Source organism: Diceros bicornis, chromosome 38, assembly GCF_020826845.1.
Source record: "Diceros bicornis minor isolate mBicDic1 chromosome 38, mDicBic1.mat.cur, whole genome shotgun sequence".
Taxonomy (NCBI): domain Eukaryota; kingdom Metazoa; phylum Chordata; class Mammalia; order Perissodactyla; family Rhinocerotidae; genus Diceros; species Diceros bicornis.
Window position 1 is genome coordinate 13,118,626 of NC_080777.1, and position 72,089 is coordinate 13,190,714.

Sequence of the window (72,089 nt, forward strand, 5' to 3'; positions counted from 1 at the left end):
ACCGACGCACCGCTTCTCTGGCCATGCTGAGGCCGCATGCCACATACAGCAACTAGAAGGACGTGCAGCTATGACATACAACTATCTACTGGGGCTTTGGGGGAAAATAAATAAATAAATAAATAAAATTACAAAGCACCCTCACGGAAACATTCTGAATGACTTTTGACCAAATATCTGTGCACTTGAAGGCCCAGTCAAACAGACATAAAATTAATCATCACAGTCACACTTTAAATTCAGAAAAGAAAGATTGGGTACAGTAATTCCAGTCTATATTTCTTTAGAGGATTGACTGTAGGCAGTCTACTCAGAACAATAGAGGCCGCTACTGTTTTAGATATTCTGGAACTGGTAAACCTTTAAGGGTTATAAGTGACAGATGATAAGATTAAAAACCAAAAAAAATTCCCTCGCGTCAGTTAAATCCAGTTGTTATAATTTGTCTTTCTTCCTGAAACTAACTAGGGTTGTGTCTTTAGCTTTTCCACTTTAAAGGTGGTTTATCTTTTCTAAACATGAGGAATGTTTTTCTTGTCTTATTTATGGAGAACATTTGGAATAGGGTGCTGTTTATTCCAGATCAGTGGACAAGGTAGTGGAAAAATCACCCTAGCTTATCTTTGCTTTCACTTTCTGTAGCTCTGATTTCTGGATTAGTTCTCTGTTCAATGCAGTAAACAGAATTCACAACTATTTACTCACCAGGTAGACAAGATATGATCATTTATGTCAAATGACTTGTCATACCAGAGCAATTATTGCATGCATGGAGGATGGACGCTAGGAAGGCCAAAACCACAGATGACCTTTGGCATGATTCAAAGACACAGAGGTCTCGACTTCTGTAATTAAACACACAAACAAATAACAAAAGTCATCTTTCAAGTCCATATCTGAAGCCAGTATCTTTGATTTTCATACGTCCCAGCTCACGTGACATCTCTTGTTTAATTGCCCTTTAAACCACTTTATGGCTTTATAGCAGCCTATAAAAGGTGTTTTCCAAATATGACAAGCACTGAAAGGCTGAAGGGGAGAGTTATCCAGGAGTTGTAATCACTAAATCTGTAGCTACTCCCCTAAGAGCTCAGCCTTCTCAAGAAAGGAAGAGGAACTGCTCGAGAGCTGAGGCGCCATGGGGCGATACTCGGGAAGAAGCTTCCGTTTAATCCTCATGTGCGTCGTGAGCATCCTCCTCTTTGTGATGGAGCTGGTGATTGCCTACGTAGGCAACTCCCTCTCCTTGGCCTCCGATGCTTTTGCCGTCGTTTCCCACTTTGTTTCCATGATCATAGGTTTGATTGGCGTAAGGGCCACCAATATAAAACAGCACAGGAAAAGCACTTTTGGCTTTATTCGGGCCGATGTTTTGGGAGCATTTGGCAACTCTATTTTTGCTGTGGCACTGATGTTCAGCATCCTGATCGAAGCTATCAAAAGATATGTTAATCCCCAGAAGACAGAGGCGCCGCTGCTGGTTCTCAGTGCTGGAATTATCGGGCTGTTCTTCAATGCTCTTAACTATGTCATCTTCTTGGACTGCTGTTACTGCACAGCACCCAGGCCCCAGACAGACGCTGAAACAGGTAAACAGCTCCTCAGATGTTGTAGTAATTTGGTCAGGCTCCCGGCAGGGGCTCTCTTAGGGAGCCTCTGATGGTGCTATGGAGAGAGGCCCAATGTATTTGGTTGGCCTCTAGTCCCTGTGACTTTACAAAATGTCTTTCTTGAAAGAGTTGCCTTCAGTCCGAAGTTCCTTGTGAGCTGGGTGGCAGCAGGCTGCTTTTATCTCGGGGGTCTTCTTTGATTTTTAGTCACCGGGAATGAAAAAGTGTTCAGACAGGTAAAGAGAGAGGAAAGGCATTAACCAGAGCCTTAGAGGGAGCATTTTGAAAGAAAGTGGTTGTGGCTTTGAAAGCAGTTTCTTCTAATTAATGACTCACTTTTGTTTACCCAGATGTGATGTGACTCTGTTTGAATTTAAAAATAATATTTTTGTGTCCCCATAAAATATGTGCAAAAAATACTGGACTTCATAACCAGCACATGCAGAGCAAAGTATCAAACAGTTGGCTAGGCTGATAAACTCTTCGGAATATATTCAAGGAATGTTACATAAAACGGAGAGAGAAAAAATAAAGGAGATGATCTAGTAAACTTAGTTCTTCTTTGGATGGAAATATTTGTGTTTATTTATTGTATACATTTGTTCTATGTGAGAAAAAGGAAAACTATTTACTAAAAATCTTTAGGAGGGACTTAGGAGTGGGGACCAAACTTAGTGGGTCATCTGTCAAGAGATGGAATTAAATCTTGTATGACAACAATAAATCTAAAACAATAACTCCAAAAGACAAATTATTAGATGGAACCATGTTTCTTTATTGCCACAAGAGGAATTTAAAATATGTGTATATTAGAAGCTTCTTGCAGAAGAGAAATTTCCAGTGCTTTTTTGAGGAGTCCTACGGCAGGAACAGACCAGGTTCAAATCATGGCTCTACCACAAGGCAGTGGTCGAATCACTTCACCTGGCCTGTTTGCCCACCTGTAATGTGGAGGTAGGAAGGACTCAATGAGATCCTAAGTGGTTAGCACTTAATAGGCACTTGGTAAAGAGTAATTTTTGGTTTTGTTTTTTTTTTTGAATGACAATGCAAGCCTTTGAATTATGTGATAATCCAGTATCATTGAATTCTAATTGCCCATCTGGATTTTAAGAAATTTCAAGGCTTATTTTATGTTGATCAGTTTTCTCTCACTAGTAGGGGCATTATATAACTAAGCCTGGGAGGGGGGTGCTCAGAGTCTAATTTTGCATTTTTTTATTGTATTCCTCATGTCTTTGCAACCATCGTAAATTATGTCAGCTGGGTCCAGTCCTTTATCCTCTCTCTGTCTAAATGTTCCTATTGGTAGAATGCATGTTATGGGAGCACCTATAGCATGTGTTAAGTATAAAAAGGAACAAACAAGCAACTAGAGTCTATATCTTTATTCAATTTAATAAATCAATTAGGACCTCACCTTTTTGAAAAGACAATAATTAGTTAACTTGAAATTCTATGCTTTGTTTACATCAGTCATCATGTAAAAATTACTACTTGAGGTTCTGGATCATAAATTCACATAATTGATATGACAAATATATATTTTTTATTGCTGAGTATAAATTTAAGGCAAGGAAGCTGATTTCAAATGGTTAGTATTAGCAATGGAAGCGTCACCATTACTAAACTAACCATTGCATTTTTAGTTCTAATTTTGCCTTTACTCTTGGCATGTGATAATTACCTGCATGTAGCAAAAGCAATTTAGGCAAAGAGTTTGACTCTTTGACCAACATGACAATTAGTAGGCAATCGTAGTTCTATTTTTATAAATTGAATTATTATTGGATAGATCTTAGTTCAGCTCTTGCTTGGGAAGGGGTGCCTTGTAATGTTTATGTCCATGCTAAGATAACAACAAGAGGCTTAAGACAAATATTTCACCCTGAACATATGGGTTTCTATTGTCTTAATTCCAGAGTATCTATCTTCTTTTGAAGTATTTGATGCTATCTAGTATTCTACTTTAAATAACTAAGTATAGTGATAGGTACTATACACATATAGCTGAGGCTTTAAGTTCCATGTTGTGTGTTAACTTATTATTTTGGTAGCTTTTGGTATTGCTGAATTCTCTTATTAGAAGTTTTAGGGTGTTGAAACCCTCCAAGTAATTTTAGGATAGTTACTTAGCTTCTTAGTATTTATATCTCCAGTTATACATTTATCTCTTTTACTAAAACATACATTTTGATATTCTTCTCATCACCCAATTAGTTGAAAGTAAACTTTTGAGTTAGAGTAACACACCACTGAGTGCTTGCTCTCCAAGCTTCTAGTTAAGACTCACAGACCATAAGACTATAGCCTGCTGGGAGCCTTTCACCAGACAGTCCTGTAGACACTGAAAGCAAATTGGGTTTCCTTTCCTTGTAGGGCAAATTTTATCCAGAGACAAGCAAAGTAGGCCAGGCTCTGAGAGTTTTAGGAGAGGCAATGGGGAATTTGCTACCTCTGTCCCAGTAGCAAATACCATGGAGTCAATGAGAGATCAGAAACTGCACAAAGGCAGCTTTTCAAACTGGAAAGGGGAAGGTGTTCTAGGCGTAGGTTCCCCGAGTTCTCTTTCTAGTTCAGAGACAGGATTGGAATGATTGGGATTTTACGATAACTATTAAATAATTTTAAGAAGCATGATGCTTAATTCCCAGAAGCTGTTACGTAGTTTGCTGTCTGTCCATATCTGACACTCATCATTGTTTTCCCAGCACTATCATAGGTTTTGAACAATTCACTTCCACCTGAGGGCTCAGTGATAAGTATACACACACATATCATGCCATAGTAGATGCTTAATAGATTCTCTTCCATCTCTTCTGTATGTTCGTGACAGCTTGCTTAGCTCCTGACCTCTCTTGTCAGTTATCGAGAGTGAGTGAGAAAGATTAAAGGAAGGTTTAAAAATGGGTGTATTTCACATTTGTGAAATCCAGTTCACCTGAATTAAAAAAATGGCATAAAGAGACCAGCTCCTTGTTCTCAGCCATTTTCTTCTAATATGCAGAGGCTGCTCTGACTGATGAGCTAAATTTTAATGAAAACCAAGTGTTTACTGACACCCAGTTGTCAGGCACTGTGAAAGTGTACAGAGAATAATTACAGCACCCTATCGCATACATTTGGAGATTTGTATGTTTTGTGAAATAATTAAAATGGATCTCATACTTTTGGAGAATTGTATGTATTGTGAGAGAGTGTTTGCTATTTCCAGACAAGAAAACAGAGGTTGAGAGGTCCACAATCATAAACTAGTTAATGGTAGAGTACAAAGAAATTAGAAGGTTGAGACCAAGTCCTTAATTAAAGACCCTACTCTGCTTGGCCAAAAAAAAGAAAAAAATCATGGACAGTGAAAAATTATTTGGCAATAATCACAAAATAACATGTCAAAAAGTGTAAATTAATACACCATAAATTGAGTTCTAAGTCCGGTAGCTGAGTGACTTCCAGAAAATTTCTTAAACTTTCTAAACTTCAGTTCCTTCATCTGTAAAGTGAGTTATCCATCTCATAAGGATGTTGTGAGGTTGAAATCTTGTGTGAGTAAACTGGTCAACATGGTGCTTGGTGGTGGTGGTTGGTAGTGATTGTCCAAGGGCTGAGGAACAAGGAATAAATGAAATATTAGTAAGATCCCTCTGCAGACAAGTCCCTTGCTCTATGCCACAACCATGGACTGGCAGCCACCTTATCCCTGGCCAACATGCATAATACATATGATCAGTACAGATCCATCACCACTCCTGGAAACCCACACAAACCATGTGTCTCACTGAGGATAGGTTAGTAGCATCCTTAGTAGGGTGAATCAGAAGGAGCACAGAGCAGTACCTGGAAAATAGGGGTTCTGGAACTTCTTTCCTCGTTCACTAGGTCTGATACTGGACAAGATTCTTAACCACTTTGAGCCTCATCTCAGATATCATTATAGCTATTTTAAAGAATCTCTATGCTTTTCTTTTGATAAATAATAATACCTTCGCAATGTATTATTTTTCAAAGGTCTCTCGTAAATTTTACCTTCCTCATCTTTCAGTGCTCAAGGCAGCACTTTGTAGAGGGCATTACTTACGTTTTTCAACTATTAAAAATTATATATTTTAAACTGTCATAATGATATTAACATGTCAATATGTCACTCATTAAAGTAATGGAAATATAGCTCATACTTCCAAGTTACATATTTCCAAGATAAAATGAAGAAACAGAGGCACCAAATATTTTAAAGTTAACCCAAAGTTGATGTTAGAACCAAGACTTTGCATTTCCATATCTTCTTTGCCTCTGAGATGATTTGCCTTTCAAACGTTTCCCTGCAGTTCTGTCGAGTGAGTAATGACGTTCCCGTTTTCCTTACTGGGAGGCTTAATTTTCCAGGAAGTTGGGGTGAAAGTAAGCTTATTATTTTGGTTTTCTTACTGGCCATATGTTTACAAGATATAAAGAATATAGTTGTTGTTTTTCACCACTTTCTTGCTCTTTGATGGAGACAGAATTCATTGTGGTTTTTATAGACCATTGTGTATAACTGTCTCTGATGAAAATGACATACACTAGTTTCGTCTGCATTTTTTATGAGGCAGTAATATCTAGAGACTCCTTTTTCTCAGAAGAATGTCTTTCAAAGTCCACATCCTGATATTTATTGTCTACATCTGATAAGGTGTTGAGAGAATTTTGAGGGAAGTAATTTTTGATGAAGTATATCTGTGCTCTTGTTTTTTTAATCATCTGTCGTGACACCTGTAAAAATGTATTAGCCCAATAGGCAATAGAAAAAAGATGGTCCTTAACTCAGGTCAATGAGAACTAGAGGTTGGTTCCTTATGGGAGAGCAGCAGAGAAGTCAGGCTGGAGGAGGAACTGTCTGGAAACTCAATCTATTTTCTGTAGAATTCTTTACCCGAAGAAACTGCCTTGAGATTTTGCAGGAGAGAAAAGAGGAGAACCAGCAACTAGCTCTATAGCTGGTGACCAGACTCAATTGATGACATTGTTGGGACTTTATGGGGCTAATAAATAATTTCCACTCGTGTTTAGAACTAATTGGGAACTAAGGGACCGAAGACAGTCAGATGGTGATAAAAATAGCTCAGTTTTTTAATAAAAGCTGGATTGTAGAATGTACCTTGGATGTCACAATAGGCTCGTAATACTTATCTTAGCAGTAAACATACCCACCCTCTTACAGTCAGATCTCCATAACTGGAGGCACAGAGGCAGGCCCAGGAACAGACGGAATGTACATTCTCTGAAGGAAGGCAGTTTGGAGGGTAAAGCCCAGGAGGGGCTGAGCCAAGCTTCTTCCATTCTTTCAACCAAACCCACCAATGAAAGAAGACCTTCCTACTCCATGAGTGACTTCTTATGTGGAGGTTAGAGAGGGAGTGAAGGGGGTCAGAAAGAGGCTACACTGGTGGTCCCCTCATGGAAACATGAGAGAAGACGAAGGGAGATCTGCCCCCAACACTCTCCAGCTTCATGTTCTCTTCAATCGTGGCTCTCCTTGAAGGACCAGATGAATAGTTATCAGGAAAATATTGCTGCACTTTCACAAGGCTTGTGCCTTCTATACCAACCACTGTTTCCTTTGGGTATTTTCCTTAGAACCAGTGTTTGGCAATTTAGATACTCCCTAATGACTAAAATGGGTTAGAACAGTGAACATATTAGTTAAATTAACTCTGAGGCTCCACAAATGTTCACTATTGCTCACTAGAGATTACCCAGTGACGTGAAATGATAGCATCAAGATTCTAATAATTTAATGTCAGCAATATAAAAATATCCCCAATTTAAATAATATGAATCCCCTCCTAATATCAAATTATGAGGGAAAAATTAAAATTCAAAATTAAATATATTTGACCTTAAAAGTTCCTATCCAAAGAAATCAAAGCCCCTGATTATTAGCTTAAAGACAAGATCAAAGGCAAGTCAAAACAAAACCATAAAACCCCAAATCGTCCTCACTTTGAGCTCAGTCTCAGTTTGAGTACAGTCTCACGCCTGGTAGAGTCATGGTCCCTTCAGTAGTTTTAGTCTGGATTGTTTTCCCCTGGAATTGATGTCATTCCTTTAGTACATGCGAAGTTGGATAAGTTCGGCACCAAGACTTCTGTGTGCTCCACCTTTCAAAGATCTTCTCTTTGTCTTTAGTGTTCTTCAGTTTTGCTACAATATTTCTGTATTTGAATTTATTTTTATTTATCCCACCTTAGAATTGTTTAGAAATTCCTAAATCTAAGGCTTCATATCTTTTATAAATTCCAGAAGACTTTCAGATATCATCTCTTCTAGTTTTGCTTCTCCCTCATTCCTTCTATTTTCTCCTTCTGCAACACTAATTAGATAATATTAGATCTTCTCACTCTGGCTTTCAGACTTTTTTTTTTTTAATTTTTATAATTTTATTTATTTATTTTTTCCCCCAAAGCCCCAGTAGATAGTTGTGTGTCATAGTTGCACATCCTTCTAGTTGCTGTATGTGGGACGCAGCCTCAGCATGGCCGGAGAAGCGGTGTCTCGGTGAGTACCCGGGATCTGAACCCGGGCCGCCAGCAGTGGAGCGTGCACACTTAACCGCTAAGCCACGGGGCCGGCCCTGGTTTTCAGACTTTTTAAACTTTTTTTCATATTTTCCACTTTTTGTCGTTCTGTGTTGCATTCTAGATAGTCTACATAGTTCTTTAGATTTACCTTCATTTATTCAGAAACTGACATTGGTACTATGTGTGTGTATAGTTCTATGCCATTTTACCACATATGTAGATTGTGTAACGTCCACCAAAATCAGGATACAGAACTATTACATCACCACAAAGATATCCCTCGTGCTGCTCTTTTATAGTCATACCCACCATTCCATATCCTCACTCCCTGTCTCTATGCCCTTGAAACCACTAATCTGTTTCCCATCTTTATAATCTTCTAATTTCAAGAATGTTATATAAATGGAATCATACATATGTGACCATTGACGATGGCTTTTTTCTTTCAATATAATGCCCTCAAGATCCATCCAAGTTGTTTCATGTATCAGTAGTTGGTTTCTTTTTATTCTGCCTATTCCTTGGTATGGATGCATTTGGGTGTGTTTTTTTAGCCACTATGCCAATTTTATGGCTTTTAATTGTTATATTTAGACCACTTACATTTAATGCAATTATTGGAGGTTAGGGCTTAAGTCTGCCATTTTATTTTTTATTTTCTGTTTGTTCGTTCTGTTTTTGATTTCTTTCTTTTTCTGCCTTCCTTAAACATTTTTTAGAATTCAATTTTCATTTTCCTTTTGTTTGAGTTTTTGAATACATCTTGGCATAGTTTTGCTCTAGGCATTACATTACATAAACCTAACTTATTTTAATCTACTGGTGACAGTATTTTACCAGTCTGAGTGAAGCGTAGAAACATTACCTCCCTTTATGTCCTGTTATCTTTCCCCATTAATAATTGTTGTAGTCACACAGATCCCTGAGACTCTCTTGATTTTGTTTAGGAGTACAATTTAATTCAATATTAATTAATTAATTAATTAATTAAATATTTATTTAATTCAATATTAATTTTAAAGACATTCATTTTCTTTGATTTTTAGTTTTTTGAGTCATTTTCAGTCTCTTGTTTTTGAAATCTTTCTTTTTCATGATGATACTTTCCGCATCTCTTGTTGTGTAGCCAGTCTTTGCATTCAACCTCTCATCTAAGTTGTTTGAGACTTCCACTCTCTTTGTTAGCCATAGCATTCATGCCAATGTTATCAAACTTTGATCCCATATTTTCATCAAATAGGTAGCCAAACTCTTTAATAGATATACATAGACTGGAGTCATTGAGATTTCTTCTTTTCTGTTTTCTGGGTCTATTACCCATTAATTATAAAGAACACAACTCAGGGACAGCCTGTGGAAGAAATACACAGGGCATGGTATGGGGGAAGGGGTGCAGAGCTTCCATGCCCTCTCCAGGTGCACCATCCTCCCAGCACCTTGTGTTCACCAACTCAGAAGCTCCTGTTCATTTCCCCCCCCATTTTCTGTTCAGATAGATACTTCCTATTATTCTATCTTCAAGTTCACTGATTCTTTCCTCTGTCTTCTACCTTCTGCTCTTGAGCCCATCTATCAAGTTTTTTATTTCATTTACTGTATTTTTAAGTTTTGAAATTTCCATTTAGTCTTTTTTTATATCTTCTATTTCTTTGTTGAGACTTTCTATTTTTTTCATTTGTTTCAAGTGTGTTTGTAATTGCTTGTTGAAGCATTTTTATGATGACTACTTTAAAATTCCTGTCAGATAATTCTAATATTTGTGTCATCTCAGCATTGGCGTCCTGTCTCACTCAAGTTGAGATTTCCCTGGTTTTGATAGGAGGACAGATTTTCAATTGAATCCTGGATATTTGGGGTATTATGAGACTGTGGATCTTATTTAAATTTTCTGTTTGAGTAGGCCTTCTCTGACACTGGGCTGGTGTGTGTGGGGTGGTGCTTATTATTGTAAGATGGGAGTTGAAGTCCAGGATTCCCACTGGCCTCTGTTGACACCCTGGGGGAGAGGGGTGCTTCATTACTGCTGGACAGCGGTGGGAGTTCAGGCTCCCCATCAGGCCTTCACTGATAACACCCTGGCTAGGAGGAGTAGGGGTACCTTATATTGAGTTTTTAATTTCAACTAATTTATTTTTCATTTATAGTGCCTTGATCTTTACTCTTCTTCGCATACCTTCCTTTATTCCTGTATGTTAAATATACTTACTTTATATTCTGTATCTAATATTCTCAACATCTGCAACTTTTGCGTGTCTGAGCCTGCTGTTTACTATTTTTGCTGCTTCTCTCAAGGTGGCTTGCTTTCTCATGTTTTACGTGTTTCATGATTTTGATCGGGAACTCATGTTCAATGGAACTTTCTCTGAGGGAATTCTTTGAGGAACAGATTGTAAGTACATTTTTCCACAGAACATTTGCATTTGCTTCTGTCAGGTGCTGGAGGGCATTACCAACTTGTGGGCACTAAAAAAATCCTTCACTTGAGGGTTTTTATTTATTATTAGTACCTAGGTACATAGGTAGTATGAATTTATACTGCTTTCCCACATGAAGGCCACAGTATAGTTTTAACTTCCCATGGGAGATATTTATTTCTCCACTCACAACCAAGGTTGAAACATGTAAGTTTCCTTGCTGTCTCCTTTGAGGCAGTGAGATTTTGTTTGTTTGATTGTTTTGTTTTGGTTCAATCTTTCACCAAGGGATTTAGCTTTATGAGGAGATCTCTGATCCAACCCTCTATCTTGCACGGATCTAAGTTTTGTCTCTTATGCCATACATGACCATGTGGCTGCTAAAATCCAAGACTAGAGCACTTGTATTTATCGGAAAGATATCCTTAAGTCAGATTCTGTCTGTTTCTCACCTTTCCGGATTCTGGTTTTCACTTCATTTTTGGTCTCTGAGTATTTTCTTAATTTCCTTCCACACTTTTTGAAGAGTTCAAAAAGTTTGAGAGAACCACATAATATATCCCAGAACTACAGTACATAATATAGATAAATTTAGGTTCCCAGAACTCAACACTTAGTGTAAGCCAGGCCCTCATTACCACTTACAAGGACCATCGCAGAGACTTAGTAATGTCAGAGGAAAGGACAATAGACAGAAAGAGTATTCTTGGTTTCCGCCTCTCTAAAATGCCAGTCAGTATGTGCCAGACTCGGCTGGGGCCAAGACCCACATACTTAGCTCCACTGGCAGAGATCTCACAAGAGGTTAGTTATGGCACCAAGTTTTCCAATGCAATCTGGTAAACACATCTCATCCTTTCCCAGGGAGTGACATTGAAAATATTCCAGCTTACTTGCAGAGTTCAGAAATTTCAGTGACATCCAGGCTCCAGACTGTTTTGTATACTTTTCCTTCCCAATCAGCGTGAGAGAGACAGAGAGAGAGAGAGAGAGAAACGAAAGAAGGTAGGAAGGAAGGAATCAACCTCTCGAATCCCATTTCCATCTTGAGCTCCTGTTTCTGGCTGTGTCTACACTCCCTCTCTTGTGAGTGGGCATTTTTCAGTCCTGCTGCCACTGCCCCTAGCTCCAGAACTCCTGAGGCCTGTGAGTCCTGCTTCCTAAGGAGGCTTCTCCCTCATTTTCCTATTTGTTTCAGCCTGAAGGTCTGCCTTGGCAGCTTTCTGAGCTGAGCTGTTTTGAATGTTTGAAGCTTGTGCCTTTCTTCTGCGCCTGCTCTACACTCCTCAAGATACTGTCTTCCCACAGCTTCTGAACGTTCAGGCCTTGAGTAGCATGTCATCCTGCTGAATCTCGCGTTCTGCGGTTTGGGAGTTCCTTCTAGCGTTTGACTTCCTTTGTGTTCTTCTCTCAGGAAGGTTCAATTGAGTTGTTAATGGTTTAATGAAGTTCTTAAGTTGTTCTCTTTCCTTTTGTACCACATGCGGGGCTGGTGTTTTCGTTGAACTTTTTTCCTTGGTCATTGTTTGCTGGGTCAGACATTTGTTTTTCCAATATAGATATTTTTTCTTATCACAGTGAGAGAAATGAAGTCAGTGTTTTATGGATCTGCCAAAAGCAGCTGTTGCCCAAACAAATCTTGTCAACTCTCACCTCTCTGAGTTGGATGATCTCACTCGAAAAGCATTTTCCAACTAACCCAAAAATCTAACCCAGGCCTGGACTGGAACTATCCTATTACTGCCTCAACCCCTTCAGTGTGTCTCCTTCTCCCCTTGTGTGTCCTGAGTCCTAACTCTGTCTGTTTCTTGACCTGTTCCCACCAGACCAGGTAAAACCCTATACCTACAATAACTGTTTTGCTTTGAAGCTCATCTAATAACACATTAAATATTCTATGCTAATCTTCCTAGGCTTCTCCTCTTAAATAGTTCCAAGTTTTATGGAAGCTTTTTATAGCTGTGCCAATCATTACACAGTGGTTCCCTGTTCCAGCTACTGTGTAACAAACCACCACAAATCTGGTGGCATAAAACAATTATTTTATGATACTCAGGATTCTGTGGGCTAGAATTTGGAAAGGACGCAGGGGGAAGAGCCTGTCTCCTCCATGATATCTGGGACCTCAGCTGGGAAGACTCAAGGCTGGGAGTAGTGACTTGATAGCAGGAGTCTGCATCATATGAAGCCTCATTCACTCATATGTTGGCTCTTGGGCTGGAAGTTCTCAATATCCTGGACTGCTGACTGGACCACCTACATATGGCCTCTCTGTGTGGCTTGGCTTCCTCACACTAGAGTGGTCTCAGGACATCGTATGTGGTGGCTCAGGGTTTCAAGCATGAGTATCCATCAAACAAGGTAGATGCTTCAATGCCTTTTCTGACCCAACGTCAGATTCTATGAATTGCAAACAAGTGACAAGATGGAAGGACTGTCAAGCCCATAGACTCCACTTCTGGATAGAAGGATCATCAGAGTTATTCTGTGGAAGAACATGTGGAATAGGAGGTATAGTTGTGGCCATCTTTGGAAAAAGCAATCGGTACAGTCTGCCCTCCTGCTACAATTCACATCACTTCCATATACAACATATACTCACTGCTCCCCGAGACTCCTAAAATCTCATCCTGTGGAGCATCAGCTTCAGTTCCAAGATCTTGTCATCTTACTCAGGGCCAGGGCGAATGAGGCTCCTCAGATGTGATTCCTTATAAGGTACAGCTCCTTAAATACCTTCCCCTCCATCTGAAGATTTGTGAACTAAAGAAACAAAGGACCTACTCTCCACACAGCCAACATACAATGGTAGGACAGACATGGGATAACTCCAGTATTTCCATATTTTGGACAGTATTCACAGCTGTAAAAGGATGACTTTTAATAGCTCCCTGGATCTGGTTCCCATTGGTGGTGGTGGGGTGCATTCCAGATCCCACTCGGCTATCTCACATCTTGCCTTTCTGTCTCTGCAAGATTCCTTTCATTCCCAGTTCTCAATCTGATGTAATCTAATGCCTTCTTTAAAAAAAGAGAGAAGACCCAAATAAATAAAATCAGAATGAAAGAGAAGAAATTAAAACGGATACCACAGAAATACAAAGGATTATAAGAGAATACTATGAAAAGCCATATGCCAACAAATTGGATACCCTAGAAGAAATGGATAAATTCTTAGAATCATACAACCTCGCAAAACTGGATCAAGAAGAAATAGAGAATCTGAATAGACCAATCACAAGAGATTGAAACAGTAATCAGAAACCTCCCCCAAAAATGAAGTCCAGGACCAGACGGCTTCTCTCTGAATTCTACCAAACATTCAAAGATTTAATATTTATCCTTCTCAAACTATTCTGAAATATTGAAGAGGACAGGACACTTCCTAACTCATTCTATGAGTCCAACATTACCCTGATACCAAAACCAGACAAGGACAACACAAACAAGGAAAATTACAGTCCCATATTGCTGATGAACATAGATGCAAAAATCCTCAACAAAATATCAGCAAATCAAATACAATAATACATTAATAGGATCATACACCATGATCAAGTGGGATTTATTCCAGGGATGCAGGGATGATTCAACATCTGCAAATCAATCAATGTGATACACCACATTAACAAAACGAGGAATAAAAACTACATGATCATATCAATAGAGGCAGAGAAAGCATTTGACAAGATCCAACATCCATATATGATAAAAACTCTCAATAATATGGGTGTAGATGGAAAGTACCTCAACATAATAAAGGCCATATGACAAACTCACAGCCAACATCATACTCCAGGGTGAAAGATTGAAAGCCATTCCTCTGAGTACAGGAACAGAACAAGGGTGCCCACTCTTGCCACTCTTATTCAACATAGTACTGGAGGTTTTAGCGAGAGCAGCGAGGCAAGAAAAAGAAATAAATGTGATCCAAATTGGAAAGCAAGAAGTAAAACTCTCACTGTTTGCAGATGACATGATTCTAAATACAGAAAATGCTAAAGAACCCACCAGAAAACTATTAGAAATAATCAACAACTACAGCAAAGTTGCAGGGTACAAAATCAATACACAAAAATCAGTTGCATTTCTATACACTAATAACAAACTAGCAGAAAGAGAAGTCAAGAATATAATCCCATTTACAATCACAACAAAAAGAATAAAATACCTAGGAATAAATTTAACCAAGGTGGTGAAAGACCTATACACTGGAAACTAGAAAACATTATTGAAAGAAATCAAAGAAGAAATAAAGAAAAGGAAAGATATTCCATACTCAAGGATTGGAAGAATAAACACAGTTTTTTTTTTTAAATTTTATATATTTATTTTTTCCCCCAAAGCCCCAGTAGATAGCCGTATGACATAGCTGCACATCCCTCTAGTTGCCGCTTGTGGGACGCGGCCCCAGCATGACCGGAGAAGCGGTGCATCAGTGCGCGCCCGGGATCCGAACCCCGGCCGCCAGCAGCGGAGTGCACGCACCCAACCGCCAAGCCGTGGGGCCGGCCCAATAAACACAGTTAAAATGTCCATACTACCTCAAGCAATCTACAGATTCAATGCAATCCCAATCAGAATCCCAATGACATTCTTCATGGAACTAGAAGAAAGAATCCTAAAATTTATATGGAACAACAAAAGACCCCAAATAGCTAAAGCAATCCTGAGAAAAAAGAATAAAGCTAGAGGCATCACAATCCCTGACTTCAAAATATACTACAAAGCTATAGTAATCAAAAGAGCATGGTAGTGGCACAAAAACAAACACACAGATCAGTGCAACAGAATCGAAAGCCCAGAAATAAAACCACACATCTGTGGACAGCTAATCTTCAACAGAGGAGCCAAGAAAATACAATGGAGAAAAGAAAGTCTCTTCAAGAAATTGTGTTGGGAAAACAGGACAGCCACATGCAAAAGAATGAAAGTAGACCATTACCTTACACTATACACAAAAATTAACTCAAAATGGATTAAAGACTTCAATGTAAGACCTGAAACTGTGAAACTCCTAGAAGAAAATATAGGCAGTACACTCTTCGACATTGGTCTTAGCAATATCTTTTTGAATACTACGTCTACTTAGGCAAGGGAAACAAAAGAAAAAATAAACAAATGAGACTACATCAGACTAAAAAGCTTCTGCAAGGCAAAGGAAATCATGAATATAATGAAAAGACAACCCACCAACTGACAGAAAATATTTGCAAATCATATATCACACAAGGGGTTAATTTCCAAAATATATAAAGAACTCATAAAACTCAACAACAAAAAACCAAACAACTCAATCAAAAAATGAGCAGAGGATATGAACAGACATTTTAACAAAGAAGATAAAAAGATAGCCAACAGGCACATGAAAAGAGGTTCACCATCACTAATTATTAGGGAAATGCAAATCAAAACTACCATGAGCTATCACCTCACACCTGTCAGAATGGCTATAATTAGCAAGACAAAAAATAACAAATGTTGGAGAGGATTTGGGGAAAAGGAACCCTCATACACTGCTGGTGAGAATGCCAGCTGGTGCAGCCACTACGGAAAACAGTATGGAGATTTCTCAAAAAATTAAAATTAGAAATGCCATACGATCCAGCTATCCCACTACTGGATATTTATCCAAAGAACGTGAAATCAACAATACAAAGAGATTTATGCACCCCTATGTTCATCACAGCGTTATTCACAATAGCCAAGACATGAAAGCAACTCAAGTGCCCATCAACGGATGAATGGATAAAGAAGATGTGGTATACATATACAATGGAATACTACTCAGCCATAAAAAAACACAAAATCATGCCATTTGTGACAACATGAATGGACCTTGAGAGTATTATGCTGAGCGAAATAAGTCAGACAAACACCGTATGATCTCACTCATATGTGGAAGATAACAAACACATGGAGACGGAGAAGAGATTAGCGGTTACCTGAGGAGAAGGCGCTGGGAGAAGGGGGAAACGGGTAAAAAGAGCACATGTGTATGGTGACGGATAAAAACTAGACTATTAGAGGGGCCGGCCCGGTGGCGCAAGCGGTTAAGTGCGCGCGCTCCGCTGCGGCGGCCCGGGGTTCGCTGGTTCGGATCCCGGGCCCGGGGTTCGCTGGTTCGGATCCCGGGCGCGCACCGAAGTACTGCTTGGTAAGCCATGCTGTGGCGGCGTCCCATATAAAGTGGAGGAAGATAGGCACCGATGTTAGCCCAGGGCCGTCTTCCTCAGCAAAAAAAGAGGAGGATTGGCGGATGTTAGCTCAGGGCTGATCTCCTCACACAAAAAAAACAAAAAACAAACTAGACTGTTAGTGATGAACACGATGCACTCTATACAGAAATTGAAATATAGTGATGTATACCTGGAATTTACATGATGTTATAAGCCAATATGACCTCAATAAAATAAATTAAAAAATCTTTAATTAAAAGAAAAGAATATTTAGATCTGTGTTCATTTCCTTTTCTTTTTTGCATCTGTGTAGCCTCAGAAAAACTCTCTCTTCCTCTGGTGCAGTCAGGCTGCTGTTTCTGAGAGCACACTACTCTCCCTCTCATTTTCTTTGCACAGGAAGATTGAAGCATATAGTGAAAACCAGTCTTCAAAACTCATATTCGCTGAGTCCTATTAAAACAGCCCGACATCTAGAACAACAGCCATTCTTCTGTAGGCAATGCAGAAGAACTGCCTGCTGTGACTTGCCAAGGTCAAAATACTGCCTGGCTCACACTTACCGGAGCCATAAAACCTACCAGCTCCTGCTCTGGTCTCCCCAGGAACCTCCATCTCCGTGTGTTACTTTGACCTCTAGATTCTCACTTTTATCTTCTCAAAGTTCCTGCCAACTCACCAGTATATTAGGGCTCTAGGGAGTAATAGATAATATCCCTTGCTTACTCTCGTGGGTTTGGAAGCAATTGATATATAAGATATAGATGACAATTGAACATAATATCAACTTTATTACAGATATTACAGGATAGGGCTTAGATGTATACCAGCAAAGAGCTTTTTAATAGTTCATCCCAGAATTACACTCACCCACCCAGTGTCAGACATCCCTCCGCAGGACAGAGCCTGCCCCAGTTAGTTTCCCCCATGGACACACGGACCAGGGCTGCAGATCTCTGTGGAAAGGCAAATCTGGAAAAGAAAGCCTGAAAGAGGTTAGCTGAGCATCCTCCACTCTTTCTTCCACACTTCCTAATCTGAGCAGTTATCTTGCCTCTAGGGAAAGTTGGAGAAGTGGTAGAAATAGGCCAGGAGTGTTACTCCTGTGGGGGTGCCCTTATGAAAAAGTGAAGCCTGGGGAATGGATGGTCTTCTTAATGCAGACAGAAAGCTGGGAGCTGGAAGTCTCCAATGTGAACCATGGAGATCATCTGCCAGGTGACCTATTTATCTTGACGGGAAGAAGCATATTTGATGAGGAAGTTCTGAGACAACATGTCCAACCTGAAGTCACCAGATACACCTATGCCTGGAATCCTCCCCCAGCCCTTTCCACTCTATTAGCAGACTGGGATATGAGTGCCCCACCCAAAAGTACTCAAGAAGCGGCAAGGATCCAACATGGGAACTACACCAAGATACTACAGAGAAAAAGTTAACAAAGGAACCAGAAAAAAGGCAGATGAAAAATACATGGAAGAATAATAATTTCCCCAGGTAACAGAATAAGTTTTGAGATTAAAAAAATGAGCATGAACTGTTAGAACTCAGGAAAAAAATGGAAGATAAGAAAACATTACAGAAATGAAAGCCCACATTGGAAGCAGTAAGACATAGAAAAGGCAGTATGGGCCGGCTCCGTGGCTTAGCGGTTAAGCGCACGCGCTCTGCTACTGGCGGCCCGGGTTCGGATCCCGGGCGCGCACCAACGCACCGCTTCTCCGGCCATGTTGAGGCCGCATCCCACATACAGCAACTAGAAGGATGTGCAACTGTGACATACAACTATCTACTGGGGCTTTGGGGGAAAAAAAGGAGGATGATTGGCAATAGATGTTAGCTCAGAGCTGGTCTTCCTCAGCAAAAAAAGAGGAGGATTAGCACTGATGTTAGCTCAGGGCTGACCTTCCTCACACACACACACACAAAAATAAAATAAAAAAAATAAAAAAGGCAGTATGGAAAACACTCGATGATATGAAAGACAGGCTTGAGAAATTGACCAAAGAATTTAAAGCAATTAGAAGAAAGATAATAGATACAGACAACAAACAGTGGATTTACACCATATACATACTAGGTATTTCCTGAGGTCGAAAGCAGGCAAATGTACCAGAAAAAATATTGAAGAATTTATTCTGAACTAAAGGAAGATAAAAATCCACAAATCAAAAGAGCAAATTGGTATGGAGCAATCAATGCATACATTCTGGAGAAGTTTCTGAATATCAAGGAGAAAGAAAAAAATCTCATAGGCACATAGGCAGAAAAAACCTATTATCTACAAGAAAGTAAATATCAGGCTGGATTCTGATTTCTCCACAGCAACACGCTATGGCAAGATACAATGAATTGATGTCTACACCATTCTGAGAGATAAAATAAAATATGAACCTAAGAATTTTATACCCATCTAAGCTTTGTTCATTTATAAATGGCAACATTAAGACATTATAAAATAAATATACAAAATGCAAAAACCCTTCCTGAGAAAACCGCTAAATGAAATCCAGTCAACCAAAATATGAATCAAGACGAGCTGGGAAATTCAAAAACTAAGGTGTGAAAAGACTTGTTAGTGAGCATTAAACCCATTTAAATATAGAACTATAGCTAAACCATTTTCAGAATTCTAGGTACAGACTAGAATGTAAATGTTTTTGATACTGATGAGAAGACCATTAGAAGAAATATCACTGAATAAAGCTAAAGAACTTAAGGGCTAGTGATGTTAAAAGGGGGAGATGGAACTCTCATACTTTTTTTTTACAAAAGAAAAAAATAAATTGTCTTTATTTGCAGATGATATGATTGTTTACCTAGAAAATACCAGGAAATCTATGAAACGACTATAATAACTAATAAGTGAATTTAGCAAGGCCAGTGGCTAGAAGGTGAATATAAAAAATCAATTATATTCTTATACACTAGCAGCAAAAAATTGGAAAATAAAACAGTGATAACAATCTCATGCATTTTTGATAGAAGTATAAATTTGTACAATATTTTCGGATGGCAATTTGGCAATGGTTATAAACAATTTTAAATGTCCGTTCCCTTCTACAGTATTTCTAGGAAATTATACTCCAAAGAGTGAGCAACGATATATGCATTAGAATGTTTACTACAGAGTGTTTACATGACTAACCACAATAACGACCACAACAATGACAACACACAAGTGGATGAAAAAGAAAACTAGGGGCCGGCCCGGTGGCCCAAGCGGTTAAGGGCGCGCGCTCTGCTGCGGCGGCCTGGGGTTCGCAGGTTCGGATCCCCCTGGGGTTCCCCGGTTCGGATCCCGGGAGCACACCGACGCACCGCTTATCAAGCCATGCTGTGGCGGCGTCCCCTATAAAGTGGAGGAATATGAGCATGGATGTTAGCCCAGGGCCAATCTTCCTCATCAAAAAGAGGAGGATTGGCAGATGTTAGCTCAGGGCTGATCTTCCTCACAAAAAAAAAAAAAAAAAAGAAAGAAAACTAAATACCCATCAGTGGACATGAGGGTTGCTTAAATAAACTATGTACATACATCTGTACTATGAAATAGCATAAGCAGGTAAAAATAATGAGATAATCATATGAGAACCTCTCATTATTGTACCATGATACAATAATTGTGTGATATTATTATATTGTGTGATATCACACATGATATTGTGTGATAAACTCCAGAGGATCAACATTTGATGTGTTTTATTTTTTAATTTTTAATTTTTTTTGTGAGGAAGATTAGCCCTGAGCTAACATCTGTTGCCAATCCTCTTCTTTTTGATGAGGAAGATTGGCCCTGGGCTAACATCCGTGCCCATCTTCCTCCACTTTATAAGGGACGCCGCCACAGCATGGCTTGACAAGTGATGCGTCTGTCTGCACCCGGGATCCGAACCTGTGAACCCCGTGCCGCCACAGTGGAGCACGCACACTGAACTATTATGCCACCAGGCAGCCCTGAGATGTTTTATATATACGACAAAAGTTGTTGCAATTGTCCAAGAGACACACTTGGTGGCAGAGTCATTGTTCAAAGCTAGGTCTCTGAGGTTCACGGTATCATTTCCCTCTTCCCAGCTGGAAAAGCTTGAACAAGTTATTGACTTCTCTAATCTCAGTTTTCTCCAGGTAAGATGAGGACACAGTCATACTTACCTTTTTACTTGTTCTGAGGATAACATCAGCAAGGTTATGTGAACATTTCTGAAGGGCACCTAGGAAGTGCCCACCGCGGTCATGCTAGGTACGCCTTAGCTCCATTTGGTCATGTTTCTCCTCTGAACATGGGCCACACCCTCTGCAGGGCAGGACTGCATGAGCTGCAAACACTTGTTTATGATGTTTTACATAATTTCCTCTGCAGAAAAGCTATTAGCTTGTTCTGAGTTCTTTGCTTACCTCAAGTTTTAAAAAGTACAGCCATCTGTATGATTTCAACTATATGACCTTCTGGAAAAGGCAAAACTATGGAGACAGTAAAAAGATCAGTGGTTGCCAGGGGTTAGGGAGGAGGGAAGGATGAACAGGTGAAGCACAGAGGATTCTTAGGGCAGCGAAACTAGTCTGTGTGATACCGTAATGGTGGATACATGTCATTATGTATTTGTCCAAACCCATAGAATGTACAAGACCAAGAGTGACCCCAATGTAAACTGTGGTGATGATGTTGTGTCAGTGTAGTTTTGCAGTTATAACAAATGTACCACTCTGGTGCTGAACATTGTTTATGGGGGAGGCTGTGCGTGTATGAGGCGGGGGTATGTGGGAACTTTGTACTTTCTGCTCAATTTTGCAGTGAATCTAAAGCTTCTCTAAAAAAATAAAGTCTACTTAAAAGAAAAAACAAAGTGTAGCCATGCCTTGGAAACTCAAATGTCTCCAGAGGTCAGGCAGCTAATAGAAAAGAGTAAAAGCAAATGGGCTTCAGAAACATTTTTGAAATGCATGGCTTTCTCGTCTCTCATGATTCCCCTTTTGATAGAAACATGGCTACAAGAAATATCTCATTTTCCTCTTGACTCTCTGATTTCAGGTCTTACCCTCTCCCCTTGTTTACTAAGATCTAGCCCGCCCGGCCACCTTTTACTCCATGGTCTTCGATGACCATCCCACCTAAAGTAGTTCCACAGTCACTGTATAATACAAAACAGTTTGAAAGCCACTGGAGTAGATGATTTGTTTTCAAAATAGCCTTTATCACCACCTGACATTTTCTTTCTTTTCTCTCTTTCTTCCTTCCTTCCTGCCTTCCTTCCTTCTTTTCCCTCACTTCCTCTTTCTTTCTTTTATTCTTTTGTCCATTCTTTCTTTTATTTCCTGCCATTCCATCTAGAATGTATGATCCACAAGAGCAGGATCCTTCTCTGTCCTGTTCTCTGCTATATCCTTGTCTTAGACTATTGCCCAGAATATGGCAAATTTTCAATAAAGATTTGTTGATGACCAATGGCTCTCACTCCCCTCCTTGATCCTTCAGTGGCTTCCTTAAGATCAAGTTCCAAATCCTTTACCTGGCTTAGAAGACTTTCAATAATCAGTACCTTGCTCACCCAAAGCCTCCTCTCCTTCTACTCTACCACCTCAAACTCCTTTCTCCAGGATTTGGCTTGTGCCATTCCCTCCTCCTGGAGCACTCTGCACGGTTGGAGATATGGCACCCAATGAGACAGATGAGGTCTCTGCCCCCCAGATGGACACTAACACTTGACTGCCATAAAGTGTGAGGGGCGTTATGTTGAGAAGAGGGGAGGACATGGCGGGCCACAGAGGGGAAGCACCTTCCTAGGATTGGGTGTCAGGGAAGGCTCCCTGAAGAAGTGGCGTTTGACAGCTAACGCATGAAGAGGAATTGGCACAGATGGGGAGTGAGTGGGATGGGGAGTGCTCCAGGAGGAGAGAATGGCATGAGTCAGGTCCCGGAGAATGGGACTGGATGAGGTTACCCAAGGAATGAGCATAGGTAGAGAGGAGTAGTGAGCCTAGGACTGAGTCCTGAGACACTCCAACATTTAGAGATTTAGAGGAGGAGGAACTATCCACGAGATATAAGAAAAACCAGGAGGGTGCATTATTCAATGGTGAAATGGAGTGAGTGTTCAAAAGGAAAAGCAAGCTTATCAGTAACAAATGTTGCTGAGAATTCCAGCAAGATGAGGCTAGAAAACCAATGGGTTCAGGAATGAGAAGGTCATGAGCAACCTTGACAAGGCCTTTTCAATGACATGGTGGAGATGGAGGTGGGATTAAAGTGGATAAGGGAGAGAAGGGAATTCCAGGAAGTAAAGACTGTGACAACTTTTTCAAGAGTTTTTCATCTGGATGGGAGCAGAGAAATGGAGCAGGAATAATTCCTCCAGCACGGGGAAGGAATCAAAGTAAGAGGAGGTCCTTTTTAATTTGCCATTTTATTTTAAGGATTAAATTTATATTTCTCCTGAGTCTTGAAAGTGGAGAAAGGAGAAAACCATTGTTACCACTTCATAATAGGCATAGGTTCTTGGCCAGCTATTGATCAGAAATGTCTGGTTGCAAGTGACAAAAGCCCAACTTATACTTGCTTAAGCAAAAAGGGAAAATTTATTGGCTCACATAATCAAAATGGAACCAGAGACTTAAATTCCATTAGAGGTTCTCTTTCACTGTCTCTCTTCTCTTCCTGCTTCCTTTCCTACTGCTGATTGAAGGGTGTTGGGAAGAAAGCAAGGGGAGACACAATTACCAGGGGCTCTGAGTCACATCCTCATAGCTTAGTGACCAGACAAGAAACGAAACCTCTCTCTCTCCCCGATCCATTTTGAAAATTCCAAGAGAAGAACTCTGGCCCATCTTGGATCAAATACACATCGCTTGAACCAAGCACCGTGGCCAGGGGATGAGGAACTAGGATTGGCTGAGCCTCAGTTAAATGCCCATGTCTGGGTCCAAGGGGACAGGTATCTTACCAGAAGGAAGCAGGGAGGGAGTCCAGGCCACCTAAAACCTTAGCTGACCCATTTAAATTACTAGTGGTTACAAATACAGTGCTTGCTTTCCAGAAGTCATGTTGATACATGAGTTCAATACATATATTGATACACACATGATACAATGTGTTGATTGTTACAACAATAACGATGCCTTTTACTTCTCTATGTATTTGTACCTTCATTATCTTATTTGATGTTCAAAACTACATATACTAAGTAGTATGAAGTTCTTATTTGCATTTTACAGATTAGGAAACTAAGGGTCAGAAATATAGTGACCGATCTAAGTCATACAATAATTTAGTATCAGAGGTCAAGAATTGTAGTTCTCCTCCAGACCTCATGTCACTATTCAACACAGCCCCTCATTCTGTGATGGTAATAAAATTATGTCATCCAGTCCACTTACCCTGATTCTCTCTACTCTTCTTCCATATCATAATAGACAATAAGGTCACGATGGAGAAAGAAGTATAGCAATGATAGTGGAGAAGTTTGGAGTTTTAGATTTGTAAAATATTTTATTTTAAATATTTTTATATTCATAAAATATTTTATTAATCAGTGTTTTACATTCATAATACATTTTATTAATCAATAGCTAATTAGTTCCAAGCTAATTAGGTTATTTGAACAAAGGGGAAGTAGGTGATCTTAAAAAATAGGGTAATCTAATTAACTGTGAAGGGGATTCCACTATGTTACCTCCTAGAAGTCAACAAAAGTTCTGGGAATGATGACAGCCAGAAGTTAAGGAGAGGGGCCATGTTAAGTTAAGGGCCAAGTTAAGGAGATTTGGCGATTATCTACTACAGGCACCATGAAAGGCCTTCCACTACGCTATCTCCTTTGATTCTCACAGCTGCTGTGTGAGAGAGTGATATCTCCACCTGCAGATTATAGATGAGGACATAGACTGCAGACAAGCGGCATGACCTGCCCAGTTGCTAGTAACTGATAGAGCCAGGATTGAATCCCAGATCTCCGCGGCTCCAAAACCCACGTCTCTCCACTACATAACCCTGAATATTTAACCAGTGCATTTGGCAGATAAAAGTAAAGGTATTTGCTTATAGATTTTATTTTAATTCATGCCCCCCCACAATTATTCCCACAATTTCTTGGGCAAATGGCCTTCTCATTTTCATATAGTCTAAAAATTAAGGTGAATCCTCCAGTGAAGAAATCTGCTGTGTGTGTGGGACTGTTTCTGATGGAATTAAAGAGCACACATGAAAGGTTTTTGTAAATTATTAAATGATGTAGGAGTCAACTTATAGCTAAAACTATTATCAGGTTTAGAATCAGGATCAAGGGGGAATCCACCTATTTCTTGCAACTTCTAGTTTTTTTTGCTTGCATTTGAATTGGAAATGGTCCAAAAGCTGATTTTTTTCCTCCTATTCAAGCAGGAGTCACACCCCAAATGCCATCGGTAAGTGATGAGGAATTTGGGGTGTTTTTTATATTTCCAGTTCTGCCTCTAATCCTTTCCCCTTCCTCCCCAGTAGCCACACCACCTTTCATCTGCTTGTTCTCACTTACTCCTCTCCCTCTCCAAACTCACACACAGCGTTTCCCCGTGAATGAGTGTCTGGTGTGCCCTTGGGATCTGGAGATGTTGAGAAGCACACAGAGCAGAGCTGCAGTGCTCACAAAGACAAGCGAGCCCAAACAATATGGCATTGTCACTGCCAAATGTATCAAACAGCTCCACCCATCGTCCCTGCGATATAGTAGCAGTGTCATTCTTTTACACCTGTGCACTTAACAGCTGGTAACTTGGGTTCCTATGCTTTGTATACGTTGAAGTATTGTAATTGAAACTATGCTTCCTGTCTTTGTCTGGCTAAGACTGAATGGCTTACAAACAATGGAAAGTGATTCCTCGCGGTTGTGGGGACTGAAAATCTGAGATCAGGATGCCAGTATGGTTGGGTGAGACTCTTTTCTGGGTTCATAGCCAGAGCCTTTTTGCTGTGTCCTGACATGGAGGAAAGGGCTGGGGAGCTCTCTGGGGTCTCTTCTATAAGAGCACAAATGCCATTCCTGAGGGTTCTACCTCATGACCTAACACTTTCCAAAGGCCCCACCTCATAATACCATCATCTATGGGGGTTAGGATTTCAACATATGAATTTTGGGAGGAGACACTCAGACCATATCTTCCCCTCTAGTTGCAGGAACTCAGAAATGTTTTCTTACATCTCCATAAATTTCACTGCTCCTTAGATTAAGTCTCAAACAAATCCTTAAGTGTCTATTTTTTTTCTAAAAGTAACCCTTATATGAATCCTTTGGTGAAGGGAAATATTTCCTCCTCCCCAAACTTGGATTTAAAAATCAAAGTGGTGGTTAGTTTCTGTTAACACTTACTGAGCCCTCCTTATAAGCCTGGCACCACACTAAGTAATTTACATATGTTTTCTCACATAAGTCGCACGAGGACCCCATCAGATAGATACTATTATTGTCCTTAGTTCACAGATGAGGGAAGAGAAGTGTGAGGAGCTTGCCCCAGGTCACACAGCAAGTGAGGAGCAGATTTGGTTCCAAGTCAACCTGACTCCAAAGCTCAAATTATTACTGCTGTGCTACTCTGCCTTTCAAGTTTTCTTAAAGTGATTGCAAAGTTAAAATGATCAGAGTTGGGTCTTTTCTCAATAAGCAAGTCGTATTATTTGATGTTATGATGGGGCTTGTGTTCCTATCGCTTCCTGGGCTAGTGCTAGGAGCGGACATACCACTTCGCTGCAAGAACAAGTGACATTTTGGAGAAACTGTGGAGGTGCCACTCACAGGCTGATGGACACACCTCTAAATGTCTCAGAGCTGCAACTCACACTGCTGCTGAGTACTTCTCCCTATCAACAGCCCATCCAAAGCGGTATGGACCGCTGCCTGGTTTTTATCTTTTTCACATCTCATGCCTCTATCATTAAAAAAAAAAGAGTGGTCATCTCAGTTAACTCGTAAATTTAATGTATTCTGAAAAGCTTTGAGGGACAAAATGCGTACTTTTTGGGTACAAATCGTACCTTTGTACAGCCAAAATGTTACAAATATACATATTATATAAATTCACCAATGAAGAACTAACTGTCTTTGTACTCAAGATTCCTCAGCTGCCTGGAGGAGCAATTTCCTTTTGGAAAGTCATCACATTATATCACATTCTGTGTGTTTGGAGCTGGGCTAATGGAAGTCTCCATCTTTTGATGATGTATTTAAAATCTGAAGGCAGTTGCTATGGGGAGAAAGAGCTACCTCTTCTTTGAATAAGAATTGGTGCCTTGGACAGGATGTCCGCTGTCTTCCCCGAAGGCAGCATCTTCTCTTGTCAAGTAGAACTAACAAATGAAAACAAAAACAGCTGCTTTTTCAAATTTCTAAAAAAAAAAATAAACGTTTGTTAGTTTCTGGGTCAAACACCAATGTAGAAAGAATTTTTAGTGTCATAACCTGACTTCATGCATAGTAGCACATAGAGTTCTGCGCCAGTAAAAAGTGAACTTAACTTAAAAAAAAATCCTTTCATTTGTTTAGAACAAAAGAAGTGTTAAAAATGATCAAATTAGGGGCCGGCCCGGTGGCGCAAGCGGTTGGGTGCGCGCGCTCCGCTGCGGCGGCCCGGGGTTCGCTGGTTCGGATCCCGGGCGCGCACCGACGCACTGCTTGGTAGGCCATGCTGTGGCGGCGTCCCATATAAAGTGGAGGAAGATGGGCACAGATGTTAGCCCAGGGCCGTCTTCCTCAGCAAAAAAAGAGGAGGATTGGCGGATGTTGGCTCAGGGCTGATCTCCTCACAAAAAAAAAAAAAAAAAAAAAAATGATCAAATTAGTATAATGTGGGGGCAAAGAACTTACACTCTAGAGTTTGATGCCTAGATCAGCTCTCGATTCTATCATTTCCAGATTGTGTGATCTTGGGCAAGTTCCTTAAAATCTCTGGGCTTTAGATGCCTCACCAACAAAATAGTCCCTATTTTATGGGGCTATTGTGAGGATGAATGAGATGATGCCTATAAAGCGCTCAGCACAGGGCCGGGCAGAGAGTCAGAGCTCAGTCAACAAAAGCTACTGAAACCTCATCATTTACAGCAACGTAGAAGATGCAGTCTAAATTTTTGTCAATTAACTTAGATTATATATGTATAACCTTAATCACAGTTAGCTAGTTGGTTAATCAAAACATTTTTCTTCAGTGCATTTTGTGGACACCCTTAGCTTTCCTTAAAGTGAGGAACTAGACCCTGGGCAGGGCCCCTCAGAGACTGTCAGCTCCCTCCTTTGCTTCCTCAAGCCACTGACTTTCTGGTTCCCTTGACTGCCCTCCTGGGGCAGTGACATAATTCTTGTTGTCTGCCTTCACTTAGGAGAATGACTTGGCACAAGTGACATATTTCTGCTCATCTCAAGTTTTTCTTTCAGTTGTGAATGACAAAGAAATGCAATCAGCAGGGACTCTGTTAGCATTGTAAGTGATTTCCAAAAGGCCCCTCTGTCTTGTTTTGACTGCTTTGCTTGCTGTCTTATGTTAACATGTTTCAGAGGTATAGTTTGAAGACAATATAAGCCAGAAACTGGGAAGGGAGCAGTGCTCTGGCATATCTCTTGTATTAGAGTGTGGCTCAAGGGTAATTCTTTTATGCATCTGCTATAATACTATAACATTAACATATTAATGATATGTGGACCTCTGGACCACTTTACCCTTCCCTTCTCCTCCTACCCCGTCTCTTCCTGCTCACGCCATACTTTCTTTTTCTTCCTGTCGCCTTTCTTCTTTTTTTTTAATATGCAGATAACATTTATTGAGTGCTTACTATGTGCCAGGCACTGTTATAATCACTTTACAACTACTAACCCATTTAATCCTCACAACCATATGAGGAGGCACTATGATTATTCCCTTTTTACTGTAGTGAAAACCAGTCCAGGCAATTAAGGAACTTGTGCAAGGCCACACAGCTTTAACACTTTCATCAGCCTATATCTCTTTCCTTATTTCAAATTATTGATCATTTTAGTGCTAATTTTTAGAGAATACTTTAAATGATCAATTTCCTCTAGTTCTCAGTGTAGGGATATTTTCCTGGGGGTGGGGAGAGAATGCTTATCAGGTCCCCTGACTTTGGAGGCTCATCTGATATAAGGAGGAACTCTCAGATCCAGGATGTTTTAGCATGGTTGTTAATGGCCCTCAGAGGTCATTGAAAGTGAAGATCATATTTTACAAGGCTAAGGCAATGAATGGGCTACAATCAGAATGTTCTGCTAATGGATTCTGTGACGTTTTTGGAGTGAGACATTTTTATTCATTTTCAAGCCAAAAACAGGTCTGTTTTTTCAGGTTAAAGTTCAGGGGTTGGGGATGGGGGAGGAGAATAGAGATCACCAGACTTCACCTTCAGATCCTTTTTGGAGTGAGACAACAGTATAAAACGAAAACAAGCCCTAAAGAAACCTGCAAGTGTTCCCCTCACCCCGCAACTGACCAAAAGCAAACACGCTTCTTCAAGAGGTTCCTTGGCCTCCACCAGGGTCCTGGAGACACTTCTCTTCTGGATAACTTTCACTTGGAACAGAGCCTGTTGTCAACAAGAAAGCCTCTATTTTGAATAAGGCTCCATGTAGGTCAGTCGATTGAACTGTGAGTATCAGGTCATGCTGTGAGGGCACGTGGGGGTGAGCAGAATATTCTCTCCAACGGAGAATGAGATGAGCACACAGGAGGAGGCCTCCCCTGGCTTCTTTGGTGACCAAGGGACTTGTGTCCAGCACAGAGAAACTGCTTTTCTGAGAGCTGGCAGGGAGCACCATGCTTACAAAAACGTGAAGTGTGCTCTCCTCCGGGGCTGCCTGCAGTTCACCCCGGGAAAGAGGCCTTGTGAGTGAAGATCCTAAAGGTGGGGGACAGGGCCAATACTGTGTCACGAGGGGGACAGAAATGATAATGTGCCCTTATGAAGGCTGTGAGCAAGAAGAGAGGATAAAGGAGCTATTCCACGGGTGGTAGTGGAGTGGGAGTGCTGAGTGAGGGGTCTGCTGAAACCTCAGGAAATGGACAGCAGGAAGCACCCCAGAGGGCAGGGTTGGTCAGGTCAGTGCTCTTGGGCCTTGCCGGGGTCATACGGAATCTGTTCTGCAGGCTGCATCTGGGCACGTACGCGGTGTCCAAGTCCACAGCGAACACACCCCACAGGGGTCAAGGTCCTTATCACCGAGAGTCTACAGTCAGGGCACTGGGGTATTGGTGATCGGAGGGACCAGAGAAACGGGGGTCACTGGGTAAATCCCACCTCTGCTTAGGGGGTGTCTGCGAGGAATGACATCCAGACACGCCCCCTTTTCTCTGTAGCTCCCCTCTCTGCCCGGTTCTGTCTTAGAAGGACAGACATTGGCCAGTGGCCACCTGCCAAGTGGGGCCGGGGACACCAGGGCGGGGGAAGGGACCCAGGAGGCGGCGTAAGGTCTTCAGACACCGCCGCCGCGGCCACTCCTTTAGACTCTGGACGTGCAGAGCCTGAGGGCGCTCTGCCTCCGCCTTATAAACAGCCCGGCGCAGCCGGCCGGGCTCCCGGAGGCGGGGACCAGGCATCGGCGGAGTCAGGGGCGCGGGCCCGAGCCCACCTATTGCGGCGGCGGGGGGCGATCGGCGGTGGCGGGGCCATGGGCCGCTACTCGGGCAAGACGTGCCGGCTGATCTTCATGCTCGTGCTCACCGTCGGCTTCTTCGTGGCCGAGCTGGTCTCGGGCTACCTGGGCAACTCCATCGCGCTGATCTCCGACTCCTTCAACATGCTGTCGGACCTGATCTCGCTGTGCGTGGGGCTGAGCTCCGGCTACATCGCGCGGCGCCTCAGAGGGGACTTCAAGGCCACCTACGGCTACGCGCGCGCCGAGGTGGTGGGCGCGCTCAGCAACGCCGTCTTCCTCACCGCGCTCTGCTTCACCATCTTCGTGGAAGCCGTGCTGCGCCTGGCCAGGCCCGAGCGCATCGATGACGCCGAGCTGGTGCTCATCGTGGGCGTCCTGGGGCTGGCGGTGAACGTGGTGGGGCTGCTCATCTTCCAGGACTGCGCCTCCTGGTTCGCCTGCTGTGGCCGCCGCCGCAGCCAGCAGCCCCTGGCCGAGGGCGCTCTCGGGGATCTGCAGGGCGCAGAGAGCCGGTGGCACGCCACCACCCCGACTGCCCCGGGCCAGGACTCGGCCGTGACCCTCCGTGTGACCTCGTTGGAAAGGAAGGAGGAGGAGGGGGCGACCGTGTACTCAAACGTAGCAGGTGCCTTTCGGTTGCATCCTCTGGACCGCTTTGCCCTTCTCTCTTCCCCAGCCCTGCCCTGCCCGTCCTGGTCCCTTCCTCCTCACCCCACGCCCTGTTTTTCTCTCTGTCTGCTTTTTTTTTTTTTTTAATCCATTCCCTCTGCGGTTCAGCTTTGGTTCTCTTCTGCTCACTTACCACATTCCCCACGATTTCTTTCTTTCTTTCTTTGCTCCTGGATCCTCAGGCCCCCTTTCCCTCTTTTACCCTCTTCCTATTCTCTCTGTATAGGAGTATTGATTTTCTTGGAAATCAGTTATTACTATTGGGCAACAGTAGTACGCCCATCTCCCTTTCCCCTTCGTTAGATGCTATCTGTGTTTTATTTCCCCCTCCCCCTTCTGTCCAACCTTTTGTCCACTTGGGAGTTATGGGTTTGGGGTGGGGGTGGGCTTCTACTTGCCTCTTTTTTGTTTTAACTTGAGTGAAAGTGTGAATGAAGTCCAAAGGTGGATCACAGGGCTTATTTTCAGGCCAAATGTACTATTCTGGGCTTTGTGTGTGGAGAGAGAGAGGGGGTCTGATAAGCTGGGAGGAATTTAAAATAACAAAAACTTTTTTTGAGTCCATTGATTCTTTTTGTTTGTAGAACTTATACACAACACAAGGTTTCTTCTTTGAATGCAGGTGATCCCTCAAACACCCAGAATGAGCCAGAAGAGACTGTGAAAAAGGAGAAAAAGTCCGAAGCCCTTAACATTAGAGGTAGGATTGATTGAAATTCTTTTCAGTGGTGCATATGGCTGCGCTGTTCCTCTTCATTCTGTTTGCCTTTTCATAAGGTCTGTTAGAAAGTAGGCCAACGACACACATAGACTATGACCCTAGTCTCTTGCCTAATCACTGCATCGATTCTGAGGGAGACACTAGTTGCTAATAATTTATCCTTACCCGACTTGGGTCCCTGCTATCTGCCTGCTCCAGAGTTTCACAGAGCAGTGGCATGTTACAGCTTCACTTGATTTTGCCCAGCCATGGATATCGCTACATAAAATGTAACCTTTTTTAATTGAATATCATTTTTTAAAAAAATTTTTATTTATTTATTTTCCCCCAAAGCCCCAATAGATAGTTGTATGTTATAGCTGCACATCCTTCTAGTTGCTGTAATTGAATATCATTTTGATAAAGGTAAGAAAAGAGTAGGTGGGCTGCTGTCCAAGGTGGCATTGCTGAATGACCCTCATCGCCTTAATTATTTCTGCCAGAAATCTGCTTCTGTGATGAGTCTGGTGGCTCACTTGAATCTCCACTTCCAGGCCCAAAGTGGGAGTTCTGGTGAGGCCTGTGGAAGGCACATCATTAACATCTCTCCTGCCATGTGCTCAAGGTCACAAGTACTGGGCAAGTTCAGCCCAGGGAGTTCAGAGGTGCGTTTCTCACCAGACACCAACATTGTTAACATCTCTCCTTTCCAACTTCTTGGGCACAGACTTTGCTTCAGAGTGTTTCAAGAGGAGTCAATCCCCAATCTTGACTGAGCATTTCAACAAAGATTGTGCAGCCTTTTACCTTTAGATGGTTTGGGGAAGCCTGCAGTGGGCCTCAGATGGAAATAATATAAAGAAAAACTCATAATGCAGGAGACACCTTCATTTCTGAGAGTTTTACAAAGTGATACCCAGAATGGATCTATAGGGAAAATCAGAAAATAACAACAACAACAACACATGAGCTCCTAAATATTTCTGAATGAATTGGTTAAAAAAATTTAACTGCAACAGGGGAATTTCTAAAGAGCTTGGTGGTGAATCTTTTTGGAAAGAGAGAATCTGTAATGAAAAATCATTATCCTTTAATTTCTTTCTTTGTTTAGGTTCAATTAAAAAATATATACATATTGTAGGTTTTTAAGATGGAGTTCACCATCATAGCATTTTAACTTTGCAAAGCACATTCTGTTAATTATTCATTCTTTTTTTATTATTGAGGTATAATTGACATATAACATTATATTGATTACGGGTGTACAATGTAATGATTCTATATCGTATATATTGTGAAATGATCACCACAATAAGCCTAGTTAACATCTTTCACCATACATAGTTACAACTTTTTTTCTTATGATGAGAATTTTTAAGATCTACTCTCTTAGCAACTTTCGAATTTGCAATACAGTATTATTAACTATAGTCCCCATGCTGTGCATTACATCCCCAAGACTTATTTATTTTATAAATGGAAGTTTGTACCTTTTGACCTCCTTCACCCATTTTTCCCACCCCCCCCGTCCCCCCACCCCTTGCCTCTGGCAACCCCCAATCTGTTCTCCATAGCTATGAGCTTCATTTTATTTTTTAGATTCCACATGTAAGTGAGATTGTTGATTATTCATTCTTATCTTATGTTACAGAGAAGGAGAAGAGGTAGGTGGAAAGAAGTAGAGAAGAATGAAGAATAGGCCCCAGTAGTTATGGTGACTTTGTTTGGGAAGTGTAACGTAGGGAAACTTGTATGATCTTGCTAATTTTTAGCCCAAAGCTATCGGAGCTCCTGGGTAAAAATATGTCAGTGGTCAGGATAATAATCGTACCCACTTCATCGGGTGGGTGAGATAAAGCATATGAAGTGCTCAGGCACATGGGACGACAACTAGCTACCATTTCTATGGCATGTATAGTACTTTGTGCCAGGCACCATTCATGAATGAGTCATTTAGTGTGAGCAACAATCTCACCAGATGGATACTACTGTCATTCAGGTAGTGAGAGGAATTGCTGGGTACACACCTACAATGCTTCAGTAAGGGTGAGCCTAGATCATTCCTGCTGCTTCTGATGAGTGCCTGGGTGGTGGCTAACAGGAGCCTTTCCATACTTGGGGCTAAGTGTGAGGGTGACATCACCTTGGGTCATGTGTCCTCATCTTGGAGGCATGGTCCAGGGAAGGACCACAGCATGTTAGAACTGGAAAGGCCTCAGGGAAAATGGACTCCAACCCCTTCACTTTACAGATGAGGAAACAGAGTCCAGAGAGTCTGGTGACTTCCCAAGTCTCCCTTCAGCTGGCAGCAGAGGCAGGGCTGGAAGCCTGGGCTCCTGCTTTGCATTTCCAGCTCTTTCCATTATCGCACACTACCTCTAGATCCACACAGGCTGGCTTGCTGCTCCAGTGTACACAGACCCCTGAACGGTGACATTTCTGACACTTAAGCCATTGCTTTAGAAAGCAGGACTGTCCCCCGAGATCTGCAGGGGAACAAACATGTGATGAGGATTCTTGCGAATGAAAATCATTTCTTGATTTTCATTACTGTTTCTCTTATTCCAATGGGATAAAAAAAAGTGTCCTCCAGGAAACACACTCCATCTTCTACAGTAAAGCACCGTAAAAGCACACTCCTTAAAAATTCTCATCGATGTGTTTTGTAGTGGTTGATTTTATTTGTTTATTTAATTGAGGTAACATTGGTTTGTAACATTATATAAATTTCAGCTCAATTTTATTTAATAGGATCAAACAGGATACATTAAAAACTGTTGTAACCGAGTGTCAAAAAGACAATTAGCCCATTCTATTTTGGTATAAATATAAGTAGATGAGTAGCAATTCTGACATCATTTGAAAATGAATCTCCTTTGATGAGGTGTTTCTTTCTAATTCTTGTTTTTTTCCCAATGAGAAAGATCTCTCATCCTTCTATAACCACTTGCTAATGCCCAGGTCTAATGCACAGTGTTTCCAGTTATTCAACAAATCAACAGCATTGATGGCTTTTCCAAGTTCTGGGACATTCATCAAATCTCAACTTATGTCAAATGGCCAATTCATGTTATATGTCAGTTTTTTTGAGTTTTATTTTTATCTAGAGACAGCAAGGGAGGGCCAAGTGCTGAGGTGTCCTGTCTTTGCAAAGCTACCTTGTGAGCATTCTGACTAATCAGGCCATTGAGTTGTCTACCAAGTGGCAATCTTTGCTTCTCAGATAATGCTGCCCGATTTATCTTTCTGAATCACAGATGTGATCACATCAGAGTCTGCTCAGACACCTCTGCTGCATCCAGATTAAGGTCCTAACACTGCTGACATTTGAGGGCTTGCTGTTCCGGTGCTAACACTCCTTTCTAAACATTTCTGCTCTTCTCTCCACCCCTTCACTGCCTTACCCTCCCCCTACCCCTGAACTGTCTCCCCTGTGCCCACCATTTAATGCACACTTAGAACAAGGCGAGAAGTGCTCAGTAAGGCAGATCTGGGTTGAGTTCTGCCTTTGCCTTTTAAAGCTAGGTGACTTTGGGCAGGTAACTTAACCTCTTTGAGCTTCAGTTTCCTCATCTGTATTAGGGAGATCATAAGAGTACCAGCATTACTGTGCTGTGAGAGTTACATGAATGGTTGGAACAACACAGAGGACCCACTCAACAAATGGTGCCCAATGGCGCCCAAATGGTTATCATTGCCTCCCCATCAGTTCTGTGCACTGACTTCTCAGCGGGTTTTCAGACGTTGTTTCACGTGCTCTTCAGAACGAGCCTCTAAGAGATGTGAGGCAGATGTTATAATCATTCCCGTTTCACAGATGAGAATCTTATTGCTCAAACAGGTTGACTTTGACAAGGTCCATGACTCATAAAGGCTGTCAGGGTCTATGACTTCACATTGAGCGTACCCGTCTCCCACGTTGCCTGACAAGCGCTTCCTCATTAGCAGCCTCCCTTGAGTCTTCTACCTGGAACACCTTCTCTCTGAGTTCTCTCTGCCTGGAACTTGCTGCCTGTTGAAGTCTGTCTCCCTCAGAGTCCTGCCCACATTGCCCACCTCTCGAGAAGCCTTCCCTGAGATTTTCCATCACAGGGAATAATCCTCCCCCTGGGGTTTATTGATGCACTTGTCTCAGAATCCTGCCAGTGGACTATGGTCTTCAGAGGATAAGACCATGCCTTCTTCACCTTTGCATGGGAGGCTAGAAAACACATCGCCATACTAAATCTCAAGAATTTAGTGAAATGATGCTTTAAGCAGTTTTTCAAACTGTGGGTCATGATAGTTTGGGTCATAAAATCAATTTAGTAGAGTATGATCAGCGTTTAGAAAATTAGCCAGAATTAAATGAAATAGAGCAGAAAATAGTAATAAATCATATGTAAGGATAGGTTTTGTTTTTTCATGAAATATTTGTTTCAGTGTTTGTGCTGGGATGCAAAGTATGATTCTTACTGTGGATTATGGAAAAATAAGTTTGAAAGCTATTTTATATAATTCTTAGGGGCTAGTAGTGAGAATTCTCAGACGGAAAACCTGAAATTGGAATTGAGGATTTATATGAGGCAGGATGCACAATGCTTCTCTAGTCAGACTACCCAGACTTATATCCCGCCTCTAACACTTTCTAGATGTGTGGTCTTGGATAAGCTACTTAGCTACTCTGTGCCTCAGTTTCTTATTTGTAAAATGGAGAGAGTAACCACCTTAGGGAGTCCTTAAGAGAATTTAATGTGTAAATACATGTAACATACTTAAAATATGCGTGGTGCATATATGGCAGCTAGCATTACAGTTATTATTAAGTAATTAAAGATAGGAGTTACTCTATGTTATGGGAGTTATGACTTTATTAACCAGAAAATACAGTTTTATTGAGTGCCTACATTGTAACCCTCATGTTACTTATAGTCTAATGGAGGAAATGGGGCTGACAAGCGGAAACATTCAGAGAACAACGGATGTCTCAGGCACTGAAAATGATGTCAATTGTGTGTGGGAAATATATGGTCTTCGTATTTTTATGGTAGTATTTTTTTTTTTTTTTTTTTTTGGTAAGGAAGATCAGCCCTAAGCTAACATCTGCCAATCCTCCTCTTTTTGCTGAGGAAGACTGGCCCTGGGCTAACATCCATGCCCATCTTCCTCCACTTTATATGGGACGCCGCCACAGCATGGCTTGACAAGCGGTGCGTTGGTGCGCGCCAGGGATCCAAACCGGCGAACCCCGGGCCGCCGCAGTGGAGTGTGCGCACTAAACCACTTGCACCACTGGGCCGGTCCCTATGGTAGTATTTTGTACTACCCTGGAGAAGGTTAAAGATTTGATCTTCAGTTCCTCCTGGAGGAACAAGGCATGGAGACCAAATCTTGGGAACGTTTTGAGTTTCCCTTTGTGGCCCAGGAGAAGTACTAGGGAGTAAGAAGCTCCTTTTTTGGGTGAGGTGGGGGAAAAGGGAGCACAGAATTGCAAAATGGGACTGTTTAATGTATTTATTGAACCAGGATCTTATTACCATAAATAAACACTCGGCAGAGGGAAATGTGGAGATTCTTTTTATTCCTGTTCTTTTTGGAAAAGTTGCCATGAATTACATTTAGTGTGTTTATAGAACACCATTTTACCTATGATGCCACTCAGAATCCTAGAAGTGTTGCCAAGGAGAGGAATTAGCCCAATTAAAGCATCTTCCAAGGGAGACTGTTCATTCATAGCCATGAGTGAATTGTTAGTATTTTGGATTATTATTAATTATACTGAGTGAATCTGTGGGATACTGGGAGAGACAAAGCAGACCTTTCTTAATCTATATGCTTTCTTCTAGAGCAGTGCTTGGAAACCTTTATGTTCATTTGAATCACCTGGGGATCTTGTTAAAATGCAGACTCGGATTCAACGATCCAAGAGGGGGCCTGAAATTCTGCATCTCTCACAAGCTCCCAGGGGATTCTGATGCTGCTAGTTTGCAAACCATACCTTGAATAGCAAGATTCTGATGTTGCTTTCTGTAAAAAAATACTTTGTGTTTATATTGTATAATCGTTCTGACAAAACTTTTACCTAATTCACTAAATCCCAGTTTAGTCTATGTTGTATGCTAACAAACAACTGGACACCAGATCTTCTTTGCTAGGATTGCATGTTTTCTGTATCACAGTCGAAACCTTTAGAAGTGGTCCCTTCATTAAAGGCACCCACAATTTTTGTTATTATCTGTAGAACTTTAATTTTATTTTATTGTGACAAATGGCTCTCTATTCAGTGGGAACACTGCTGGAGTCCCTGTTTTGAGGACCTCTTAAACCAAATGTAGTTTAAGCACCACGGGCTAAGTGAGAAGTAGGCAAATGCATATAAGGAAGGGAGAATGGATCTAGGTAGAGGGAAGACCAAGAATAAAAAGAACCACTCTCAGGCTGGCCCAGTGGTGTAGTGGTTAAGTTCGTGTGCTCCACTTTGGTGGCCTGGGATTCGTGGGTTCGGATCTCAGGTGCAAACCTACATACTGCTCATCAAGCCATGCTGTGGCAGCGTCCCACATACAAAATAGAGCAAGACTGGCACAGATGTTAGCTAAGGGCTAATCTTCCTCAAGCAAAAAGAGGAAGATTGGCAACAGATGTTAGCTCAGGGCCAATCTTCCTCACCAAAAAAAAAAAGAACCACTCGTGATATATGTGTGTATATATATATATATATATTTTTAATAATTTTATTTATTTATTTATTTTCCCCCCCAAAGCCCCAGTAGATAGTTGTATGTCATAGCTGCACATCCTTCTAGTTGCTGTATGTGGGACGCGGCCTCAGCATGGCCAGAGAAGCGGTGCGTTGGTGCGTGCCTGGGATCCGAACCCCGGGCTGCCAGCATCGGAGTGCGAGCACTTAACCACTAAGCCACGGGGCCGGCCCAACTTGTGATATATTTTAGTTCCATCTCCTCTTAAAAATGTTGAAAACAATTTAAAGCACAGACACTTGTCTGAAGGAAAAGGGAACCATTTGCATAGCCTCTGTTTGCCAGCTTGGTGCCCTTGGATGGGTGGTGGGTGGCAGCCATGTGGCACAGTGAATGGGCACAATCCCTCTTCCCACAGGTGTCTGCAGCTCAATCCTCCCGGGTTGTTCCAGGTTCTCTGGGTCCTGGTATGGTGGCCTGGGGTTTTGTTTTCTGCGAAGCAGTTGCCATTTTTTTTTCATTCAAATCCATCTTGCTGTTTTAACCAAAAAGAAAACAAATAGCAACAGGTATTCATAGGCTTGGGAACCTGAGTCACCGACTGTCGCGTGGCTCCCCAACTTGGATGTGCTTTAGCCGTCTTCCTTTCTTCCCGACAGGTGTACTTTTGCATGTGATGGGAGATGCCTTGGGGTCCGTGATTGTGGTCATCACGGCCGTCATATTCTATGTGCTTCCCCTGCAAACTGACGACCCGTGTAACTGGCAGTGCTACATTGACCCCAGCCTGTCTATAGTCATGGTCATCATCATTTTGTCATCTGCCTTCCCACTCATCAAGGAGACCGCTGTCATTCTGCTGCAGATGGTCCCCAAGGGAGTCAACATTGAAGAGCTGAGTAAGTCAGACAATTCTGATCTAGAACCACTGCCCATTTAATGTTCTTCAGGCCAAAGGGCCAGCATTATTTCAGAGCAGTGTTTGACTTATGTATCCTTAAATACTTTAAATGAGCAAGCAATAGAGACATCCGTCATCTGTTTTATAGCCCAATAGGATGACTCACGGCTCCAAGGACCAAAGGTCCTTTGCAACCCATCATTCTCTGACTCAACTGCAGATTTTTGAGAATGTAGCACTTGGGCAATGCCTATTCCTAGGCTATTTACCTCCATGTCAAAGATTTATTTTAACTCAAATAAGGCCACTTTGCCCAGCACTTGATTTTTATTCTCCTTATTCTGAAAACATGAATCATTAATTTATATTCTAGATCCTGCTTTCTAGTTAACTGATTTTTATGAGCATGCAAGTCACCATGCCTCTTATAACACTGTAAAAAGGACCACGTTTTAAATTCAGATCATTCACGACCTCATTCAGTAATGAAATCTGTTTCTTTGCTTTGCTCAAACAGAAGGTCTCAAACTCTCACTTTAGTTAGGTGCCTCTGAGGATAAAAATTTGAGACTCTGTCGAATTTCTAAATGGGAACTATCCAGAAGTTGATGAGAACCTGAATGTGCAAATTTATTTCTAGGGTTTCTAAATGGAGATTATGTTTTTATAGAAAAAACTTTTTCATGCATGTTTGCTATTGTTCTGTCTATCATTGCTTCACCAGTGAGCCGGTAAATGTGAAATAGAGCTGAGGCCAGCTGTGAGGCTGAAAGTTGGAAGACCTTATTTCGTGACAAATACCTGGAACTAGATTTGAGTGGGTCCTATTACGTTATCTGGCCATGACTAGACTTGCCCCTATGAAGGCGTGAGGTACAGGGTGACTGTTCTTTGAAGGTTAGAGCCCTGCCAGCCATCTGTGTAATGGCAGCATGGGGACCAGTCGGTTGAGCTATTGCCAACAGCTGGTGCTCTTCCTATGATCCTTCCCCGGATGCTCTTTTTGCCTTCTTTGGCCTCTTCTTTGGCAGCGTTGGTTAGTTTACAGTCTCTGAGAGTCAGTTAGGTATGGTCAGCTCTCTGGCTGCTTTAGTGTACAGAGTTAAAATAATCAGCCTGCTCACCTACTCTGCTCAATTCTGCAGGCACAGGAGGGAGAAGGTAGGGAAGGAGATACTCAGGAGCAGATATACACATTGTCTTCGCCATCTAGGAGCTTGTTTCTCAGTTGAGGAAACAAGATAAATCATACACAAAGCAATTTGTGATATATATTGGCTTATATTGCCTTTTAACAAAATAAAGTATATGTTTAAAAAGATATTAAAAAATAGTAATAACAATAGCAACACTTCTATGGCACTTATTACATGCTAGGTCTTGTTCTAAAGTGCTTTACTTATATTAACTCATTTTAATCCTTGAAATAATCCTATGAGATACTATCATTCTCATTCCTAATTGACAGATAAGGAAACTGAGGCACAGAAGGGCTAGGTAAGTTGTCCAAGGTCACACAGACAGAAAATGACTGAATTGCGATTCAAACTCCAGCTGCCTACAGGGTCTTTGCTCATAATCACTATTTAGTACCATTTCTCTAAATACACACTCATTTTGGAAAGTATGGAAAATATAGAAAAGCCGAATAAGAAAATAGAAATTTCTCATAATCCTACCCCCCAGAAATGATCACTCTTAATATTTTTGTATCAATCATTCAATAAAACAAGCCTTTATCTGCCTTAAAAAAATTTTTGTGTGTACATACACTGATTTTTTTGGGTGAGGAAGATTAGCCCTGAGCTAACATCTGTTGCCAGTTGTTCTCTTTTTGCTGAGGAAGATTAGCTCTGAGCTAACATCTGTGCCCATCTTCCTCTATTTTATATATGGGATGCCTGCCACAGCATGGTTTGATGAGCAGTGCATAGGTCTGCGCCTGGGATCCGAACCTGTGAACCCTGGGCCGCCAAAGCGGAGCATGTGAACTTAACCACTACACTACCGGGCCGGCCCTACACTGATGTTTAAAAAAAAAAAAAAGCAAAAAGATCATGCCATATATACATTTTAGCTATTTGTTTTTTCACCTAAAAATATCTTATATACCTTTTCTCATCTCCTTAAATATACAACTTACTTGTTAATGGCTATATCACATTCTATTATATAATAGATTTAACTATTTCTTTGTTGTTTCCATTTTTTCATTAATACAGAGAGTGTTGCCCAAACCATTCTTGTACATAAATATTTGGTGATTTCCTTTAGATTTAATTCCTCGTGCTAGAATTGCTGGTCGAGGTTTTCCATCCATGTTGCCAAGTTCCCCCCTTTAAAAAGGGCATCCTACTTTATACACCCACCAGCTGTTCACTAGGGTGTCCATTCTCTTGTAAACGCAGCGACTCAGGACATTTTTTCAGTTGTCGTTAAACTCATTTTCTTGAGTTGCCTTTTATGAGTTAACAGTGTATGGTATAGGAGTTCAGAGAGGAGAAAGAAGATGATGAGAAAGTGTGCCCATCCAGGTACAGCTATTTTTTCTTCCTGTTATTCTTAGTAAATACATCATTTTGGTGAGAATGCTTACAGGTACTGTGGTAGTTCCATGTTTCAATTAGAGCACTCCCCTTGCTATATTGTCAATGCTATATTGTTATAGCTATATTGTTATATTGTTTGCTCTTCCCTATTCTAGTCAGTAAACTCTCTGCTGTGCCCGGAATCAGCGGTGTACATGAAGTGCATGTCTGGGAACTTATAAGTGGAAAGATCATTGCCACCCTGCACATCAAATTTCAGAAGGACACGGACTATCAGGATACCAGTATAAAAATTCGAGAAATCTTCCACAAAGTGGGAATCCACAATGTGACCATCCAGTTCGAGAAGGTGGACTTGAAGGAGCCCCTGGAGCAGGACTTGTTGCTCTGCAGTTCACCCTGCATCTCCAAGAGCTGTGAGAAGCAGCTGTGTTGTCCCCCCAGGGCTCTACCTCTGGCGCATGTCAACGGCTGTGCTGAGCACAATGGCAGTGCCCCCCTAGATACATACCGAAATGACAACCTCGGGAGAGGAGAAACCACGGAAGTGGCTATTGAAGTATCTTCGGACAGCTTTCTGAGTGACCGTGGACAAGCTCTTAGCAAAACTCAGGAGGACCAATGTTATGTCAACAGCACACATTTTTAGTCTGGTACCCACATAAACAGACTGTATAGACAAGGCACTTTGGAACCACTGGCTTGGCTTGTGGAAAGAGCTTTGTGGGTTGTAGGCACCGACCAAACTCACAGTGTGCACTCTCTGTGTTCAGTAAGGGATTGGCTGTTGGGGATGTTAGTTGAACATGTCTGTTAATTTTGATGTGACTGATAACCTCTTTACACTCTCCTGGGTGTCTCATGCTGCTCTTCAACAGTTTTAGTCTGAACATTTATTTTCTGAAGCAACTGTACTAGTCTATAGATCAGGGACATTGAAGGCTGGGACTCAATGGCTGTGGACACAGAATTCAAAGTAGCATTTGTTTTAAACCAATTAGAACTTCTAGCTGACTCTTAGATGAGGTCACAGCCAAGTACATAAAAAAAAAAAAAGACATTAAAAACCATAATAGCTATATTTTTTCCCATGCCACTGGAAGATTATAAAAGAGGAAAGGTAGGAAGTCCTGCAGAATTTTTTTTCTTTGACTCATTTTTGAATAAATGTAACATGAGTACCTATTAAGATAGAAAATATTCCCAAAACATTAGAGGAAGTGGAGTTTCTTGGGGGAGGGCAGGAAGAAAATTCTTTTTGGCTACCTCTTCATTTTGTGAGGTGGAGAGGAAACTAGTATTTACTTTCTGCTGTGAATTGAACATCAGCTACAGGGTGTTTCAAATGTTTAAATATATAAAATACTTTTTTTTCCCACTTGGAAGTGTGGAAATACTTCTGCGTCCTTAAATATGACACAAATACGTATATACTGTTTTTTGAAGTCAGTCCACTTGGGACAGTTTTCATTTATTGCTTAATAATGACTTACTTGTTTGTCCAAATTTCCTTTGAATCTTCTTTTATATGATCACATTGATCTATGAGCATTTGCCAGGAGAAAATGAGTATTCCTGGGATCGAATATATGGCATTGAGTATTTATTCCTGCCAAAAAAATAAGCTAGATTGACTTTTCTTTAATTAGACATATTTTAAAGTATTTATTATAGTTGCCAACTAGTAACTTGATGGGAAAGTGTATGTCCAAGGGAGAAATGAGAATTAATTTAATTGCTGCCTCTAATGTGTTTTCGGGAGGTTACACTTTTCTTCTATGTCTCTGACCGATATTACCAAGTTCAAATAAATTGATTAGAATCTGCTTTGAATCCATAACCGACCTATATTAGTATTGGAGAAGCATCTGTCATGTATTTAACAAATTGTTTAGGCGGTGATGTTTTAATCAGAACAGTCTCAAAATAGTTATGAGAAAATGGGAGGTGCCTCACTAGGGGACTAGAATCTTCTTTGATGGATTGCAAAATTGACTGAAAATGATCATCTCTTAGGTTCTAAGCATTGAGTCCTGTTTGGAATCTGCACAGTACTCATCAGAAATGCTGGGCTGGTAATGGAAATGCCATTTTCAAAACTGTGTTTTAGTCTTAAATTCTAAGGCTGAAATAAGTAAGCAAACATAATCAGTAGGATAGGATATTTTTTTTTCTTTTGCCGAGGAAGATTGGCCCTGAGCTAACATCTGTTGCCAATCTTCCTCTTTTTGCTTGAGGAGGTCTTGCCCTGAGCTAACATCTGTGCCAGTCTTCCTCTATTTTGTATGTGGGTCACCGCCACAGCATGGCTGCTAATGAGTGGTGTAGGTCCAAGCCCAGGAACCAAACCTGGGCCACTAAAGCAGATCATGCCAAACTTAACCACTAGGCCATGGGGCTGGCCCCAGGCATTTTTTTATTCCTTGAAAATTTATTATGTGAGTTTATTGGCCATGAATTAGGTAAATAGAAAAATGCCCAAATATGTTTTTATCCCTAGGAGTATATTGAACTAGGCTCTATATATTTTATAGCTTAAAAAGGGGTAAAATGTAAAGCAGAAATTTTATTTTTAATGTTAAAAGTATGGCATGTACTCACAAAAAACAGAGGATCCTCTGTGAAACTCACCACAGTGATATGTGGACCAAATACTCCTAGATAAATGTTGAGTGAGATGCCTTACCTGGAGCCAAAGAAGACATTTGTCTCTCACTTCCAAATCTGAAAGTCTCATTTGATTTCACATCATTCTGCTTCTGTTAAAAGGGAAAAATTATAATTTTATAGTTTTTGTGCAACTGGCTAAAGGAACACATGTTAGTTTACATCCAAATAGTGTTCTTTAATCTCAAAAGTATTTTTCTGGAAAGGAAAAGACACTTAATTCCAATATAATTAAATCTAACCTCAGAAAAATTTCTTTATGGACATTTATGAACATACCAAATTATGGAGTAGAGTCAGTGTGAGATAATACCTTTTTAACACAGTTTGGCTGAGTGCATTTAATAATGTCCAAACAAGCTAATTAAGTGCAGTATTTTTATTGGATTAGGTGGTCTCATTTTCCACTCGGGCACCGTGATGCCTGCTGGATGGTATTTTTATTTGGGTTTTACTCTCCCTTTAGTTGTTTTGCATTTTAATTCCTCCAAGGAAATGCAAGAGTTTTCTTTTGCCCTTTGAATCAGCCCTGCTCAGTGGCAGTAGTGTCTGATGAACAGTGGATTTAAACAACACTGTCTTTCTCTGAGATGAGAAAAATACTGTCACTCAGTTTGTGTTTCTGTGTGCTTAGGTTAATTCCAGAAAATTCTCTTTTTTTTTAAGTAATGAAAACAATTTTTAAAAAGTCTAGGGCATCCTCCGTGCATCGGGTCAGGACCAGCCATCCTGCATGCTCATCTGGAGGACACAGGATAGCATTTATCACTATTTATCACTGCCTTCTGTCCTTCCATTTTGATAAACAGTCCTTTCCACATTATTTCAGCACCAGCTATAGGAAGTCCTATGTCTGCTTTAATTTTCCAACTTTCAGCTTTGTTTTTGAAAATAGAGCTTAACTTTTTCTCATTATATTTGGCCATTATGAATAACCATAGGGCTACCAGGCTCCAGTGTTGACAGGAAAAAACATTATCCCTCTGTTTTTTTGATAAAATATCAATAAAATAGTGAGACATTGTTTAGGAAGAATTAAAAATACTCTCCATATTTAGTTACGTTTTTGTTTTTTGCCACCAGCTGGCCAAACTATAGCGCGGGTAAATCAGGAACCCCAAAGTTCAAAAGGAATGGGTGCTTTGAATGTCAAAGAAATCCCTGACGTAGATTCTGGATTATAACAAGGCAGCTTTTGTTATTCTTTCCTAATCTTCACATTATTGATATTTTTGAACTGGATAATTCCTTGTTGGGTGGGGCTGTCCTGTGCCTTGCAGGATTTTTAGCAGCATCTCTGGCCTTTACCCGTTGGCTGCAGCCCCACAAGTTGTGACAACCAAAAACGTCTCCAGGCACTGAACACATTTTTGTCTGCCACACGTCCAGTGGGGGCAAATTTGCCTCTAGTTCTGAACCACTGACTTAACCTAAGGGTAGTTGAGGGATATTGTTGATGAAAGCTCTTCCAGAGCGCAATAATCCTTTTAATAGAATCAATTCTGCAGAATTCCCTCTTTAAAAAAATATTTTTAAAGGCGAGATCAAACTATTCATAAAAATTACAGTTGTTTCCACATAGGAACTTTGGGCATTTAAAGAAAAAATATAATTTGTAAAAAAAGCCCTTACAACTCTGATGATACAGCTCAGTCATAATACTGAATGAAATGAAGAAAAAAGCAATTGCGGGCACTAGTCTGTGATGATCTCTTCAACTCATGAATATCTTCAGTTTGGTGAACCCATTATATGACCAGGCCACATAACGTCAGCACAATTGGTTCTTCGGGTTAAGGTGTTTCATTCTCCACCAATTTTAAACGTGATAATGTTTCTTGTTATCGACAAAGCTCGTCTTAGTGGTAATGACAAATTCAGATGTTAAAACAATTCTTTATTGTGTGTGTCTAACTTAATCCTTTGCTAAATCGTATCCATTTTTTTCAAGGGGACAAAATACATTTCCTGCTTTTAAATTATCCTGCTTTTAAATAGATCTTCACACTCTTGTGATTAAAGACTACAAAAACAGACTGGATTAGGAAAAAATGACGAAACACAACCTGATTTGGGTTTCGAATTTAGATTGACTAATGATCATCGACTGTATACCTGTTCTACAGCTGTGTCATTCACCAGGTAAACTGTCACCTATTCGTGCTTCTGAGTGTGTTTGCACGTGAATAGCCACAGGAATGAAGAAGGAATGATATTATTGAATCAGGAAACTAGCTGCTCAAATGGAATTTGCATCAGACCATACTCCTCACTGTAATCTAAATGATCGTCGAATTTGGAATTTAGCTAATGCACATGTGTCATTTCCTGGAGATCTCTTTTCAGGTATTTTATTCTGGACACTTTGTTTACATGGAACTCTCTTGAATGTTGCTAGATGGATCAACTCTCTCCTCTTGGTTCAAAGCCAGGCCAGAGACGCTGAACCTGCTCTGAATTCTAATGGGAATAGTCCAAAAAGGATGATAATTTTCAAGGGGGTAATTTCCAAGACCTTCCTAGAGGTCTGAAGTTATGTTACAGTATTTTGGAGTTTTGTTGCTTAAAGTCTTCCTTCTCTCCTCACAGGCGATTTTGCCAAGGTATAATTGTCACATTTGGGGGAATTATTAAAACTCTGAGATATAAAAATTAAATAACTCATTACTAATTGCCTGTGAAATCCCCCAGTAATGTGTGCACATATGCACACTTTAAAAGTGAAAGATGTTCATTGGTGCTGTAAATAAAAAATTTTAAAAATAAACATGCTACCAAGATGTTTGTGGAAATTAAACAGATAAAGTAGCTGAACTCATTTTGTCTTTGTCACTTACTCTAGTCAGTTTATTACTCGGTAACTCCGCGGGTTGGTTTGAATAACTTGGGACTAATTCTCTGTCTCCATTTTGCTGTTCTCTTCTTCACACCTCTTCCACCACTCTCCATCAACTACAATGTCACGAGGCCCGTCTTGGCAGAAATGTCACAAATTAATCCAGCTGTCTTACTTACTGTAACCTGGACTGATCTGGTTTTCTAGTAGAGCCTATTTGGCACAGGGCTACCCAATAGTGTTTGTGCAGGAGGGGAGCTTCTAGGATTTAGGGAACGGTGGAGAGGCTAGGCTTACTTTGGAGACACCCTATAGATTTGGGAATCTCTCCAATGAGCTGTTATCTTTATGAATATTGAATAAGGGGAACACTCTTCCAGTTCTTTCAATTAACTTTTATTTTATCAATCAATCACCTGATTAATCAGCATATACTTATTGTGTGCAGGTTCGCCTCTAAGGAGGTTATAGTCTACGTGTGAAGCTAAGTGAGGCAGTCCAACTTTGTGGGAGTTTCAGGAGAGCTACCCACAGCCTGGGATTGCTGGAGGTGGAGTGGGGGATCTCGCGCTGGATGGGTTCCGGCATTCAAATGTGCACCTTCTAAGCCCTGGGCAGCATCTACAAAAGGAGAAGGCTATACAACATTCTACGCCAATCAGCTCCCTTCACCAATAAGTCTGCAGTATGGAGCAGAGGACTGAACCCAGGGTTTATAGTACAGAATCTCTGACTATTCCACCTAAAAGAGAACCCTGCCTCTCTCTGTCTCTCCTACCCTGCCTAACGTTTCCTCATAGCACTACCACTTGGTAACATTATATTGTACGTTTGTTTGTTTATTTCTTATCTCCTCCACTTAGAAGAAGGCTTTGTATAATCCACCACTGTGTTCTTCAGCTTCTATCACAGTGATTGGAACAGTGCAACATACCTGGCACATGGTAGTGGCTCAATAAATCTTTATTTATTAAATGAATGAAAAAATGAATGAATGAACAAATAAACACTTGATTGAATGAATGGGTTCAACTCTTGGTGTTACCAGTTACAGGCTATGGACGTCATTTAACTTCAGTGTGCTTCAGTTTTCTGATCTATAAGTGAGGCTCATGATGAAAGCCTGTGTTCCCTGCCTTACGGGGTTGTTGTAGGAATCCTAGGAGATAAGACAAGTGAGAGCAGAGTTAAATGTTAACGGATTTTATTACCTTACACTTTCAATCTGGCATTCGCATTCTTCCTATTTCTATTCTACCTCCTCTCATCTCTGAAATTCCATTTTGTCAATTAAATGCCATTGAAATCTACATAGCACTAAATAGTGGTACAATCCCCATGGGTGAAAGCAAAGAGGAAAGAATGAAGAGTCAAGGATGGCTTCACAGAAGACTTGGCATTTGAAATTGGCCTTGGAGTAGTTCAGTGGGCGGAGAAAGAGAGAAAGGACAATCCAACTCGAGAGCTTAGACTTCATTCCTGAGGCAGTTGACCCTAAAGCTTTTGTAGGAGGGAGGTGGGGGGGGGGCACGGATTGGGGAAATTCCAAGAATAGGATATTTTGGTAAGCAATTTTATCCAGACGTCTTCCCACCATGCTCTATGTTGCTCGATTCTTCCGAGTTCAGAGCATCTGCCACCTCATCTCGCGTCCTGCCCAGGATCCTGAGCTCTACCAGCTGTGACTAAGGACTCACTGTGCATGTCCTCTGAGAGTCTGCGGACACTTCAAATGCACTGGGAGTTTATCCCTATTCTAAAATCAGCTTTCTATGATGCTTGTCTGCTGGTTTCAGTGGTAGCATCCTGTCCACATTCCGCTCGTGCTCATCCCCCCAAACCAGCTCGAACCTTGCTGCTGTGTTTAATGCTGCCTCCACTCTCATCCTCTAGTCATTACGCTCAATTAGTGTTCCTTTCCAAGGACTCTTGATGTCAGCCCCTCCCTCCTATTCCTGTCCCCGTCTCTTGGGTTCAGCTTCATCACTTCACACCTGTGCTATTGCAGAAGACTCTAGACCAGACCCTTGGCCACTTTCAAACTTCTTGTCTACTCTCTTGCTTCCTTCTGCTCCGGAAGAAGGGACAAACTCTTCAGCTTGTGACTGAAGCTCCCTCCTCACCCCCGGCCCCCTAAGTTTTATCTTTTCAGCACAGAAGAAGAGCCCAGATACCTAAGGAAGTTAGAAGGTGAGAGAGAAAACGATGGTTTCTTTGTTGACTAGTAAATCGAATTTTGTCTGAATTGGGGAGTAAATATTATACAGCAGCCTGTTCCTTTTACGCTAAAAAGACATTTTCACTTGTTCAAGTTTTGAATTGATTCACCAAGTTATTTCCTTTCTGGTTTCTCTTTTTTGCCGATTCCTTCCTTTTCTATGTTAGCATGTTACTTTGCACCAAAGGGTGATTTCCTGTGGATGACAGACTGCCACCCTTCCAGGCTGGTGTCCTGATTGAGGAGCGCACTCTGAAATGGACATATCCTGTGTGTGGAAGCAGAGCCAGGATCTCTCTCGTCTTTTTGTAAGGCAAAAAGAATGGTGGACTCTCCTTCACCTCATATCTTCACCACATAGTCACAAATGTGGCCATGCCATAATAATGAGCTCCAATATAAAGCCAAAATATTTGGCACATCACATGGGTTCTTTTAGACTTGGAGATTCTTTTAGACTTGAATGAATTTGCATGGGATTTATAACCTTGTATTTTGTCTGCATTTCCTGAGGGGAGAGGGAAAGGGGGAGGAGAAAATTCTCAGAGTGGCCCGTGTCGAAACAGGCTTGCAGTGACGATGATAATAACCAGGTCTCTTATCTGCCTCAGAAAACTGTGAACCTGAAGAAGATCGTGTTGGAGTGCTGTGAGTTTCTGGCTGTAATCTGATGTTCAAAATATATTCAGAAAAAACTAATGTGACACTTTTCGATGGAATGATGCTTGATGCTTGCTTTATAGCTTTTGCTTTCTATCGTTAAAACTTGCGGGACATAGCACTTCCTAAGTGGGGACACATGGCCCGTGGCATGACCAAACCTAGGTTATAGAAAAGTGCTTTACAGAGATATTTTATGATAAAAACTCACATATACTATGACATATAGTTTAAAGTTGGAGCATTGTGGCTCTGGGTCGACAACCTGCTGTCAAATCTCAGCTCCATTACTTGTTAGCTGCTTGCCCTCTGGAAGTACATTGTCAATGAATAAAAAAAGTCCTCTAGGTCTCGTTTTTGCCATCTGTAAAAATGGAGAAAATCATAATTCCTGCTCATGAGATTGTTGTGAGGATTGAAGGAGATGGCCTGTGTGGAGTGCTCAGCACAAGGCCTGGCTCTATAAATGCTCTGGGAACGTTAGATCTTCTTTAAAATGCCAACTTTAGTAAGTAAGATGACAAGTAGATTTATTCCTCTTTTGACTCACTACTCGCAGTGGAAATGCAAAAATGGATGCTGTAGACCAACCTGAGTGTCAGTACCTAGTTAGATTTTAAACTCTTTGAGGGCAGAGGCCATATTGCATGACTTCATCAAAGAAGAATATAGACCTGATCACATGACCAAAAAATCCTAAGGCACCTTATTTCTAGGAAAAAAAATAGACCCAGTGCAGAGGGCTTCAATTGAATACCAAGGCTCAACTCAACAGGACCCCACCGCACAGCCAAGATGGTGCCTTCAGTGGAATATCATTGCTTGAGGATTACTGGGTCCAGGGTTCCAGTCAGAGGCAGCGAGGGCTTCAAATGAATCTGAGTGAACTTCCGTTTCTGTCACTGTCCTCCAGCCAAGGACCACCAGGGACACACCTGGGTTGAACAAGCAGGGTTCAATGCTTGATGCAAAGAGGAGACTGTACACCAGGGGGAACCGTGAGGCATGTCAGCAAGAGGGTGTTCACAAGGACTTATTATGGCATTTGGGCTCGTGTTAGGTGATTTTGGAGAAGATTCAAGGAAGTGGGGCTTTGCTCTGGACTGGATGCTGCCAGCAAGTGGGGATAATTCTATGATAGGGTATCTTTTTTTTCATTTGAAGTATAATTGGCGTATAACATTTTATTAGTTTCAGGTATACAACACAATGACTTGATATTTGTATATATTGCTAAATGATCACCACAATAAATCTAGTTAACATCTGTCATCATATGTAGTTATAGATTTTGTTTTTCTTGTTTTTATTTATTTATTTATTTTATTTATTTATTTATTTTGAAGAAGATCAGCCCTGAGCTACATCTGCCAATCCTCCTCTTTTTGCTGGGGAAGACTGGCCCTGGACTAACATCCATGCCCCTCTTCCTCCACTCTATATGGGATGCCGCCACAGCATGTCTTCACAAGCAATGCATTGGTGCATGCCCAGCGTCTGAACCGGGGAACCCCGGGCCGGGGCAGCGGAGTGAGGGCACTTAACCGCTTGCGCCACTGGGCAGGCCCCAGATTTTGTTTCTCTTGTGATGAGAACTTTTAAGGTCTACTCTCTTAGCAACTTTCAAATATGCAATACAGTGTTATTAACTATAGTCACCAAGCTGTGCATTATATCCCCAGGACTTATTTTATAACTGGAAGTTTGTACCTTTTGACTCCCTTCAGCCATTTTTCCCACCCCCTCCACCCTCCACCTCTGGCAACCACCAATCTGTTCTCTGTATGACTAGGTATCTTAGTAAATCCTATCTATAAGACGGGAGGAATGAAGCAAGACTCAAGCTTCAATTGGTAAAGAATCAGCAGTCACTCATTATCCAGGACAAGAGGATGTCTGGTATTTTTGTGGTTTGCAGAGTGCCCTTGCTTTTGCCTCTGCTTAGACAAGAGTACAGAGTGGCCTCTTGTCTGGTGGTGGTGGTCCAAGAGATTGTGTTCAACAGGAGAACATCACGGCTCAGCTGTGAAGGCCAGCTATGGTGACGCCATAGCTCGCTGTGTCAGTTTCCAGATGTCAGGAGACCTGCTTGTCTCTTTCTTATATTTTTGGTACTGAATATATTTGTTGGTACATTTTAATGAAGCGGGCTATGAGCATTTAAATTCTGATTAGAAGGCCACTTGGAAGTTGCGTGACCCTGGGCAAGTCACTTCACCTCTTGGAACATCAGTGCACTCCACAATTTGTATGTGAAGTATGATGTGTTGTGAAAATTAAATGAGATCGTGCGTGATCCTGGTAAAGAGTCAGTGATTTAAAAATGTTAGCTGTCTTGTTTAGTCCCTCTGTATTTGTCTGCCTCCACGACTGTCTCATTTTAGGACATGAATCAAGTGTACTCTTTCATTTTGCCTCATTTTATTTCCCTTCATCATTGGACTAGTTAAAATAACACCTCTGAACATCATGATTAGAAGACCTCCAGATGCCTAAGATTATTTCTTCCTTTGTAAGCACTCATAGGAAATACTCCCATATCCCCATGGTCATCACTGCCATTGTTGCACTATGATGGCGTCAAATAATAAGGGCTAGAGAAAGTCTGGCTAACATGTATGTCATAGCCTGGGAGGTCACACAGCTTGAGAGTGGCCAGACTGTTATCCAAATACCCTGGTATCGGTCTGTCAATCATCAATACATGTTGAATACATGAATAAATGAAGGAATGAATGAATGTAAATGGCGAACCTCTCACCGCACCTCCCATCTCACAGTCTATCAAGCAGGTATTTTTCTTTGTCCTTTGACAGCAACATTCAAAGGAGGCTCCATTGTGTAGGTTTCAAGTCACACTCAACACTTCAATGCAAAGAATGCTGTGAGCAAGATAGCTGTGGTTTCCAAGAGTCAACAGTGTTTCAGGGGCACATACCTCCTATCACCTCCTATCACCCTGGACTTAGGCTACCACACCCATGTACATCTCAGGTCATCTCATTGGAAACAGCTGTTTTGAGCCCCATTGCTCATTTGATAAGATAGTGTCCTTTGCTACTCTGCAGTTGTTGTCGTTTGTTCTCCCTTCTTCCTCATCTCCCTTTACATGTTCTTTTTGCCTCTCTTGGAACATGTTTTTATTACTTAATGGTAATAAAACGAGATAGTACAGATACGTGTAAAGTGTTTCAGATAATTCCAAACCTTGGAGGGAAGCATGCTTAATAAAATAACCATTTTCACACTATATATTTTGCTCTTCAACTTGCTTTTTTTAAATTAACAATATATTCTGGCTATCTTTCCAAGTCAGGACATAAATATCTACTCTACTTTTATTAATAGCTATATAGTATTCCATTGTATAGCTATGTCAACTTAAATATTTACTCTCCCATTGATAAATTTTACTTTCTTCAGAAAATCATGTGGATTTTAATCTATGCAACATTGACATTAATCTGATGCTTTATGGATATTATGTGTGTGTGGATTTGGACTTAATATCATTGAAATGTTTCTTCTTTATACTTTTTACCCCACCCCCAAAATTTCCTATAGTGAGTATACGATACTTATATAATATTATAAAAAAGTTATTTAAACATAGTATTCATTTCACAAATGTTTTCTCAGTTTTGAATTCCAGTGGTACTTATTGCTACTACTACACCCTCTAGTATTTGACTATATGTCTCATCTCTTCAAATAAATAGTATGTTCCTTGAGAACATAGATTGCATCTTAATAATAATAATAACATTGACTCAGCGCCCATATGTGCCAGGTACTTGACATGTATATATGATCTCATTTAATTTTCACAAAATGCCTGCAATGTCAGGCCCCTTTTTTACAAGTGCGGAAAATAAAGCTCGAAGAGTTTATATGATTTCCTCAGCTCAGTTCTAGTGGAGCAGGGATTAGAACCAAGATCTCCTTGAGTCCAGTGCCTGGACCTTTTTGCTACCTGGAGCTGTCCCCTACTTCAGAATCCACTGCAGCATCTAGCACAGGGATGGACACACAATATATGTGTAATTACAACTTGTTGGCTTTAATAAGACGGAGAATAGTACTTCCTCTACAGACATATCCCAGCCAGCGTACCCAAGCGAGTCTCCTCAAAGACCAAGTCTGGATGATATGATGTGACCGCAGATATCTCCACTAATAGTTCCTTCTTTATAGTATTAGCAACTGAATTCTCTTCAGCATATTGGGCTTGAGTCATTACAACGTGGAAGGAAGAAAGGCAGTTGGGGAAAAGGTGAAGTGGTTTCTAGAAACAGAAACATTTGCTGGAAGACAGAGAGTGAAGCTCAATAGATCAGAGCAGATGATGACTAGGGAGCCCTGGTTATCCATATTGAAATGTGGAGGTGCCTAGAATTGACCCTCTTATCTAACAGTTGTTCATTAGAATTCACAATTGCCTTGTCATAAAAGACGGCTTGCATTAGAAAATGCTGGGAAAGCAAAAACTCTGGACTTTCTAATGTTTTTGAACACGCTGTTGCTTAGGAAAATACACCTCATGATGATCTCATCCAGGCCTCTGGAAAGCAAGTCATATCTTACAGTATAGTCGTGGTCTTTCTTGTTTTTCTGTGGTGTTCTTGTTTATGAGCATCTCTAAGTATGTTAGATATACATAATCTGTCCTTAACTACAAGTTCTTATGTCATTAAATTCTAAGATAACAAGATTTACTTCTGTATGCCTTTTCAACATCTGGGAGAATTTGGATTCTAGAACACGCAAATTGCATGTCAGCTCTTGTAGGGTTAATTTGGAAATGGAGGGAGCCAGATATTAGGAAGAGAGAAAAGAAACAGTTGACAGAGCAGAATTAGAGCTGTTTGCAAGGACGGTTGTACACCTGAAAGTTTTACAATGTCATAAACCAATGTTACTGCAATAAAAAAAAAATTAAAAAAGAAAAAAACAAACAAACAAAAAAAAACAAATGAAGGATATTAACCTTGGTCTCCAGTTGCCCTGCATAGGTGTGCCTCAGAGGAGCCAGGATGAAGTGAGGGCAAGGCTGTGGAATGGAAGGCCAGGACAAGGGCTGAGGTGATAGAAGGCTGGATGTTGGAAGCAGGTTTGGGAAATATTTACTCAACAGAGCATAGGTCCCACAGATTACGCAAAGCTTCTTACCTTTCCATTTCAAATCTCAAAGTCACTTTGAACTCCTGAACCTCCAGAAAGCCTGGGGTGAGACTGATTAGGTGAGCCTTGAGAACCAGGAGTTAACAGCTCCAAGTCTTAACACTGGAAAGGCACTCAACATTTGACTCAGGAAAAAAATACCTTGCAGTATGTGGATTATCTGTTTAAGAAAAAAAAAACTCAAGATAAATAAACAAGTTTGTTTTAGAAATTGGAGAGATCGTGCACATTTTCTAGCAAGCCACTGATCGTATCATCAAATAATAATGTAGTATCTTTATTACTTATTTATGATGTATAAATACGGTTACTATTGTCTATATTTGGTATTTTCTTCATAGGTTTATTTGAGTGGATATAAAATATTTATTAGGTCTTTCCTTCTTATCTTTGTCCTTATTTCAACTTTTATAAATAAGGTTTTAAGATCTTTCAATGGAGAATACTTCTATCTGGGAGCTTTTAGAAACCCAACCCCAATGTTTGGGGACAGTGTACTGTTTTATGAATGGTTCGTAATAACATCAAAAGAATGCAAAAAATATAGGCATGAATACAAAATAACAAATACCATGCAATATTTGCCATGTCAGCTTCATCTAAAAACATTCTGAAAATGGAAGCCCTTACTTAAATGGAAAGTAGTTTGGGCTGAGCAGAAACATTAACCGTGACAAAAGCTGTTGTTTGTCTCCCCTGATCCCCATTCTCAATTCCCTTCTCTCCTGCCTGCCTTCACTGCAGAGGCTGGAAAAGCTAAGAGCTTACTTTCTCAGCTTCACTTGTAGCCAGGAATGCCCATATGGCAATTTTGGCTGACGACTAGTATGTGGAAGTTTTTGAGGTAGGGGAGAGTAGAGTTCCAGGAAGGCTTTTGTTTTGCTTGACAAAAAGGAGAAATAAACTGTTACTTCCCTTCCTCTCTTCTTTTTCACTTGAATACAGAGTGAATGCACAGAGCTGTGACAGCCATGTCATGACGAAGAAAAAGCAAACTTCCCTCCCCCTATGCTGCACCACCACCAAAAAAACAATCATATAGAGATTCAGGTCTTGATATTATTGGGCTACCGAACCAGTCAATAACTGCCGATCTCTAGGCTACCTTTCATATAAGAAGAAAGCCATATCCTTTTAAAGATATTGTTAGTAAGTTTTCTGTCACTTGAAGCTGAATGCATTCCTTGGTCTTATTCTTGAGCATCTTGAGTGCTTCTCGCTACACTGCCTTGGTGTCCTTCTCTGCTTGTACATCTGTGGCACATGATGAGTGTTTTGGTTCTATTCTTGGCTAACATAATTTCCCTTTAGCTTCCCCCTGTTTTCTTTGTTTGTCTAAAAGCTTTTTATCTTACATCCTTTCCCCTTATGTTCTCACACTGAATTCTTTCTGGACTCCTGTCCACATTGTGGCTCCCTCACACAGAACCTCTTTGTGTCTCCAGTGTCAGGAGATTGGTCTGAGGCCAGTTCTGAAGGCCACTTGTGTTCTTTCAGGATGTCCTCCCCCCATGAGATAGCTGGATCCATGGAAATAGGAGCCTTGCGAAAATTCGTTTTTCTTTTCTTTGCTACATGGTTTTGACATCTGCTCCATTACATTCCACTTGTACCCTTTGGTTCTCTCTCCTTTATCTATTTTCCACGCATGTAGTAAGTGTACAACTACTTTCTCTCTGATCACGTTTAAGCTCTAAATACTCAACTTCCTATATTCTTTCTATGGATAGCAAACAGCCTAGTGTGGGGTCATATTCCCAAAGCAGGATCCACATGTGGGAAACCATTTTTGGTGATACACAGACAAATATCTTTTATTTGAATATTATGTATTTATTTTAATATTTATTGAAATATAACTATCACGTAAAACTTGTAATTTCAGTTGTGCTATAAAATCTCTCCTTTTTCATTTTTTTTATTATTCATTTATTTATTTTTGGTGAGGAAGATTAGCCCTGAGCTAACATCCATGCCCATCTTCCTCTACTTTATATGTGGGATGCCGCCACAGCATGGCTGATAAGCCATACATAAGTCCGTGCCTGGGATCTGAACCGGCAAACCCTGGGCCTCCGAAGCGGAGCGTGCAAACTTAATCACCGCGCCACCGGGCTGGCGCTAAAATCTCTCCTTTTTAATACATTTACTTAAGTAGCAAAAGCCTGATTTGAAGAAAATTCTGAAATAATACTAGTTAACTTTGAGACACAGTATAGTGTTTTCACATATATTAATTCATTTAATTCTCAAAACCATCCTGTGTGGTAGGTGCTATTATTTACCACCATTCTAAACGTGAGGAAAGAGGCATGGGTCGTCAGCAGCCCAAAGTCACAAAGCCAGTAAGCAGCGGCACCAGGATTGGGACTTAGGTGGCTTGGCTTCAGGACTATGGCCTCTCACAGTTGGCACTTTGACATTTACGGTCTCCAGGTGCCTCTCTCCCACTCCCCCTCAATGATCAACACAGGGTCAGCATGGTGAACTTCACGAATGCCAGGCTCCTCACTGGAAAGAGCATGAAGTACAGGGTAGCCGTTGCCAGGAACAGAGTCCATTTCTTGGTTGCAGTTGGGCTGGTAGGAAGGAGGTTGGTTCGCCATCGGAAGAGAGCGGGCAGGGCCGGCCCCGCTGCTGGCGACCCGGATTCCGATCCCAGGCGCGCACCGAGGCACCGCTTGTCCCGCCATGCTGAGGCGGTTCCCACATACAGCAACTAGAAGGATGTGCAACTATGACATACCACTGTCTACTGGGGCTTTGGGGGAAAAAAGGAGGAGGATTGGCAATAGATGTTAGCTCAGGGCTGATCTTCCTCACAAAAAAAAAAAAAAAAGAGAATGGGAGATGGAGATCACCTCTGGGGGTCATAACAGTTCTATGAGTCCATGCGTGGGTAGCTTCAGAATTGTTTTGCTATATGTTTCATCGTAAAGTGAGTTTCTTGACCTGCAGAATGTCACCAGGCAGGGACAGCTGAAGTTCAAAATGGGAAATGCCTATAGCAGCATTCTCGTGGTAAAATATTTCCAGATTTTACAACTTTGAACCCATTATCCCATAAGGAATAATACAAATGGCTCCAGACTATTTACCCAACTGATTACAGTGGCATTTGGTAAAGATAGGGCCATTTTATTCTTCACAAATGATTAAACCTCCATGACAAATACAAGGGTAATTGCATTTTACAGAAAAAGATTGATTTGTTAAGTGTTTTGAAAATAGCCAGATGCCCTGATAGAATCACTGAAAATAAAATTTCATGCATCTTGGTTGAAAGGGCTTTTTAAAAGCCCTCCTCTTCTTCTCCTGAATGTATGTGCCTTTTTTTTTTTTTATAAAAATAATGCTTCATTCTCCTTGACTTCTCCCATAATGTAGGGAGAAGCAGAATCTGAGTCCAAAGTTCTACATTCAAGTCCCCACTCTTCCATTTAAGACAGCTGCATGACCTTGGGTAATTCACGAAGTCATTCTGGACCAGAGTTTGTCAGAAATAAAGTGGGGGCAGTGATACCTGCCCTGCCTTATAGGGTTAAGGTGGGGGTTATCATGTAAGACAATGTATGTGAAAGTGTTTTGAAAACTTTGAAGTGCCATAAAATGCAAAGTATTAATATTCCCTATGTCTTCTACTCAGACACCAGGCCATTTTCCCATTCCAAGTTTCATGTGCCTTTTCTGTCTTCTCCCTAAAGCTTAACACCAAAAGCTTAACTCGGAGACCATGAGAGTCTGCTGTCCAATTCAAGCCTTGATGGCTAATCACGAAGAGTACTTTTGTTTGTTTATTTTTTGTTTTGTATTGTAAAGACAAAGTGAGATCTCATTAATTCAGGGAAAAGCTAGTAAAAATGATAGGAAAAAAACAAGGACTAATTCGAAAGACTAACATTATTTTATTATGTTTTTCCGTTATAGCAAGAATTTTATGTGCCTACCGTGTGTGCTCACTGATACTAAATGAGAGGCAGAGGAAACTTTTGATGGAGCTTTAGTTCAGTGTGTGTGTGTGTGTGTGTGTGTGTGTATGTGTGTGTGTGAGATGTTTCAAATGCATAAGGAAAAACTAGAGCAAATATTCTCCCCTGGGGGTTCACAGACTTCTTAAGGAGTCTACAGATGGTCCTTCAGAGGGTCCTTGAAATGCTATGCCAAGCTCTGTATATATGTGCATATGTAAACTTTCTGCAGGGAGAATCCACAGGTTTTATCAGGTCCTCAATGGACCTGTGATTAAATAAAACCCCAAAACTTATGAACTGAGTCAGAGAACATGGCTAAGTTATAGATAGTCAGACTAAACTAAAGATTCATAGCGCACAGATTATTGTGTGAAGATCTTAGTCAGAAAAGGCTTTTCAAAACACATGATTGAACCAGGTCATAAGCTAAGACAAATTTCTACTTGGTCTGTTTATATGGGTAGATAAGATTAATATACTAACCATAGTAAACTATTATAGTAGGTGTTCTAATGGTTAGTACTTCACTAACTGCAAACGCTTTGGAAAATTGCATTAGTCACAACTCCTAATTTAACTGATTAATCTTGTAAACAGGCTTTGGTGTCAATACATTTTGAAACTTCCTTGAATAAAATGCAAAGTTCGAATGAACTTGGATAATTTTGAGGAAGCAAGAGTAAAGGTGAAAACTAGTGGAATCTTTGACCGGATGATTCCTTTCCCTCCATTCCGCCAATTTACTGTATAACTAGGCTTTTTTCCTAGTGATTCCATGTTCTCAACTGTTTCCTCAGTAACGTCTGTTGAACGAGTCCCTATATTGTAGATGGCACCATGTATAGAATTTAAAAGTTATCTGTGATCACATACCTTATTATCTGACCAGGGAATTAGGAGGCATAGGGAAGAGTGGAAAGGGGTCAGGAGGTCGTCCATGCAGGGTCTGAATCCTACCTCTAACACTTTGTCCTTGGGAGACACTGGGGAATCAAACTTATCCTTAGATACTCCCATGAGCACAATGGGAATTTGGTTTCTTATTTCCTACATCGGTTAAAAATATTTTATCTCATTTTTGACTTGCCTAATTGGCAATTGATCTGAGTCTATTGAGTCTGCAGCTTCTAGAGTGGGAATGTCTTGTTGTCAAATTAGAGGTACAAATGTTGTTATCATTTTGGAGGCAGAGGGGATAGTTTGAGGCTATAATAATGGGTGAAAGCTTCATGGAGGGAGTGATTTCAGCCAAGTGTTGACTATAGGGCAGGACTGGCACAAAAGTATGATAAGTAGGGTAATTTCATTTTCTAAAGTTGGTTATTATTATTTTTTAACTATGTGTTAAGTGAACCCTCCAGTGCTAATGCAAAGGTGGTTATTAGCTCAGCTCAAGTCAAATGATTACACATTCTTTTTTTTTTTTATAATTTTATTTATTTATTTATTTTTCCCCAAAGCCCCAGTAGATAGTTGTACGTCATAGTTGCACATCCTTCCAGTTACTGTATGTGGGACGCGGCCTCAGCATGGTCAGAGAAGCGGTGCGTTGGTGCGCGCCCTGGATCTGAACCCAGGCCGCCAGCAGCAGAGCGTGCGCACTTAACCACTAAGTCACGGGGCCAGCCCCTGATTACACATTCTAAATTGGTATTAATTAATCAATGAGGATTTTCTCCTTTCTCTTAAAATAAGGTATCAGCATAATGAAAATATTCCCATTTAGAGAATTATGCATGCGGGAGACTAAACCATTACAGAATTCTTTTAAGACAATTTTGTAGAACTACTATGTGATGATAATAGTAAATATGAGTAGAACTTTATAGTTTGCAAAGTACTCTTGGATGAAGTATAAAATTTTGGCATAAGGTATCACGTATGCAACCAGGCAAAGCATGATCTATATTACAGCGTCAGAAGGTCAGAAGTTTTTATTTACCTTTTTTATGTGGGGAAAAAAGTTACAGAGAACTTCAATGACCTGCTTCTGGGTCGTTGATGAGTTAACTTCTTTCCCCAGCTTCCGTGATGCTGTGCTCTTTGTATTCAATCTTTCTGGTTACTTGTCCTCCATCTTCTTCACTGGCATCTTTTTTTCAACTCCTTCCCTATCCTCTGCCTTCTTTTCTTCTTTTAGTCCGTGCTTTCATTGGTTGTATCGTGGTTTCCACTCCATGAATGGCTCCAAATCTTATCTCCACACTTCACTATTTTCCTAAGTCTAGAGATCTGTTCTCAATTGCTTGCTGTACATTCCCACCGGGAGGTCCTATCAGCCCCTCAAACTGAACATACTGAAAACAAAACTCATTATCTCCTATGCCAAATCATTTCTTCTTCCTGACCTCCTGAACTTTGTTAATAACATCATCTGCCTCCAACCCACCTGGGCACTAAAATAATACAAGCTCTCATGTAATGAGGAACTTAAGCATGTTTTACGTATGTTGTTTCCATAATCTTAGCAGAACCTTCAAAATAGGGCTCTTTATCTTATTGTTCCTCATTTTCCGTATCCCTGGCTGAGGACTGATATCAGGCAGATCTGGTTTCCAATAGCAGCTCCTCAACAGATTAGTTATGGTGACCTTGAGCAAGTGACTTCAGCTCAGTTTTCCTAGTATGTGAAATGGGAATAAGAGTATCCACTTGTTTAGGAGGAAAAACATCTTGAAGTCAGAAAGAGGAGAAGATGAGTAAAGAGGATTGGTAGCTGAGGGACAGTAAGTTGAGAAAGTCCCCATACGGTGGTCTTTCACTCAGAAGTGGGGACACTTCCATTGAGAGGGTATAGCCATGAGGTGAAGCCAGAGGAGAGAGGTGAAAATTTACACAGCTGCTCTGAAGATAGAAGAGTTAGTTAGGGATGTGCGGAAGGGGAGTCTTGATATTAAAGAGTAGGATGAGTGTGAATAGGGAATGAGAGATGAATGTCCAAGAGTGGGAAATTGAAGTTTAAGATTGCAGAAATTTCCTGGTGAAAAGGGTGGATTATAGAGCCTGTGGCTGCAGTGAATGCAGGTGAAGGCCCTTGGAATCAAGGAAATGGGGGAGTGAGCTATTGGATGGGTCATCAACCTGCACAGTGGACTTCTCTAGGATTAGATTAGAAGATGGTGAAAAGGTGCCAAAGTTTTAAAAAATAATGTGAAGGGCAGAGACCAGGAAGTGGGCATTTGGTAGGCAAGGGGACAATTAAATGTGCCAGCGCTGGATAGCACAAGGACACTCTACTGTCTGTTATATCTCTGTTCTCCCAGACGTTCATATCTTCCTGTTCATCCTGCACAAAATTTCCAGAGTTATCTTTACAGAGAACAGATCTGATCAAGCCATTCCCTGCCTCAGAATCCTTCAAATTGTTCTCGTTGTCTACAGGAAAAGCCTCAACATCTAATCTAAAATTCAAGGGAACTATCTTCACCTTTTCCTTCCAGCCCTATTTTTCTATTATAGCTCTTTTTTCGTCTCACATGTCAGTCAAACTGAATGATCTGCCTTTCCGTTATCATCAGCTTCTCTTTCTTGGCTCCATGCATTTATCTGCTCATGTTGTCTCTGTGACTGGCATGGCTTGGCTTTCCTTCACCCAGCAGCTGCGCAAAGCTGACATCAATCCCCCTGGCTTGAAATTCTGCTCTTCTCTGAACTCCTGTAGTGCTTCATTTGGATCTCCCTTCTGGCATTTATGACATCCACCTTGTTCTACAATTTTCTCTTTGTGCATCTGATCTCAATGTTGCACAATTCTTGAGTGCAAGGATATTGTGTTGGCATCCAGCACATAGTATACAAGTGTGTAATATATTTTTTAAATGACATTTTTATTAATGTGGTAATACATGTTCATTATAGAAAAATTTGAAACCACAGAAAAGCACACCACCTCCACATACGCACATAAAAAGAAAATAAAAATCTCTAATAATTCTACCATTTGGAGATAAGGTTTCTAACATATTAATATAAAACTTTTCAACTGAAGACTTAAATTATAATACAATCTGCTCATGGTCATAGCATCCTAATCCCTGGCTACACATTGGAATCACTTGGGGAGATTTTATGCCTGGGCCTCACCCTCAAAGATTATGATGTAATTGGTCTTGGATGCAGCCTGGGTATTCTCTCTTTGAATGCGTATGCTAGTATTCTAACATTTATCGAATGTTACTGTTCCAAGCACTTTACAAGAATAATACTAAGTCATTGAATCCTGCAAATGATCACATGAAATTGATATTCTTATTACCTATCCCTTTCCCCCTACTTTTAGTTGAGAAAACTAAAAATCCAGAGATAAGTAATTTGCCCCAAATAAGTGTTAAGTGGCAGAGCCAGGAAAAAAACCCAGGCATTCAGACACCCAAACCTACGCGTAAGTATACCTGGATTGACTGTTATATAACACATATACACAAATTACATATGTTTAAAAATCAAAACAATGTCATTCTTAAAACTGATGCATTTTCTGTTTGCTTTCCAAGTATTTAGATTGCCTTAATTTCTCTTCCCTTGTCATTTTTATTGCAAAGTGAAATTGAGCAAGGAACAAGTCAACAAAATGATGTGTTTTTTAAAATACATTTTATTGGATGTTTGAACTTGTTTTACACTTTGGTTTTATAATCCTGTAAAAGGAGGCCTTATATTTGTTTCAGAGAAAAATTTCTGTGAATTTTGTGTGTGAGGTCAAAGGTTTTGCTTTGAGTACTCAGTGACTCAAGTTCTCCTTGCACACGATTCCTAATTTTGTCTCTCGTATATGTGATTTTTTGTGAAGTCACAGGCTCTCAGGACATCCAACACGCAGCTCCAGTTCCACGCTCTTGAAATTAGCACCCAAAGATGAAACACATCAGTTCAAGAACCTGATCTCACTGCTGAAGCAAATTATAATCTAAGCATCAATTTCCTTCTTTCAAGAGCATTTCCCAAACTAGAAATCAATATTTGTCGGACTCACTACATACGCAACAATTGGTTTATAATCTTCTACATCCATGAGCTAATTAACCGTTGTGAAAAATAGATTTTCCCAAGATTGTTCAAAATGCGACTGTATCTGGAACATAGAGAGGAAAATGGAAAAGCGAAAAGGAACTTTTAAGCTCTTCAGAGTGTTAGGAAATTTATGTCAGTTGCCCAAAGCTTATCACTGTTAACTTAAATTTTACTGGAAGGAACCTTTCCAATCAGGAACATGGAAGAGATTGCTAGTTACCTTTCAGTATCCATTCTCCTTTTTCTCCTAATTAATAGAACCCTGCATGTTAGCTGGGCACATAGATACTCAGAATAAAGGCTACATTCTCAGTCTCCTTTGCAACTTGATGTGGCTTTGTGACAAGTTTTCCCACTTGGTGCTTTACCTTTTCACTCTCTTAATGGTGTCTGGATAAAAGAAGTTCTTAATTTTAACGCTATTCAACTGATCAATATTTTCCCTTTTATATAGTTGGTATTCGTTGTGTACTGTTTAAGTAGCTTTTTCCTACCTCAAGATCACAAAGACTTGAGGCTGGCCCGGTGGGGTAGCGGTTAAGTTTGTGCACTCTGCTTCGGTGGCCTGGGGTTCGGATCCCAGGCACGGACCTATGCACCACTTATCAAGCCATGCTGTGGTGGCTTCCCATACAAAGTAGAGGAAGATGAGCATGGATGTTAGCCCAGGGCCAATCCTCCTCAGCAAAAAAGAGGAGAATTGGTAACAGATGTTAGCTCAGGGCTAATCTTCCTCAAAAAAAAAAAAAAAAGATCACAGAGACTCTCCGATGGTATTTTCAGAAGATGTTTTACAATTCACACTTAGATATACAATTCTCCTGGAATTTGTGTATACAAATATGATGTGAGGTTGGGACTAAGTTTAATTTATTTTCTATATGCCTAACCAGTTGACCCTTCACCATTTATTGAAAAGATACTCCACTGCTCTACACTGTCACCTTTTTCATAAATCAAGTGTCCATATCCATGTAGGTCTGTTTCATAATTCTATCCTATTAAATTGGTCTATTTGTTTATCCTGGAGCAGTACCATACTGTCTTAATTACTATAGCTTTATAATAAGTCTTCATATCAGATATAGAATTCTTGGTCAGCAGTCATTTTCTTTTAGAACTTAAATATATTATTCCTTTGTCTTCTGGCTTTTGTGGTTGCTGTTGAAATATCAGCTGCTGTTCTACTTTTTTGAAGGCAATCTTTCTTTTTTTTTTTTTTCCATTCCTTTCCTTTACCTTTTATCCTCTAAAATTCCTCTTGAGATATTTTGTCTTTGGTTTTCATCAGCTTTACTATAAAGTGCCCAAAGTGGATTTCTTTTTATTTTTTCTGCTTGGAGTTCATAGGTTTTGGATCAATCAGTTATAGTTTTTCATCGGTGATTATCTCTTCAAATATTACTTCCTCTCCTTTATTCCTCTTCTCTTCTTCTACGAGTGTTCATATGTTAACCCTTCTCACTGTATCCTATATATCTCTTATCCTATCATCTACTTTCCATCTTTTTATCTTTCTGTGCTTTATTCTAAATATTTTCTTCTGACATCTTTTAGCCCACTACTTCTTTTTTCAGATATACCTAAATAGTTGTTGTACCCAGCCATTTCAATTATTTTACTTTCTGGTTTTTGAATGTCCATTTGTTTCTTTACTTATGTGCATACATATTTTTCTCAGTTTTCTGCTTAATTTTTCATGTCTTTATCTCCTTGAGCATTGTAAGCACATTTATTTTAAAGTCTGTGTCTGAAAATTTTACAATTGGAGTCCTTGTTGATGTATTTATATTGTCTGATTTTTTCTTGCAGGTTTTTATTCATGTTATATTGTCTCATTCTTTGCTTATTTTTTATTGTGTGCTGCATATTTTATAGCAAAATTCTTTGTATAAAGTATTTGAGGGTAGGTTGATGTTACCTTCCTATAGAGAAGATATCATTTTGCTTCTTCCAGGCAACTAGGGAGCACTAGCAATACTGGATCATCTCAACCCAAGTTTAGGGATTGCGAGGATTTAGAGTTAAACTGCTGTTCTATAAGAATCTATTTACTTCTGGTTCACCTTTAATCATCACTGCTGGAGTCCTAGAAGGAGAAGAGAAGGAGAAAGGGTTAGAAAGCTTATTTAAAGAAATAATGGCTGAGAACTTTCCAAACCTGGGGAGAGATTTGGACATCCAAGTTCATGAAGCTAACAGGTCACTCCAAAATTTAAATCCAAAATGATCTTCTCCAAGACACATAGTAATAAAACTGTATAAAATCAAAGACAGAGAGAATTTTAAAAGCAGTAAGAGGAAAAAAAAAATCTCTCTCATACAAAGAAACCCCCATAAGGCTACCAGGAGAGTTCTCAAAGACCTTGGAGGCCAGGGGAGAATGAAATGATATATTCAAAGTGCTGAACAAAAGAAACTGCTGAACAAGAATACTTCATACAGCAAAGTTGTCCTTCAGGAATGAAGGTGATTTAAAGACTTTCTCTAATAAGCAAAAGCTGAAGGAATCAATCACTACTAAATCTATCTGCATTACAAAAAGTGCTGAAAATAGGGGCCAACCCTGTGGCTGAGTGGTTAATGTTCCACATGCTCTGCTTTGGCGGCCCAGGTTTGTGGGTTCCAATCCCAGGCGTGGACCTACTCCACTCAGTAGCCCTGCTGTGGAGTCATCCCACATACAAAATAGAGGAAGATTGACATAGATGTTAGCTCAGGGCGAATCTTCCTCACCAAAAAGAAAAAAAAGCTGAAAAGAGTTCTTCAAGGTGAAATGAAATGATACTAAAATTAACATGAAAATATAGAACACACCAGTAAAGGTAAGCATCTAGTCAGAATCAGAATATCCTAATACTATAACGTGGTGATGTGTTAGCTACGAATTCCAGGATAAAGATTAAAGGACAAAAAAATTAAAAATAGCTATAGCTAGAAAATCGTTAATGGATATATAATATAAAATATAAAATGGATATATAATATAAAAAGATGTAAATGGAGACATCAAAAACATAAAAGTGGGGAAAGTGAAAGTGTAGAGTGTTTGTATTTGATCAAAGTTAAATTGTTATCAGCATAAAATAGACTGTTATATCTGTAAGACGTTTTGTGTAAGTCTAAGCTAAGCACAAAGCAAAACCCACAGTAGATTCACAAAAGATAACAAGAAGGAAATCAAAGCACTCATCACTACGGCAAATCATCAATTCACAAAGGTAGGCAGTAAAAGAGGAACAAGGGAACTAAAAAACAGCCAGAAGACAATTAATAAGATGACATTAGTAAGTCCATACCATCAATAGTTACTTTAAATGTAAAGAGATTGAATTCTCCAATGAAAAGATATAGAGTGGCTGAACGGATAAAAAAAACAAGACCCAAGTATACGCTGCCTACAAGAGACTCACTTCAGCTTTAAGGACACATAGGCTCATAGTGAAGGAATGGAAAAGAATATTCCATGCAATTAGAAAGCAAAGAGAACAGGAGTAGCTATATTTATATTACACAAAATAGGCTTTAAGCCAAAAATGGTAACAAGAGACAAAGATGGTCATTATATAATGATAAGGGCATCAATTCATCAAGAAGACACAATAGTTGTAATTATATATGCACCCAACATCAGAGCACCTAAATATATTAAGCAAATACTAGCAGATATGAAGGGAGAAATAGACAACAATACAATTATAGTAGGGGACTTCAATAACCCACTTTCAACAGTGAATAAATCATCCAGACAATCAAGAAAATGTTGGACTTACATAATACTTTAGCCCAAATAAAACTAACAGATATAATAAAACATTCCATCCAACAGCAGCAGAATACACATTTTTCTCAAGTGCACGTGGAACATTTCCAGGATAAACCATATGATAGGTCAAAAGCCAAGTCTTAGTAAATTTAAGAAGATTGAAATTATACCAGGTATCTTTTCTGACCACAATAGTATGAAACAAGAAATCTATAATGTATAATCAATAACAGGAGGAAAGCTTGAAAATTAACAAATATGGAAATTAAGAAGCACATTCCTGAACAACCAATGGATCAAAGAAGAAATCAAAAGGAAAATTTTAAAACAACCTTGAAATGAATGAATATGGAAGCACAACATATCAAAACTTATTGGATGTTGCAAAAGGAGTTCTAAGAGGGAAATTTACAGCAATAAATGCCTACATTAAGAAAAAAGAAAGAGTATAAATAATCTAATTAAAAATTAGAAAAAGAAGAACAAACTCAGCCCAAAGTTAGCAGAAGGAAGGAAATGATAAAGATCAGAGCAGAAATATATGAAATAGAGACTAGAAAAACAATAGAAAAGATTAACAAAACTAAGAGCTGTTTTTGTTTTAAAAAAGATTAACAAAATTTACAAACCTTTAGCTAGACTAACTCAGAAAAAAAGAGAGAGGACACAATAAATAAAATCAGAAATGAAAGTGGAGACATTACAATTGATACCAGAGAAATACAAAGAATCATAAGAGACTACTATGAACAATTATACACCAACAAATTGGATGACCTAGAAGAAATGGATAAATGCCTAGAAACATACAACCTACCAAGGCTGAATTATGAAGAAATAGAAAATCTCAACAGACCAATAATGAGTAAGGAGATTGATTCAGTAATCAAAAAGCTCTCAACACAAAAAGCCCAGGACCAGTTGGTTTCATTGGTGAATTCTACCAACACTTAAAGAAGAATTAATACCAATACTTGTCAAACTCTTCCAAAAAACAGAGGAGGAGGGAAACTCTCAACTCACTTTATAAGGCTAGTGTTACCCTGATACCAAAGCCGGATAAGGACACTACAAGAAAAGAAAATTACAGACTAGTATCCTTAATGAATATAGATGCAAAAATTCTCAAGAAAATATTAACAAACCAAATTCAACAGTACATTAAAAGGGTCATACACGATGATCAAGTGGGATTTACTCCTGGGATGCAAAAATGATTCAACATTCATAAATCAATAAATGTGATATACCACATTAACAAAATAAAAGATAAAAATCATGATTATCTCAGTAGATGCAGAAAAGCATTTGACAAAACACACATCATTTCTTGATAAAAATGTTCAACAAATTGGATACGGAAGAAACATATGCCTACACAATAATGATCGTATATGAGAAACCCACAGCCAACATCATACTCAATGGTGAAAGTTGAAAGCTATTCCTCTAAGATCTAGGGTGCCCACTCTCACCACTCTTATTCAACATAGTATTGGAAGTCCTAGCCAGAGCAATCAGGCAAGAAAAAGAAACAAAAGGCATCCAAATAGGAAAGGAAAAAGTAAAATTGTCTTTGTTTGCAGATGATATGATCTTATATGTAGAAAATTCCAAGGACCCCACCAACAAACTGTTAGAGCCAATCAATGACTTCAGTAAAGTTGCAGGATACAAAATCAATATACAGAAATCAGTTGCATTTCTATACACTAACAACAAAACATCAGAAAAAAAAAAGAAAACAATACCATTCAAAATAACAGCAAAAACAATAAATACTTAGGAGTAAATTTAACTGAGGAGGTGAATTATCAGCTCACTGAAAACTATAAGATTTTAATGAAAGAAATTGAAGAAGACAGAAATAAATGGAAAGATATCCCATGTCCATGATTGGAAGAATTAATGTTATTAAAATATTCATACTACCCGGAGTAATCTATAGATTCAATGCAATCCTTATCAAAATTCTGATGGCATTTTGCACAGAAATACAAAAAAAAAATCCTAAAACTTGTATGGAATCACATAAGACCCCAAATAGCCAAAGGAATCCTGAGAAAGAAGAGCAAAGCTGGAGGCATCACACTTCTTGATTTCAAACTATACTACAAAGCTATAGTAGTTAGAACAGTATGGTGCTGACATAAAAACAGATATATAGACCAGTGCACAGAATCGAGAGCCCAGAAATAAACCTTCACACATATGGTCAACTAATATTTGACACGGGCACCAAGAATACTCAATGGGGAAAGGATATGCTTTTCAATAAATAGTGTTGGGAAAACTTGATAACCAGATGCAGAAGAATGAAGTTGGACCCCTATCTTACACCACTCATAAAAATTAACTTGAAATGGATAAAGATTTAAACATAAGACCTGAAACCATAAAACTCCGAGAAGAAAACATAGGGAAAAATTTCCTTGACATTGGTCTTGGCAATGATTTTTTGAATATGACACAAAAAACACAGGCAAGAAAAACAAAAATAAATAAGTGAAACTTTGTGAAATTTAAAAGCTTCACATGGAAAAAGAAACAATCAACAAAATCAAGTGGCAACCTATAGAATGGGAGAAAATATTTGCAAATCATATATCTGATAAATGGTTAATATCCAAGGGGGCCGGCCTGGTGGCACAGCAGTTAAGTGAACATGCTCCGCTTCAGTGGCCCGGGGTTCGCAGGTTCAGATCCTGAGCGCACACCGATGCACTCCTTGTCAAGCCACGCTGTGGCAGCGTCCCATATAAAATAGAGGAAAATGGGCACGGATGTTAGCCCAGGGCTAATCTTCCTCAGCAAAAAAGAGGAGGATTGGCATCGGATGTTAACTCAAGGCTGGTCTTCCTCACACACACACAAAAAGGTTAATATCCAAAATATATAAAGAACACACACGACTCAATAGCAAAAACCCACAAACAATCCAATTAAAAAGTAGCAGAGAAACTGAATAGACATTTCCAAAGATATACAAATCACCAATAGGTACATGAAAAAGTGCTCAACATTACTAACCATCAGGGAAATGCAAATCAAAACCACAGTGAGATATCACCTCACATTTGTTAGAATGGCTGTCATCAGAATGACAAGAGATAACAAGTGTTGGGGAGGATGTGGAGAAAAGTGAACTCTTGTGCACTGTCGGTGGGAATGTAAATTGGTGCAGCAGCTATGGAAAACATATGGAGTTTCCTAAAAAGATTAAAAATAGAGTTACTGTATAATCCAGCTATTCTACTTCTGGTTGTATATCCAAAGGAAACAAAATCCTATCTCAAAGAGATATCTGCACCTCCATGTTTAAGATTTTATTTATTTATTTTTAACCCCCAAAGCCCCAGTAGATAGCTGTATGTCACAGCTGCACATCCTTCCAGTTGCTGCATGTGGGACACGGCCTCAGCATGGCCAGAGAAGCAGTGTGTCGGTGCGTGCCCGGGATCCGAACCCGGGCCGCCAGCAGCGGAGTGCAAACACCCGACCGCTAAGCCACGGGGCTGGCCCTGCACCTCCATGTTTATTGCAGCATTATTTACAGTAGCCAAGACATAGAAACAACTTAAGTGTCCATTGACCTATGAATGGATAAAGAAAATGTGAATTTAATGGAATATTATTTGGCCATAAAAAAGAAGGAAATTCTGCCATTTGTGACAACGTGGTTGGATCTTCAGGACATTATGCTAAGTGAAATAAGTCAGATAGAGAAAGACAAATATTGTATAATGTCACTTACATGTGGAATCTAAAAAAACTGAACTCAGAAACCAAACAGATTGGTGGTTGCCAGAGGTAGGGGAGCAGGGTTGTGGAAATAGGGAGATGTTTGTCAAAGGGTACAAACTTTCAGTTATAAGATAAGTAAGTTTGGGGATCTATTTTAC

The 72,089-nt window shown here is 40.2% G+C and overlaps 1 protein-coding gene across 2 annotated transcripts; it reads left to right on the forward strand.

Moving 5' to 3' along the window:
- Positions 1-1,138: 1,138 nt before the first annotated feature.
- SLC30A10 (solute carrier family 30 member 10) lies at positions 1,139-43,109 on the forward strand. Of its 2 annotated transcripts, none has more exons than XM_058533924.1 (4): positions 1,139-1,589; positions 31,671-31,748; positions 39,088-39,327; positions 42,034-43,109. In XM_058533924.1, the coding sequence occupies exons 1-4, from the start codon at positions 1,139-1,141 to the stop codon at positions 42,525-42,527; spliced, it is 1,263 nt and encodes a 420-aa protein (XP_058389907.1). In that variant the 3' UTR covers positions 42,528-43,109. The 2 variants fall into 2 exon arrangements, with proteins under 2 accessions (XP_058389907.1, XP_058389909.1); XM_058533926.1 differs by lacking the exon at positions 1,139-1,589 and adding an exon at positions 30,392-31,004.
- Positions 43,110-72,089: the final 28,980 nt, after the last annotated feature.

What these genes read in the sequence shown, in the direction of transcription:
- SLC30A10 (XM_058533926.1), top strand. Translation starts at nt 30,392, where the DNA reads ATGGGCCGCTACTCGGGCAAGACGTGCCGGCTGATCTTCATGCTCGTG. An exon ending in CGAAGCCCTTAACATTAGAG is followed by an intron (nt 31,749 to 39,087) that starts GTAGGATTGATT and finishes TCTTCCCGACAG; the next exon opens with GTGTACTTTTGCATGTGATG. An exon ending in AGTCAACATTGAAGAGCTGA is followed by an intron (nt 39,328 to 42,033) that starts GTAAGTCAGACA and finishes TCCCTATTCTAG; the next exon opens with TCAGTAAACTCTCTGCTGTG.